The following is a 72,089-nucleotide window of genomic DNA, read 5'->3' as shown; positions in this document are numbered from 1 at the left end:
CCTCTAGGGCAGCAATGTGCAGTGGAAATAAAATGGGTGCCTTGTGCTTAGTGTAGATGTTCTACTTTGACTGTTAGGAAGTCTTATGCAGAGACCTGACTCTGGGGATCCCACAGGTTTGGTCAGGTGTTTGCCCCAAAATCAAACAGAAAAGGTCATGATGCAAAGCAGGAAAGAAACTTTGACCAGTGCAGCTACACCAGGAAGACAAGGAAAACTTGCCCTTATGCTGTCTTCGGGTGCTGACAAGGACTTTGAGGTTTTATAGAAGGATAATTATAGGCATGTAAAGAAAGGGAAAAGTGTATGTAGGATTCAGTATTATCTGTAGGATTTAGGCTTCAGGCATCTGTGGGTCTCATGTCTGTGAGCTCACACTCACTTGCCCCATTGACACATGTCCCTCTACTGCACAGACTGACCTCATTTTATCTCTCAGGAGGAAGTCCCCCTCCAGTGTATTCTTTCCATGTCAAGGTTTTCAGATGCACCAACATTTTCAAGCAAAGCCACAAGCCCTAGAAAGCAACATACCCCCAGAAGCTGACCCAGGGTCTCAGCTTGGGAAGGCAAGTATCCGAGGCCCCGGGGTGGGGCGTGTCACCCCGCTCAACCAGGGAGCAGCACCGCTGCCGGCGTCGCAGGCGCAGTTTCCCCAGGTCGACCCAGTTCCCCCTTCTGCTCGGGCTGAGCCCCCTCCTCCTGCTTGGCCCCCCACCTCCATCTGCGCCACACCCCAGCCCTGCGCTCCAGGCCATGCAGAGAAGGCACCCAGGCTGGTTTTAGGTGATTCTGGGTCTCAGGACACCACCGCTTCATCCCCAGGGAGCATAGCTAGACCCCTCCCCGGGCCTGAGTGGGGTCTGAGTTGCCGAGCGCCCCTCTGCTCTGGGGATCCCAAGGCTGTGGTTGGCATTGCTGCAGGATCTTGTCCCCGAACCAGGGTCCACAATCCACCCCAACCTCGGCTGGGATCCCCGCCCTGGTCCCGCCCGCCCTGCTGGCTAAATCCAATTAACCTGCAAACTCTGGCCTGGGCGGTGCCCTTGGGGACAGGTTCTCCTTTCTGGCTGCCCAGCGAGTTTGCGGCTTCTGGAGCTTTTTAACTGGGTGGGGCTTGAGTACAGTGGGGGGATGTCCATTTTTTATTCCCACTGTTATACCAGATTCCTGGGACCCCATACACCTCCAGGAACCGAATCTGATGCAATCACACAGGAGTCTTTACTACAAGCTCGAGCCTGGACTCACAACCATTTCCAAGACAGCCGTCCCAGGGAGTGAGTCCTGGTTTTTTGTTCAGTGAGATTTTATGGGTTTGGGGGGAGATACTCTACATGTCACAACATCACACACAGAGAATTTCACACCATGGGAAAATCAAACAACAACTCTTAACATTGATTACCACATTCCCTGGTGGGAACAAGTTGGGTAGGGGGGATTGGTGAGTTCAAGACATGGGGCCAAGAGGAGTTGCAAGAGTGTGCAGCGCCAAACTACATGGTTTCCTTACATGTTATGGATCACTGAGACTCCTGGGGGAGGGAGGTCACCTGGCATTCCAGTTATTTTCCCTGTCTTTTGCTGATTGGTGGTTGCTAGTGGGTTGCTATGGGTTTCAGGGTCAAGGTGTAGGCCACAAACATGGTTTGGACTTTCCAGGAAGCAGCGTTGCTGAGTCAGAGACACCTGGCACTGCAGATCTCTCCTGTTTTTATAGACAAACAACTCAGCACATAGCTCGCTCCCTGCCTAGGGATGCTCTGTGGATTTTCCAAGATCAAGTGTCACCCCTCCCTTGGACACTTCCTGCTCTGAGGTAGAGGCTATTTTTTTAAAAATGGAGTCACATCACTTTCTCACCACCAAGAGTCTTGGGATAGCATAACCCGCCCCAGAGAATCAGTGAGTGTTCAGCTCCACCAGGCTCCGCCTTTGGAATCTGTAGGGTGCTGGACTCCAGGCTGCATGGATGCACTCAGGGCCTGGGGTATCTGCATGCTAAGCCAAAGAAACCTGAGGCCAAGTGTCTTCTTACTGGGGACCTGTGTGATGGTGCTCTCGGCATGACCCTGGTTCTTCTGCTGTGACAGATAATCTGTTTTCACTATTCCAAATCAGTTCTCCCCTAAATCCTTGGGGAGTGAGTATCGATTGAAAATGCATGCAGGAGCCTCACCCCCCTCAAGTCAGAGTTGGAATCACCAGAGGGTGCTGGAGGTGGAGAAAAGGTCTTTGTTTTAATTTGGAAATTTGAATATTCATGTTTCCATAGGCTCTGCACTTACAGATGGGGTTACATCCAGAAATCCCAAATACGGTTCTTTCAGAATGCATTTCACAAATCTCACCTGGGAACATCCTAGATTAACAGCCCAGTGCATTGTATGGGTTGTTTCCACTTCATTTTTATTTAATTTTTTTAAATTTATTTGTGTTTTTTTGGTACTAGAGATTCAACTCAGTGTGCTAAACCACTGAGTAACATGCCCAGCCTTTTCAATATTGTACATAGAGACAAGGTTTTGCTGAGTTGCTCAGAGCCTCACTAAATTGCTGAGACTGGCCTCCAAATTGCAATCTGCCTGTCACAGCCTCCCAAGCAGTTCGGATTATAGGCCTACACCACTGCAGCAGACAAGACTATGTTTATTAAGGAGACCTTGGGTCCTCTGAGCAGAGATGTCATAGAACCTCAGAAAATAAGTATGTTGGGTGCTGCTAGGTAGACTATCAAATGTACTGAGCATGATCCTGGGTTACAAATGCTCTAGGGTCAGAGGGAGCTGCTTCCCTGTGGAGAGGTATTTAAGGGACTTTGCTTAGATAGGAGAAGGTGAGAAATTTCAAAACAGCACATAACAGAGAACATTGTTATCTAATAACAGTTAAATCATAATGCAATAAAACATAAGCTCTACATTATGACTTCCAGCCTATTTTAATGCACAATGTCAATAATCATGTTGAAGTCAGCTGTAGTGGTGCACACCGATAATTCTAATGACTCAGGAGGCTGAGGAAAGTGGATTGCAACTTGGGAGTCAGGCTCAGCAACTTAGCAAGGCCCTAAACAACTTAGAGTCTGTCTCAAACTAAAATCTAAAAATGGGTATGCAGCTCAATGCTAAAGCACCCTTGGTTCAATCCCTGGTACTACTACCTCTATTAATAATAATAATAATAATAATAATAATAATAATAATAATAATAAAAATATATAATTTTGTTGAGACATTTGCAGAATTGATAGCTTGACCCTTATGGGGTAAGAACTTGGAGCCTCTGTGGGGACTTGGGCTAAAAAGCCAACAGTGTCAAGTGTGTGGTTGGGCCTGGAGGGGATTACCCAGCCCAGAGGATGCTGAAGATCTCAGAGGTGATGAGGTGGGCTGGTGCAGGGAAAAGAGCTGGCCCAATATGCTGGCTTTCTGTTCCACAAAGCATGGGAGTTGGTAAGGAAGTAGGGCTCCTAGGGTTGACCAGCAGCCATTTCTCTTCTTATCCCAAGATTCACTGAATTGAAGTTGGATTTGGCCATCAGGCAAAGGTGGAGGTGGCTACAGGTGGTGACTGACGTGAGGTCATCGATAAGCAGTCAGGTTCTGTGGTCTACAAACCCCGGCCTGGCTGTTTAGTTACAGCAGTCTAGGAAGACTAATACAGTGACACACCAGCCCTCTGACCACTGCAATGACCTGAGTATGGGAGTCCACCCAAAATTCTTATATGGAAATCTTTACCCCAAAGGTGATGGTGTTAAGAATTAAGGGCTTTGGGGAGGGGATGGGGTCCTGAGGGTGGAGCCTTTGTTGTTTCTGAAAGCCATAAAGAGAGATTTAATGCCTTGTCACATGCCATGTCTTATTAGAATCAGATTTGTCCTGTTGGGCTTTTGCCGCAGTCTGGCTGGGCACAAAATCACGAGCCACTCAAGCAGGAACAAAGTTTATTTTTTGAAACTGCCGCCAATGTCCGGTACCACCCGGGAAGATTTTTTCCACCCACGCGGCCTCCTCCCGGACCCGCAGAGAGAGCTCCTCCCCCGGAACTCCCTCCTACTGTACTTCCCTAACCAATGGGAACTCTCCAGGAGTCCCGTAGCCGGCCTAGGTGAACAGCAGGAGTCCAATATCCATATGAATGCAAATCTTAACATAATCATATCATCTCAATGGCTAGCTGGCGTCACCTTTCGACCAAAAATGCCATGCATCATATACTTGGCTCTTAGCATCTCCCCCTTTCTGTTTAAGTAACAAGCAATCTGGCTAGGGACCGTGCCTGTTAGGTTTGTCCAATTCAACATATGGTTCTTACCCGTCATCGGAAAACTGACTTTTAGGCGTCAGCCTCCTGTCTTAGGTTGATACCACTGCAATTGGATCATACCCGTCACTGACTACCGGTCCAGCATATAGCCATACTTGTGGATAGGCCTATGTACCAGTGGGGGGGTGAGGTTCTTTGCCTCACCTCTGTTGGCCCCCAAAATTGGCCTTGGTGCTGGTGGGGGGGTGAGGTTCTTTACCTCACCTCTGTTGGCCCCCAAAATTAGACCATCACTAGTAGAAGGGAGGAGGATACAGAAATGTCATGACACCAAGTCAATTAACGGCTCCTAGGAAAAATTACATCACTGGTGACACATCAGCAAAGATACGCTAGCACTACCATAATTCGCTGCATCAACAAATAGATCACAAAGCATACAAGTGATACATAGTCCAGGCAAGTTCTGTAAGCAGTTCAAAGCAGAGGAATCTATCAATATGTCCATATCCTTCCAAAATAAATCGACTCATTGATTGAGCATTACTTGTTGAGTTATAAATCATTGATGTATCAGCTTACACGGTTTGTTGTGATAACTCTCGAAGAAGTTGTAGTTTGGTTTTATCTTTGTCTTCACCGGCACTGGGATGAAAATAGGAATTTTGACAATGATGCTAAAAAAAAATATGTAACATTTCAACAGGTACTAAGAAAACAATATTTAGAACAATTTACATTATCCTGAACAGAATTATTAAATATAATGAAAAGGAAAGGTGAAAGTAAACAAACAGATCTGTTAACCTTCTATTTGTTCATATATTAAAACAATCCTCAACAGCTGTTTACCCAAATTAAATTAAACTATTAAAATCACGTGAATAATAAAAAAAAAAGATTTTTTTTGGATCCATGTGCATGAGCGCCCCTCATATGTGAAATATGGACATACGCACATACAGACATACAACACAAAACAGAAGTGTGCACACGTAACATATAACACATAAGACAATAGTAAAGGCCTTGTAGCTTTACCTAGGTGAAATCTCCATTGCAATGTTCAAAAACTCCACAGTCAAAAAAACTGATCAGAAAAAACATTAACCTAGGTCTGTATGAGCTCAAAAATAAAATAGAACTTTATGATGTGGGAAAAAGCAATAATAAAATAGATATTGAAAAAAACATCCTGGTTAATCACTGTCACAGATGTAAGAATAGCCAAGCTGGAGATCTGGATATCAGCTGTTATGGATTTGAGTGGAATCATCTTTCTTTTGTTCTGTAGGAGCTGTTTTAGTTAGTCTCTCTGGAATCCAAATCGGCTGCTGTTCTTCCTGTGGAAAAACACAAACAGAGCCCCGACTCCAGACTATCACTGGGTCAGGACCTTTCCATTGTCCTGTTAGAATATCTTTCCAAAGTACCTTAGGCTTATGTACATTTTTTGGATACAAATGTCTTTCCGCAGCACTAAGCCCTGATGAATCCAAATTTAAAAAGTTTAGAGTAAAAAGGGTTATTTTAAGTTTATCTTTGGGGGATATATACCCCTTTCCAATTCCCTCCTTTTGTTTTAATAAGTACATTTTAATAGTTTGATGAGCTCTTTCAACTATGCCTTGTCCTTGTGGATTGTATTGAATTCCTGTTATGTGAGTAATGCCAAATGATGAGCAAAATTGTTTAAAAGAGGTGGACGTATAACCAGGACCATTATCGGTTTTTAACTGTTTTGGAACGCCCACAGTGGCAAAATTTTGTAAGCAATGAGCTATAACATCTTTAGTTTTTTCTCCAGCATGAAGGGAGCCCATCAGAAATCCGGAAGAAGTATCAACTGTAACATGTAAATATTTTAATTTTCCAAATTCTGGCAAGTGTGTGACGTCCATCTGCCAAATATGGTTAGGTATCAGTCCTCTAGGATTGACTCCAAGATTAACTTGTGGTAAAAATGTCACACAATTTTGACATTGTTTTATTATATGTCGGGCTTGTTCTTTAGTTATTTTAAAACGCTTTTGTAAAGTATTAGCATTGACATGGAACCTTTTATGAAAATTTATAGCTTCTTCTATTGTGGAGAAAATATGTATGTCATGTGTAGTTTTATCTGCTAACTCATTGCCCAAACTAAGGGCTCCAGGCAATCCTGTATGTGCCCTGATATGTCCTATAAAGAATGGATCTTTTCTGTCCCAGATTAGACTTTGTATAGTAGAAAACAAAGAGAAAACAGTAGAAGAAGGGGAAATCCTACCAGCATCTTCAAGGGATACTATAGCATTAACTACATACTGACTATCAGAAAATAAATTAAATACAGAATTTTTAAACATCATAAAAGCTCGTAATACTGCATTAAGCTCTACCTTTTGAGCTGATTGTTTGGGTACTAAAAATGTAAAAGTTTGATCAGGGGTAACTACTGCTGCTGTACCATTATTTGACCCATCAGTGAATATATTTGGAGCATTCATGATAGGGGTTTTTTTGGTCATCTTTGGAAAAACTACAGGATGTTTAGACCAAAAAGACAACAAAGGATTAGACGGTAAGTGATTATCAAATGAAACATTAGATTTACACATGATTATTGCCCAAGTATTTAACTCATTAGCTAACTCATCAATTTGATCTATAGTATATGGAGTAATAATTTTATTGGGAGAAATCCCAAACACTCCCTTGGCTGCTTTTATTCCTTTGAGTATTAATTGTCCTACAGCCTCAGGATACCTAGTAAGAATAGTATTAGGAGAATAAGATAAATGTATCCACAATAATGGACCTTCTTGCCAGAATACTCCTGTAGGTATATTTTTTGTTGGCAGTACAATAAATAATAAAGGCAAACTTATATCAATTCTATCCAAATGCATATTTTCCATATATGTTTCAATGATTTTTAATGCCTTTCTTGCTTCAGGCGTCAACATGCGGGGTGAATTTGGATCTGATGGACCTTTTAGAATATCAAATAAATGTCCCAACTCTCCTGTTGGTATGCCTAGATAAGGCCTTATCCAATTTATGTCTCCTAATAACTTTTGAAAGTCGTTAAGTGATTTGAGTTGATCTACTCGTATTTGAATTTTGGGTGGACGGACCATGGTTGAGGATAATAAAACCCCTAAATAATTAATTGGAAGATTTAATTGTACTTTATCTATTGCTACCTCTAGATTATAATTTTTCAATAAATTTGTAAGTGTGGCATAACATTCTAGCAATGTGTTTTTATCTTTATGTGCCAATAACACATCATCCATATAGTGAAATATTTGTAGTTCAGGATTTTGATTTCTAAGTGGCTGGATTGCTTTGTTAACATAAATTTGACACATAGTTGGACTATTAGCCATCCCTTGAGGGAGTACTTTCCATTCATATCTCTGATCAGGACCTTCATGATTTAGTGCAGGGATAGTAAATGCAAAATGTGGACTATCCTCGGGATGAATTGGAATTGAAAAAAAACAATCTTTAATATCTATAGCTAAAACATACCAGGTTTTTGGTAAAGCAGACAATTGGGGAATCCCTGATTGAGCAGGTCCCATAATAACCATCTCATTATTAATGGCTCTTAAATCTTGTAATAATCTCCATTTACCAGATTTCTTTTTAATGACAAAAATGGGAGTATTATGGGGAGATACGGAAGGTTGTATATGTCCCTCCGCTAATTGTTGTTTGACCAGGTCATGGGCTATTTGTATCTTTTCTTTAGTCAGGGGCCACTGAGGAACCCACACTGGTCTTTCTGATTTCCAAGTAATTTTGATTGTCTCAGTGGCCCTTTCTGAAAACCCAATCCATGTCTATTTGTTTTTTGATCTATTTGAATTGGTGCTGTCATACCTTGTTCTTGTTCTCTTAATCTTTCTTCTTTCCTAAAGCCTTGTCTAGCCCTAGTAGTGGGCGCATTAGGATTGATGTTATTTGTTAATGTCAAACCTAATTGATCTAGGACATCTCGTCCCCATAAATTTATAGGAAGATGATCCAATACATAGGGCTGTATAGTTCCTTCACATCCTTCAGGATCCTTCCAATCTAATACCATTGCACTTCTATGGGGATTAGTTGCCACTCCTAGGCCTCGAAGCGTTTGAGTGGCTTGTTGTAATGGCCAGTGTTTTGGCCATTCTTGACGAGATATTATGCTAAGGTCTGCACCTGTATCAAGTAGCCCATTAAAGTCATGTCCTTGAATATTTAGTTTTAGCATTGGGCGAGAATCTAGATTTAAAGACAGCATAGCCCAATCTACACCTGTGGAGCCTAATCCCCTGGAACCTCTTTCTACAGTACGACTGGAAAATTTATCATGTAGGCTGGGTATTATTAATAACTGTGCTATTCTATCTCCTGGTGAAATTACTGATATACCTCTTGGAGAACTAGCTATAATTTTTATTTCACCTTCATAATCGGGATCAATTACCCCAGGACTTATCATAAGTCCTTTTAGTGTTGAAGAACTGCGTCCCAATAATAAGCCTACTGTTCCTTGGGGAAGAGGTCCTTTTACTCCTGTGGGAATGATTTGAACTCCCATCTCTGGAGTTAGTACTGCTCTGGCAGAGGTGCAGATGTCCAACCCTGCGCTCCCTCTAGTTTGTCTGATGAGGGATTTAATGGATAATGCGTCCTGGGCACTACCTTGATGGTGTTGCTGGGTTCCTCCACTGCCCCGTATATTTGTGGTTTTGGGCCCCGGAGCATTGGGCCCTCCAGTCCGTTTTTTGGCAATGGAGCCTGATGTCTTTCTCCACGATATCGTGGGTAAACACTTGGTCCTTGTCTGTTTTTTGATAACGGAATACCTTCTATGGTGGTTTGAGAACGGCATTCATTAGCCCAATGTTTCCCTCTACGGCATCGTGGGCAAATACCCAGTATTCTATTCCTTTGATACCTAGCCTTGTTAAACCCTCCTCCTATGGGGCAACTCCTTTTAAAATGTCCTGTTTGATCACAATGATAGCATGTTTTTGGCCTGGCATCTAAAGCCTGTTGTACTGCTGCTAAGACTTGCCCTTGTTCATTAATGTCTCTACATAATTTAATATATGTGTTTAAATCTTCATGTTTCCATGGTCTGATGACCTCTCTGCAGCAACGATTTGCTTGGTCATAAGCCAGTTGTTTTATAAATGGCATTGCCTGTTCTGTATCTCCAAATACTCTAGATGCTGTCTGAATAAGCCTATCTACAAATTCAGCGTAAGGTTCATTAGCTCCTTGTATTACCTTAGATAATTGTCCTTGTAAATCTCCATGCCCCTGTAAAGTTTTCCATGCCCTAACTGCGTCTGCAGCAATTTGTGCGTATACGCCAGGATCATATTCAATTTGTTGCCGTTGACCCTCATAAGGTCCTTTTCCTAATAACATCTCTAGATTTCTTTGAGGGTAACCGGCTGTTGCATTTCGCCTAGCTGTCTCCATGCAAAATTCCTCATTGGCAACCTTCCATAACAAATATTGTCCTCCATTTAGCACAGATCGACACATGTTAGCCCAATCTGCTGGCGTCATGTCTAAGTTGGTAATGGATTCGACCATGCTCACAGTGAAGGGTGCTTGCAGCCCTTAGGTTGTTACAGCCTCCTTTAATTGCTTCACTGTTTTGAAATCTAAAGCACGGTGAATTCGTTGCCCTCCTGCCTGCTCAAGTACAGGGCATGCTAATCTTTGGGGTCCTGCCTCAGGATTCCGTCCATCAACTACGGGAGTTGAGGGCCGCTCAGCTGTAGATGGAGCTGTTGGTTGAATTACGCCCTCTGGTGATAGAACGGGGTTAGTAGCAGCCTCCTGTTGTAATTTCCCGCCTGATGGTTGTTTTTCCTCTAAGCTTTCTTTCTTCAAATCTTCCTCTGTCTGACTAGCTTGAGAGACCTTCTCTTTCGCTTGACCTAACATGTTTTCTACCATAGTCTGAACCTCTAACAATTTACTTAACAGTCTTTCGGTTTGTTTTTTACTAGTTTCTAATCTACTATAAAGGTAACGCAACCCAATAAGATAGCATAAAACAAAACCGAAACAGAATGAAACAAAAACCGAACAAAGAATAGTTGTATCAATTTTCTCTTTCTCAGGGCCGAACAACTTCAAACCTTGAGCCAACCAATTTTCCCAGTTTGCCTGAGAAAATTCTAGGGATAGGCAGCTTGAAACAAAAACAAGATAAATCAAAACGAGAACACATTGTTTTTTGAAATGGTCACCCATTTTGTTGCCTTCCCTCAGGGGCGAGCAATTTTACTCACCTCCAAACTTCAGGCGTTCCCCGTGCGGGCCACCAGTTGCCGCAGTCTGGCTGGGCACAAAATCACAAGCCACTCAAGCAGGAACAAAGTTTATTTTTTGAAACTGCCGCCAATGTCCGGTACCACCTGGGAAGATTTTTTCCACCCACGCGGCCTCCTCCCGGACCCGCAGAGAGAGCTCCTCCCCCGGAACTCCCTCCTACTGTACTTCTCCAACCAATGGGAACTCTCCAGGAGTCCCGTAGCTGGCCTAGGTGAACAGCAGGAGTCCAATATCCATATGAATGCAAATCTTAACATAATCATATCATCTCAATGGCTAGCTGGCGTCACCTTTCGACCAAAAATGCCATGCATCATATACTTGGCTCTTAGCAGGCTTTCCTCTTCTACACCTTCAACTCTGTGCAATTTGGAAGCACCTTCTGTTTGCAGAGTGGTCTCCTCCAAGCTTGATCAGAGTCTTCTGTCTCAGCCTCTAATTGCAGGAAGTTCTGGTCTCTTTGCTGGGTGTTCAGAGTGGCCCCTGAGGGTGCATTTTATTCAGTGTGGTTTGTGCATTGTGACTTTAAGTGCTGATGTGGGGAATCACTGGTCATCATGCAAAGAATGCCTGAGGACAGAGTAAGGAGCTGTTTGGACCAAGCTCCAGCTCTTTCCACACAGTTGGTCACTGCCCTTGGTCTTCTGTGTCCCACCAGCACAGGGTAAAAGGGCCATGGCAAGGCTGCAGCCATGTCTGCCACAGGTTCTGCAGGATGCCCAGCTACTGGGGAAGGAGCTCAGCAACCACTGATGCTCCTCCATGGCCTACTGTCCTCTGCCCATCACCTTGTGGAACCAGGGCTCTGAATTGGTTGTAAGTATGAGGGTCTCCCAGGGGACTCTTCAGACAACAAACAGCAAAGGCGGGGGTTGGGGATGTGGCTCAAGTGGTAAGGTGCTCGCCTGGCATGCGTGCGGCCAGGATCCATCCTCAGCACCACATATAAACAAAGATGTTGTGTCCGCTGATAACTGAAAAATAAATATTTAAAAAATTCTCTCTCTCTCTCTCTCTCTCTCTCTCTCTCTCTCTCTGTTTCTCTCCCTTTAAAAAAAAAAAGAGCAAATGCGGGTCAAGCTGGACCACTGGACCTCAAACCACAGCAAACCCCTCCCCCTTGGCAGGCTCAGGCGCCCTCTGGCTCAAAGATCAGGGTCAGGAAATGCATGTTCCACAGGAGAGATAAGGATCATAGAGGGATGACTTAGGACAACAGCGGGAGTCAGCCACCTGTCATCAGGAAGTGAACAGAACTAGGGGCGGTGGCCCATGTGTGGGTGTTCTTCTACAGAGCAGAGAGAATGTGGCCTCCAATTAGATCCCACAGAGACACATTTCACTACAATGAGACCTGAGAGTGTGACATCCAGAGAGCAGCTACTGCCTGATGATCTACACCTCAGAAAGGAAAAGCCACCCATCAGGATGGACCCTAGCCTGGAATGATGTCTGTCTGAGAAGCCTGCTCTGCCCTGGAGCCCCTCCACATAAAAGGCACAGCCAATCAGATCCCAGCCCTGTCTGGCTCCTGGTTGACCCCGAGTCCCTTTAGCTCACATCTTCTTCCTTCACTATTCTCTTTCTAGAGAAACACAGCTTATTTTATAAAGATTCTTAGAGATCAAAATTAGTTTAAAATTTTCTTTCACTCCAGTCAAAATGGCAACTTTTAAAAACACAAAACACATTATGTGCTGGCAAGGATCTGGGGAAAATGAGACACTCATATATTGCTGGAGGGAGAGCAGGTTGGTGCAACCAATATGGATAACTCTATGGAGATTCCTTGTCAAACTGGGAATGGAGCCACCATTTGACCCAGCTAAACCCACTCCTGGGTTTATACACAAGAGATTTTAAAGCATTATATTAGAGTGACACAGCCCTATCAATGTTTATAGCAGCAAAATTTATAAGAGCTAATTTGTGAAACCAGGTTAGATGCTCTTCAATAGATGAGTGGATTAAGAAACTGTGGTATATATACACAATGGAATATTATTCAGGATAAAAAGAGAATAAAATTAGGACATTTGCAGATAGATGGGTGCAGATGGAGAATATTAGGCTAAATGAAGTAAGCCAATTTCCCAAAAAAACAAAAGTCAGATTTTTTTTTTTATTATATAAGGATGCTGATGCACAATGGGGATTCCTGGTGGAGAGCATGGGAGGAATGGCAGAATATTAGATAGGGCAAAGAGGATACATGGAAAGGGAGGGGTATGGGGGTATGAAAGATGGTGAAATGAGATGGGCATCATTACCCTAAGGACATGTATAAAGACACAAATGGTGTGACACTACTTTATGTACAACCAGAGTCATAAAAAATTGTACTCTATGTGTACTAGGAACTGAAATACATTCTGCTGTGATATATAACAAAGCAGAATGAATAAATAATTTTTTAAAATGTGCTGGGAACTTAAACTTGGAGGCTTTGAAAATATTTATTTTAGGCTCTGTGTAAATGACATTCTAGTTAGCTTCCATATTCTATTTTGAAAATTCCCTGATCCTTCCAGTATATTGGTGAGAACCTGAAATCCACAGTACCTCTGGTCCTTTTGCCTCTCAACAATCTCATGAAAAAATTGTCTTTCCTTGCATATTATGAATAGTAAAATATCTTGACAACCTTGCCATGGTCTCAGAACTCCTTTAATGTTGTCATGCCTGATTAAACATGGTAAACACTTTGAACTGATTCCATTAATACTTTATTTCCTCTGTTTTCTACTAATATTATTGTTCAGTGTTCAATCATCCTTATCAATTTTTCTTCTATTTTCACTTTTTTTCTGATTGTAGTTTGTGTTTTTGAATATTTCCTCACTGTGATGATTTAGCCCTTCTGTTTGGATTATAGGTTTCTTTGTCTACTACAGAGATACAAATGGGCAGAGTACGTTTGGAAATGCTGGTATTCCAGGTGACAGTCACCTCCTGGATGGATAACTCAGAGTCAATGAGGTTGGAGTTTTTAGAAAAAGAGCTTAGGTAAAGCCCCTTCCCAATTAGCCACAGCAAAAATGGGTGGTCTACTGAGCAGGGCCCAATTTACCTGGGCCATGGCACTCTCGAAGGTTAGAGCTCTGCATAAAAGTAGAAAAAAGACTTGCCCAGGAGAATTAGAACCACGACCCCAGCTTTCTCCAATATTTTTGGCCTGGTGAATTAGTCCTTTTATATCCGCCCATGTGATCCTGTGACAGTTCTCTTTCTGGGGTCCTCATGCCCTTTTGCATTTTTGCTTCCTCTCTTCTTATATTGTGCAGCAGGCCATCATGTTGGTAGGCATCTAGGGTCAGACATGCCAGGCTGGGGCCCAGATTTGCTGTGGATTTTTTTCTGAGAAGACACAAGAAAACCCCATATCTAACTTCATGAGGAGTGGTGAAGGCTCCTACCACTGATTGGTAAAGGAGTCTTTATATTGTACTAAGTGTTAATGAGAAAGCCCAATCAAGGGGCCAATGTTTGAAGCTAGGTGTGCATTCATCACCTTTAGGCACTGTTAATAAATTCAGAGTAAAGAGGATAGTCTTAAGAATACCATGGGGAGACTGTGAGGAGGTGCTGTCTCCCTCCTTTTGTTTTCAAACGGCAACCTTCAGCTCTTTGTGGACTCTTTTCACTATTCCTTGCTGCTGAGGGCTGTAAGGAATACTAGTGGTATGTTTAATATTCCACTCTGCACAGAAATCCTTAAAGGTCTTACTGGTAAATGCGAGCCATTGTCTGGTTTTATTTGGGAAGGTCTTCTCTTGGGTGTAAAACAGTGCAAGAGGTGAGAACAGACTTGTGAGAAGCTGGTTTTCTCTCTTGTTCCTGAACACTTCTCTGTGAGGATCTTTGAATGCTGTTTATGAGTTTGTATTTAAATTTACATCCAAGAGTATAACTTAGAGGTGAAAAATTTGCCTCATAGGTGCACATCTGTGGTTTGGATACTCAATACTGCCAAATATCAATATGTGTGTGCGTGTTGCTTCTTTTTGAAGTTTAAAAACCTGGAAGATATAAATTTCATCTATAGTAAGAATTACATGTTATTAGAACATGAATTACTTTTGGAGAATTGTGAATTTTGCATAATAAAATTTTTATTTTTCAATGATTCATCAGAAATTTATACCAAACCTTTTCCAGTTAGAAATATTCTAGAAAACCTTGGTAAAATAATCTATTTTTTCTCAAATTAAATATTTTTAAGATCATCTTGTAATATGTGCTAAGTGTGACTGAAAATCTTAGTGTATAAGTGTTCACTTTCCCTCACTCATTTCAGTAAAAGTATGGGAAGTGGCATGTAGAATGTAAAGCATCATTTGACATACAGTGTGGATACGCAAGGAGCAGTGGCTATGCGGAATCTTACTGGATTGTGTGCTGAGCATGGGAAGGATGGTAGTAGGCCCTCCGTGTATCTAATGTGGCTCATCAGACTGAACCCTGGCCTGTCCGTATTATATCATACCTGCCCTCACCCTTGACCTCTGCTGGCAACTCTGAGTCCTCATTGATGTTCATTCACTTAGCATTCAGCCTTCACAAAAAAGCATTAGTTTGAAATGTGACATCAAAAATGAAGAGTTCAATATTTCTAATGAGTTCTCTGCTGAATTCTGTAATGATTTCTCTAAATTGAAAGAAAGATAATTGATAATGGTTAAATTATACAATGTGGGGAAGAAAACACAAAACTTACTGCTATTGATTAGATCCATTACTCAACTAAATTTCTTTTCGTGTTTTGGATGTACATAAATAATAAATTAACAATATTAGAAGACAAATTGATTATATTGAAATTGTTATGCTGAATGCCAATCCAGGTAGACAATTTCCAATCTTGTTTCAGCAAGAGCAACAAAAAAAATCTCCTCTATCATAGTACATTAGCAGAAAATACACACATTTATATGTAGTGGACAATACACAATTAAAGTCTTATTTCAAATTACACATGTTTATCAGACAATTTTGTACAGACCTGAAAAGTGTATTTATATTCTAGATTGTTTTTGTCTCTACATTCTTGGTGTGAAGTAATATTTTCAGTTACTATGCATTGTTGAATGGACTTGTAGCTAAGTCCCGGGGAAAGGGGCAGAAAGTTTATCTACATTACACACACCAAACCCTCTTGGTCCATCTGCTCAGGGCCCCAACCCCTCTTTGTTCCTAAGGTTGTCGAAGATGGAGTTGAGCATTGGGGTGAGGTGGTAGAAATGACAGCAAGAACCTTGTCCTCTGCTGAATACCAGAGGGATCTTGGCTATGGGTAAGTGTAAGCAAAGGGTGCCTAGTGAAGTGGGGTGCTGCAGGTGGAGTAGGCCTTTTGTTCGACCCTGAGGGCATACAACACAGAGCAAGAAAGACTTGACCACAAGAAATGATTCCAGTTAATGCAAACATAAGGTAAAGGTGATGCTCACAAACACTGTGATCTCCTGGACCCAGATGTTCATACAAACAAGGGCCAAAATGCTGGAGACATAGCAGAAAAAAATGATTGATGGCCCTAAATCAGCACTAAAAGATAGATATGGAGTGTATATGTGATGGGAGCACAGGAGTGGATAAAGCCCTTTTTAAAGAACTATTATCACAGGGCACCATGGCACATGCCTGTAATCCCTGTAATGCCTAAAGAGGCTGAGACAGCAGTATCACAAGTTCACAGCCAGCCTTGGCAAAAGTGAGGCACTTAGAAACTCAGTGAGACTCTGTCTCTCACTAAAATATAAAATTGGGCTGGGGATATGGCTCAGTGGACAAGTGCCCCTGAATTCAATCCCCAGTACCAAAACAAACAAATGAACAAATAACACAGATATAAGGGATAGTGTATCTCTACTTATTAAACAAAGAAAGGAGAAACTCTGAATTTCACATTCACTGAACTAGGAAAGCAAATGCCATCTTAGGGACATGTGTGGAAATGTAACTTACATCAATGATGGACAGCCAACTAAGCAGGGAATAGAGGAACGTGTGGAGGAGGACATCCAGGAGGGTGAGAAGGATCATGCATAGGTTGTCAATTAGAGCCATTAGGAAGATGAGAGCAATGCAAATGAAGAGGAAAGACTAAACCCATTTTTATATTTTTATTATTTGGTACTGGGGATTAAGTCCGGGGGTGCAAAACCACTGAGCAATATTGGCAGACCTTTTAATTTTTATTTTGACACTGGGTCCTGCTATGTTGTTTAAGGCCTCACTAAGGTGATGAGCAAAACTTTGTAATCCTCCTCCCTCAGCCTCCTGGTCCACTGGAGTTCTAAGTGTGTGACACTGTGCCCAACAAGACTAACTCTCTATGATGGAAACAATTCCAACAAGATAAAATCAATGGACACTTCATCATAATTTGCCACAGAGCTTTATTAGGGTTCACCTTGGTATGAGAAACAAGAATCAGTGTGTTGAGTAATGATTATTAATTCAATTTGGAAAATTTCTTTCTGCAATCAGGATGTATGTTATTCATTAAATATGTGCATCTTAAATTAAATACCAGGGCTTTTTTTGTATTTGTCAAAAACAAATCTCATGTTCTTCTTTAAAAATTAATATTTTCTGAGACTAATTATGACCAAAATGTTTTCTAAGAAACTTGGAAATTTAGTGAACCATAACATTTGTTACAACTTCAGTAGGATATGAATGTCTTGTATCCACTAATGCATTTACAAATTAGTATAAGGAATTATTTTTCCAGGATATAGGCATAGAAAATTCATTTAAATTCATCCAATAGAGGTCCATATTACAAAATGTTTTAAAATCATCACAACATCATTTCTTTCTTCTTTATTTATTTTTAAGGCTTACTTCAAAAATTTCTTTGTTTTATTATGTAATGTAAGAAAATGTTTTTATCTTCTTTAATATTCTTTGTACAACATTCCCAGGTGTGGCATATCTTAAGTCAGGAAACATCATTTTTTCTCTGTTCTAAAATTCACAGTGAATTCTTATTGCCAAGACCTCACATACGAAGTCACAGAAATTCATACTCTGAATTTTCACTGTTCACTTCCACCCAGTCTCTTTTTGGTTTTCATCCAATCTCCAGAGTTCAGTAAAATGTCATTTCCATATCTGACATCTATGCCTATGTTCACTGCAGCTTCCCAGCTGTGCTGAAGCTCTTCACAAATAGAATTTGTGGTATGTCTCTGTGTTTCTGGGATGCTTATGCACCAAACTCATAGCTTTATGAACTCTTCAAAAATGAATTTGAACACAACGTCTGTCATTTGGATCTTGTGAAAGTGGAAGGAGGAGCTGTCATCCTGACAATATGCAGATCACAAGAGTATAGAAGATTCCAGTCTTGATGAAGTTCATCATTGGACAATTTTGAGAAGTACCACCAATAATTCTGTGCTTTTTAGGCTTATATATTATATTAAAGCCAAAGTTCCCTAGACTTGAGGAAAGCTCACATCATGAAACATTAAGATCCACACAAGTGGGATTATGTGTGCACATATGAAGGAGAAAGACCAACTAGAAAATGAACAAAGAACTTGAAGACTAAATTTCTCCAAAGAGGATATCCAAATGGATAATAAACACATTAAAACATGTCCTGCACCTGTACTCATCAGTGAAATGAGGATCAAATTCACAATGAGAAACCATTTCACATCCACAAGAAAAAAATTATTCAAAAATAAATGACAAAATGTGTGTAGAACTTGAAACTTTGCTGGGTTTTTTTGGAAATTTGAAATAGTGATGCCAATGTGTTAAGCAGTACAGTGATTCCTCAAAACAATAATCCTTGACTTAATAAATAATCCAGTATTTTCACCAGTGGGGTGCGTACACACATACACACACACACACACACACACACAAATAGTAATAATAAATAAATAAAGGTAAAACAGCTATCTGTGTGCCACATCCATTCTGAGGTGAATGACAAAATGTGATAGATATACACAATGATAAACTGTGGAGACAAAAATGTACACAGAGACATAGGCCACAATAACAATGAACATTGAAGAGATTATACTTCATGACAGAAGCCAATCATGAACTAGCGACAGGAATTGGAGTGAAAGTTGCCTGGGACTAAGGGAAGGGGAGAGAGTGTTTCATGAGTTTTACTTTGGACAGATTAAAAACCTCTGAAGATGCATGGCAGGGATGGTCAAACATCAATGTGAATGCTCTTAATAGGACAAAATTATGCACTTAAAAATGGTTGAAGAATTTCACTATATATATCTTTACCTTAATGTAAAGCCAAAACTTTTAAATGAACTTCAGTTATTTCAAATTTGGATGGACAATTGTATTGTAAAATAATTTAGGTAAAATTCTGAGTATTTATGAAGCAATTGATATTTAATGATCGCATGAAGTTTGATAATTAGTAAAAGAAAAAAATTGAGAAAAATAATTTATTTTTTAAATGTAATTTCAAATCAACAGGAAAAAAGATCAGATTGATAACCTCATGTATCATGATGTTTCAGTAACTTAGTTATTAGCAAGTAAAAACACACCATTTACAACCAAATAATACTACAATAATATCTATCATGTTTAATTTTCTGTAGGACTGTCAATGACTCACCTACCATGAGATGGACATAATTATTCTGATTTAAAATTTTGGAAAAAGAGAGGGAAGAGAGATAATGAATGACACATAAATCAGATATGTTTTCTTGGGTGTCAAAAAAGCCACCACAGCATCTGCTTTATTACCTGTGTTCCAGTCTTCTAATATTGTAACACCTATCTGTAATGTTATATTAATAAAACAGAGTCTGCACCTCACAAGGAAGCAGCCTTAACTATCATGAATTTGTTTCAATAATGGGAGGATCTTTTTACTTATGTAAAATTACATCAAATTGAGATCAATGGTCCACTTTCATTTTTATCCATTGAAGCAGTTGAAAGTACCTTTTCAGAAGCCCATGTCACAATGTTTTCACTTGCTTTACTTTTCTTATACTCCCTCCAAATCATGCCGTCTCAATCCCAGCAGCACTTACAATATCAAGAAATATGCTCTCCCAGAAAAAAAAAAATTCTGTCCCAACCCCTTTTCCCATGTGGTCAACTCACTTTTGGCTGAATGAATTTGTGTTTACCTCAGACTACAAGTAAAAACAAATTAGAAATCACAGCCAGTCACAAATGACACAAACAGTTCTCCCTGGGGGCATGTTCCAGGGAGCATAATACATCCATGGTGCCCTGCAGAGTCTTCCCTAGGGTGGGAACAGGACAGGTCAATGGAGGTCCTTAAATCACAATATCACAGCAGATCAGAACCCAGGTATTCTGCTGGAGGCCGTCTCTCCCCCTGGCAGGATACCCAGGGTACAGGCAGAGTATACCAGGTTTCCACAGGACAGGAGGAATTGTTCACCCTGTGGCACAGACCAGGTTGACCCTGGGGCCCACTGGACCAAGACTGCACAGCAGGAGGAGATGCCAAACCTGTGGCATACACCATGCTGACCTGTGCAGAGAGGGGTCTGGAAGGAGCCCATGAGGCTAAGAGGGGGTATGTTTCCTGGTGCCCACCAAGGCCATCAGGAAAGAGGAATGTGAGTGTGGAGAACTGAGGGGACTCTGAGCTCAGGCAGTGCAGGGAAGAAGGCGACAGTGAAGAGCAGATCCAGGCACGACTGGGTGGTCATGGCCCAGGATGTTCATCAGACCCAGGAGTAAATGGGCATCCATGCAAGTGCCTCCTGCTCCACAGTCATTAATAGACCCCAGGACCAGCAGTGTCCAGGCCTCTTGGGCACAATGACCCCAGCAGAGCACAGCAAGAACACCCAGAAGTTTATATAAACATGCAAACCCCTTGCAGTACAGGGCAAGCACTGGAAAGCTGGATCCTGGAAATTTACTGGCTGTAGGGTCAAGAGGGGTATTGCCTTCATGAAGGCTGACCACCTCCAGGGTGCTACACCCACTGTGGACTTCAAATGGGTCATGACTGATGGTAAGAAAGCTCTAAAGTGTCTGGGAGCCTTGAAACTAGTGCTCCTGAATCCCATCAGAGACCCTGCTGTTAATATTAAAAGAAAAATTCCTGGCTACCATGTGAAATTTTTTGCCAGTTGAGGCTCTATTAGTGATGAGGGCCAGATGAGGCTGGATGCCTGGGGAAGATTCAGGGAGCAGACTCATTGACAGCAGGGCTCAGAAGGGTATCACCTAAAATTTTCTGTACCTTGATGTTGGAATTTCATCATCTTTACACCCAGGGAGGGGGGTGGAGGTTTATTTATTTATTTTTATTTTGTTTGTAGGAGTCTACATAAAATTTTTTGTTGGTTGTTCAAAAAAGTGAATTTTTAATCATTTTTGAGATTATTCACGTGTCTTTCAAGCTTTACTAGAAGAGAAGAAGTAACATCATTACATCTTCATTCTAACGCGTATTGAGTTCTTTGCAAAACTTTTTTCTGATATTTGTTTTAAAGAAAATGATGGTGAGGGTCTCTGGAGAAGCTTACTTAAGATTCTTAGGTGCAGAAGGGGGCACCAATACATTAGGACATTCAACTGGGGCCCTCTTTACCTAGTTTTGATCACATGCTGTGTATGAAGAAAATCATCACACGATGGTTACAGGGCTACTGAGGTTCCCTGAACACAGAGAGAAGTCCAGCCTGGGTTTTCCGGCATATTCCACCTAAGTATTAATCATGGTGATAAAAGCTAAATTGGATGTCAGTGGTTAAAATTCCCTGCTGTTAAAGATGTTTAAGAAGAAAGAGACCAGATGAAAACATGGAGGAAAACCTGCAGCACTGCATCTACTGACGTGGTCATCAGTGGGGTCCACACACACAGCAGCAGCAAACTCACCACCTGAGCTAGGGGAGTGCTCACTGATAGAGCACCTGTCTAGCAGGCACAAGGCAAGATTGGGTCCCTGGCACCAGGGAATGAGAAGAAATAGAAAGCAACTCAATTAAGTACAGGGCAAAGTATATTTTGAGAAGATGCCTCTCCAAACAATACATACAAATTACAACTTTTATAATGCCCTTTAATGTGCCTACATACAACACAACACATGAGGCTTAGAAGAAATACGAGTGACAGAGTGGTGGTCCCAGAGTCATCAACAGGACAATAAGGCACCAAGGAAAAGGAAGAGGCCAGTAGCAGGGCACAAAAGGGAATATCTCTATGGTCCCAGCTGCTAGGAGGCTGAGGCAGGGTGACCACAAGTTTGAGGCCAGCGTCACCCCATCTCAAAAAATAACAATAAAAGAGCTAGGGGGAAGCTCAGTGGTGGAGAACTCTTGGGTGAAATCTGAAGGAAAGAAGGGAGCAAAGGAGGAAAAAAGAGACATTTAGCCAATCTGCACAGAATGCTGGAGTGCACAGGCCTCAACTCACATACACAATGTGTAAGCAAACTTTAGAAAGACACAAAAGAATAAGTTGAGAAGTCATGACGTAATAATTGATTTTTGAGAAAAAAAATAGTGGGCAGCAATGTTGTGAGAAAAGTCAAAGAAATCAATGGTTGCATTACACAGAGAGGATGAAAGAACTGCACTAGGGAGAATATGTAGAGAAAAGGTTGACTTGATCCTGTACATGCGTGTGCACGTGGGTATGAGGGTGCATGTGTGGGTGGCACAATTCAGCCCTCTCAGGTGTTTGTTTTTGTAGTTTCACTTGGTGCTCTAGATAACACTCACATGAGCACCAGGGCACATTCCATAGTCTCTGTGACTCTGCAAAGTTGATTATCTGGTGTCTGGTGCACAGAGGGTACAAAAAAATGTTTGTTAAAAAAATTATGTAATACTTATATTGATTACTTACATTTCATTTTATCATAAGATCTTAATACAAACGAATAGTTTTTTCCCTGAAATATTAAAACAATTCTCCCACCCTCTTATCAACAAAAATTATCTAAAATAAAATTTTTCAAAATGGACTTCAGTTTAGTCCATCTGGAAATATAAAAATTTGGGGTATAAGCTGTGAATTAATGTCTTTCTGATGCTCAGAATCATTCTAGAATCTTAGAGCTTTAAGGGCATTAGTGTACATAAACACAGTAAAAAGGAATTCCTGCCTCTGAATCAATTAAGACTTGGAAACTCTGCAAAAACCAGGCATATACTGATTTACATCAAAGTTTCAAGAAACATCCAGGAGCCAGGCATGATAGCGCATCTGTAATCCCAGTGGCTATAGAATGAGAATCACAAGTTCAAAGCCAGCCTCACCAACATACTGAGGCCCTTGGAAAGAATTTTAAAAATACTTCAATCAAAATTTTTTTTAAAAAAGAAAGAAAGAAATAAAAAGAGGTAGAGATGGGATCAGGGCTTATGCATTTCAGATATGATGGTGGTGGTGATAATGATGATGATAATTATAATAGTAATGTTTATTTTCTTTTGCCCTCAATTCTATGACCCTGGTAATTATATTTAAAACTTCTCACATTTTTTAATTTTTTCACAACATATATAAGAGTCAGAAGATATATGAGGAGACAGAAAATATCATATTATTCATAAACCTGGAAAAAGTTATTTTTAATTATGAGACCAGAGTCATAAAATATCATTTGTTTGCTAAGTTCTTTAGTGGAAAAAAATGGGCAATATGAGAGAAATTGGACTCAAGGGAAGAAGAGAGATGAAAACTCTAAAAAAAAAAAAATTTTAAAAACTGCAAATACAGGTTAATACATTTTAACTACAAATGTTGTGTACTATTCTATAACATACTTCTATGTACAAAATCATACTACACACTAGATTTTGCGTGCGCACACACACACACACACAGTAAATATAAGATTATGTCATCATATGGGAGAGTTGACTACAGGTCAACAAATAGAGAGAAAATTAAATCTAACAAGAAGACATATTTAACTGGGAGAAACATGTTGCTTTCACATCTTCATGCTGACACAATTCCTACATCCACTTCAGGGTGCATTCTCCTTACCTCTGAATAGAAAGAAATGAAGGCACACACCCTTTTTTCACGCCTACACTGGTTTTCTCAGAAAAAGAGGATTCTTGCTGAAGGGGTTCCATGACTGTAATTCCACTGAAAAAGCAGGCTGAGGAAGGGGATCACAAGTTCAAAGTCAACCTCAGCAACATAGTGAGGACCTAAGCAATTCAGTGAGACCATGTCTAAATATTTGAAAAAAAAATAAAAAGAACTAGGATATGGCTCAGTGGTTAAGTGTCTCTGGGTTGAATCCCTGGTACCAAAAAAAAAAAAAAAAAAAAAAAAAGTAAAAGAAATTAAAATAAAATTTCTCCAGTCTATGTAAGTCTAAATGGATCTGAAACATCTGAAAGTCTCACCACATTTTTATATACAAGGCTTTTCTCCAGAGTGAGTTCTTCCATGATATTCAAAAAGAACATGGAAAAGTGAAAGTGTCATCACATTGTTTAAAGAACAGAAGGGTTTTCCCTGATGTGAATCCCTTTATGTCTTTGAAGGAAACCATGAAAGCTGCATACTGCCCCACATGGCTTTTCCACAGGATTTTCTAAAGTATGAGTCCTTTCATACAAGTGAACAAAACGGAAACACTTGAACACTTACCTGCACTGATTTATTCATTTTGGCATGAATCTTTCAAGAAGAGTCTTCCCAGACCTTATAAAAAACTGGGAAAATTAGAAGACTTCCCACATTAATCACATTCTCAGGGCTTCTCTCTGTATTGTCACATATGAGAAGGATAGCAGGGCTGGGATGGGAAGCTGACAGAATGTACCCAATCTTCCTCATTCTGAGGGTTTGTTTTCCAGTGTGAGTGAAATGACTTTGAAGGCAACAGGAAAAATGGAATGATTTTCCAAATTCTTCACATTTAATGCTTTATTCAGTTGGATCTAGTAGTGTTTGCCTTTAATTCCAGAGACTCGGTTTCGGAGGCAGAAGGATCAGAAATGTGAAGGCAAACTCAGTACCTAAGCAAGGCCTTAAGGAACTCTGCAAGTCCCTATCTCAAAATAAAAAGGAAAAACGTTGTGGCTCAGTGATAAATGACCCCCCAAACTAACTCCCCAGTACTATTTATAGGTAGGTAGGTAGGTAAGTAGGTAGGCAGGCAGGTAGGTAGGTAGGTAGATAGATAGATAGATACATTTGGACATGTGAGCACTTTCTTCTGTTTGAATTTGACAAGAAATATTGATTTACCACATATCACATTCGAAGAATTTTTCTACAGAAAACTTACTACATGTTAAAGAGTGAAACATTATTAATGGAAGACTTTGCCAATTGTTTTCCTGAGTACGATTTCTTTGCACTATGGGTTCCTTCATGTAAGTGAGGCTGAGCAGATGTAACAAAGGCTTTTCCACATTGTTTACAACCATAGAGCTTCTCTCCAATATGTGTTCTTCCATGTCTTTGAAGGACACTGGAACTAGCAAAGGCTTTGCCACATTGCTCACACTCATAGGGCTTTCCTTCAGTATGAGTTTTTTCAAGTTTGGGAAGGTAACTGGAACTAGCAAAGAAATTGCCACACTGCTTACATTCACAGGGCTTCTCCCCATGTATGTGTTCTTTTATGTCTGTGAAGGTTACTGGATGTAGCAAAGGCTTTGCCACACTGCTTACATGCATAAGGCCTCTCTCCAGTATGAATTCTTTTATGTAAGTGAAGGTCAGAGGAACAAGTGAAGGCTTTGCCACACTGCTTACATGCATAAGGCTTCACCCCAGTATGAATTGTTTTATGTGAGTGAAGGCCGGAGAAATGAGTGAAGGCTTTTCCACACTGCTTACACTCATAGGGCTTCTCTCCAGTATGCGTTCTTCCATGAATCTGAAGGAAATGGGATCTAACAAAGGCTTTGCCACACTGCTTACATTCATAGGGCTTTTCTCCAGTATGAGTTTTTTCATGTGACTGAAGCTCACTGGATCTAGTAAAGGCTTTGCCACACTGCTTACATTCATAGGGCTTCTCCCCAGTATGTGTTTTTTCATGCCTGCGAAGGCTATTGGACCTAGGAAAGGCTTTGCCACACTGCTTACATTCATAGGGCTTCTCTCCAGTATGAGTTTTTTCATGTGAGTGAAGGTGAGAGGACTGAGTGAAGGCTTTCCCACACTGCTGACATTCATATGGCTTTTCTCCAGTATGAGTTCGTTCATGTATCTGAAGGTAGGAGGCAGTAGTAAAGGCTTTTCCACATTGTTGACATTGATAGGGCTTTTCTCTGGTATGTATTATTTCATACTTATGAAGCTGATGGGATGTAGCAAAGGCTTTGCCACACTGCTTCCATTCATAAGACTTCTCTCCAGTATGAGTTTTTTCATGTGAGTGAAGGTAACTGGATCTAGAAAAGGCTTTGCCACACTGCTTACATGCATAGGGCTTCTCTCCAGTATGTATTATTCCATGTTTGTAAAGGTCACCAGACCTAGCAAAGGCTTTGCCACAGTGCTTACATTTATAGGGCTTCTCCTCAGTATGAGTTTTTTTATGTGACTGAAGGGAACTGGATCTAGCAAAGGCTTTGCCACACTGCTTACATTCATAGGGCTTCTCTCCAGTGTGTGTTCTTCCATGTCTGCGAAGGTAACTGGATGTAGCAAAGGCTTTGCCACACTGCTTACAATCATAGGGCTTCTCACCCGTATGAGTTTTTTCATGTGAGTAAAGGTTAGAGGACTGAGTGAAGGCTTTCCCACACTGCTTACATTCATAGGGCTTCTCACCAGTATGCATTCTTCCATGAATCTGAACGTAACTGGATCGGGAAAAGGCTTTCCCACACTGCTTACATTCATGGGACTTCACTCTAGTATGAGTTTTTTCATGTGAGTGAAGGTAACTGGATCTAGAAAAGGCTTTGCCACACTGTTTACATACATAGGGCTTCTCCCCAGTATGCATTCTCTGATGTATTCTAAGTAAACTGGAATAATCAAAGTCTTTCCCACATAACTTACATTTGAAATGTGCATTCCCTGTGTGTGTGATCCTGTGCCTTTGAAGACTTGTGTGTGAAATACAGGTCCGAACACCTTGTTTACATTCATGGAGTTTCTCTCCAGAATTAGTTCCTTCATGTCTTCTAAATAAAGAGGAGAAATGAATGGCTTTCCCACATATGTCCCATTGAAAATGTTTATCTCCACTGTGTGTTATCATGTGTTTTTGAACACTGGAGGGATAAGAAGAGGCTTCACCACATTGTTGACATTCACCGGGTCGCCCCGCAGTATGAGTTTCTTCATGTCTTTCAATGTCATTGGAACAACTGATGACTTTCCCACATACTGTACTTTCATAAGGTCCATCTCCAGTTTGTATTAACATTTGTGTGTGAACACTTTTGAGAGAAACCAGAGATTTCCTATATTGTTTCAATTCACATGGCTTCTCTTCATATTTCTCATGCTTGTAGTATTTGTGTCCAGAGTGAGATGTGATCTGCCTATGAAGGAACGAAGGACATATGAAGTCTTTTGCACACATAATGAACTCACATGGATTTACTATATTAAAAATTTTCTTTCTTCAGTTAAGAATTGGAATCGAATTGAAGGTTTCTCCACACTATTTTGTGCCTGTGAAGTTTACCATATGACTTCTTTGAAGAAGAAGTGACCAGCACATAATCAATGATTGATTCATTCACAATTTTCTATTTATTTATAGATCTTTACATTACTACCAACATCAGGTAAATGCTAGGTTTTCTGACTTGTTCAACTTGCCTATAAATAAAAAGATTGAAAGGAAAAAATCCTTTACATCACATATTCTCTATGGCTATTATCCAAATAGTGATATTCACATATGCAATTTCATAGTACTTTTTGCATGTCAAATCTTTGAAAAGCCTGAATCTCTGTTACAGCTAAGAATATATTTCTAGTAAAAAACACTATAAGAATAAATACTTCTCAAATTATGCATACTTTGTTGGTTGGTTTACTTTAAAAATTAAATGACAGTTCTCAGACCCCCTCATGGACTCCTCTTGTGAGTACAGTTACCTTACATTGATCCCAGAGTTTTCAATCTGAACTTCAGTGATCTTGTCTTCCCATTTGTTTCCTAAAATGGGAACAGAACAATCTTTATGAGTATTTAGGAACTAGAAATGCTTTGCCAAATCCTAGGTGACATTTATGCTGCAATAATTCACCAATTGATTCCCTTTTCACCTTCTATATAAATGACCAAAATAAACATGAGTTCTCAATTTGTTAATTTTAGAAACATCATTATTACCTATAGAAGCCAGGTTTCTGAGGACTTCCAGCATCACATCTCTGTAAATATTCTTCTGGGAAGGATCCAGCAAAGCCCACTCCTCCTGGGTGAAGTTCACAGCCACATCCTCAAAGGTCACTGAGATCTAAAATATCCCACCAAATGTATAGTGGAGGCCAGGAGAGATTGACAGCATGAGAAATCTATCCTCAACATGCATGATGTTCACATGATTCCCTGGCCTCTCGATTAAATCTACGATTTGGTCCATCAAATATTTACTGCACTCAACTTCTTACAGCCATACCAACACTAGAAATTGGCTACTCAGAAGGCAAATATCTTGGGCTGTGGATGTGGCTCAAGCGGTAGTGTGCTCGCTTGGCATGCGTGTGGCCCGGGTTCGATCCTTAGCACCACATACAAACAAAGATATTGTGTCCGCTGAGAATTAAAAAATAAATATTAAAAAAATTCTCTCTCTCTCTCTCTCAAAAAAAAATTTTTTTAAAAGAAGGAAAATATCATAGTGACTTATACCCTTTCTTTGTGAGTTCACAGGAAGTAAGACAGGCTCCCAGATTACTCCTTACTTATTTATTGGTTCCACCTCTATTACATGTCCTAGAAACATCCTGTGTGGAACAGAGTTAATATAAGCAATTCTGATAGTGCTTATCTTTAGAAAAGAAAGGTGATTAGCAGGAAATTGCAGGAATCATGAAACTAAGCATTTGAGAGAGATTCTGACAACTACAATGGCTCCCTGTAATATACGCAACAGGGTATTTACTGATGTCTTGTTTCCTCTGAATGTCTATTGTTCCATACTTAAAGAAATGTCTAGAACCAACCCCCATCCACAACCTCTGGGTATGGAGTCACTAAGGAGATTCCTTCACAGACAACATTTAGACAACCTTTCACACAGGTTGTCACAATGCATTAGCTGGAGATTGAGCTCATCCTGTGTGATTACACTGAGAACAACTAGAAGTTCGCAGGTGCTTTACTCCAGAACAAATGTAGTAAATTAGCTTACTATTAAATGACCAAAACAAACATGAGTTCTCTATCTGATTAATTTATTTATTAATAAACACAACAATTTTATAATTTCCTCTGGTTATTGTCAAATCAGAATGGGGTAAGTGAAAGATGGCACATGTCTTAGAAATAACTCAATGACCCAAAAATATCACCTTGTCCAAACAACAGCCTTACAAAATTTTATAACTCTCAAAACAATCTTCTTAATAACCAGCAGGCACGACTTTTCTAAGTCTCATGGGAACAATGAATGTCCAATGACTGTCAAACTCTTCTTAACAGCAGCCAGTTCACTACCATAATGTATAGTCATGAGACACATACCAATGTTCTGCTCAAGGACATTTTGATCAACGTTGGGCCACATATACAATGGTTGTCTGTTGTGAAAGAGATTCATCATGCCTGTAACAATGGTGATGCAAACAAACCTAAGGCAGAAGCACTTCCAGAGTGTGGTAAAGCATCAAGTTTGTAGCCCAAATTCCTCAACTATCCCACACAGTCTGGGTGTGAAACAGGCCACCATACACATCTGTAAGCATGCTATGATGTCTTCACAGTGATGGAACAGGCAAAAAGAAAATGTCCCTGCCACTGACACATAACTACACTCAAAAACTGAAAACATACCCCAGGGGCTGGGGTTGTGGCTCAGCAGTAGAGCACTCGTCTTGCACATGCAATACCCTGGGTTCAATCCTCAGCACCACATAAAAATGAATAACTAAAATAAAGGTATTGTGTCCAACTACAAATTGAAAATAAGTATTTTTTTTTAAAGTCATTCCGACTGCTGGTGTGGTGGTGTGCACCTGTAATTTAGCCACTAGGGAGGTCAAGAGAGATCGAGGCAGGCAAATGGCAAGTTGGAGGCCAGTCTCAGCAACTTAGCAAGATACTCAGAAATTTAGAGAGACTGGTCTTCATCAAAATTAAAAAGGGGGTCTGGGATTGTACTTGAGTGGCAGAGCACTTGTTAGCATGTTTGAGGTACGGATATGATTTCAGCAACACAGAAAAATAAACAAATGAAATAAATGTATTCTGTCCATCTACAACTATACAAATATAAAAAAAGGAAAAGAAAAAGAAATAATAAATACATAAGAAGAAGGGCTGAGAATGTGCTCATTGGTCAAGTGCCTGTAGGTTTATTCCCCAGTAAAAAACCTGCCCACCTTTAGAATGCTGCTCACAAATTGAAATTCATTTCTGGAGGATAACTAAGCATGAACAAGTCCACAGCGTCAATCCCCACCACTCAAAAGTAAGCAAATAAATAAACCACAGTCTACAATACTAATTATCTTGGACTGGAGAGTACCTCGGTAGTAGAAAACTTGCCAAGCATGTATTTGGCCTTCGCTCGGATCAATCTCCAGCAGTCCTCCACATACACACACACACACACACACACACACCAAAAAAAAATACATGTCATGAGAGATAAAAAATATTATAATATAAAAGGTACACAATTAGAGGCATAAAATACAACAAAATTAATGGAAAGACAACACACTTTCTCACAAAGGAGATTGAAAGTTCCCATGATCGACACTCTCTGAGAAAGCACTGAGAATTTCAGGAAATTGTGTGAAATTTAGGGCATGGTTTACTGTATTTTGGGGTAAACTTAAAAAAAAACTACATCTAAAAAAGGAAATACTAGGGTTGGGATTCCGGCTCAGCAGTAGAGTGCTTGCCTAGCACATGAGAGGCTCTAGGTTTGATATTCAGCACCACATAAAAATAAATAAATAGGTATTTTGTCCAACTACAGCAACAACAAAAATTACTTTTCAAAAAATTGGAAATAGTACACTATATCGAAGATCAGACAAAATATTGTACAGGACAGAGTAGAGAGAGCATTTATGTTCCACCCAAATTTCATAAGCTAAAAGGCCAGCTCCCAAAGGGGTAGCCCTAGGAGGAGGCACTTAGGAGGGAACAGGAATCAGGTGTCATAGTGGGAGTGCTCTTGAAGGGATCAGCACCCTTATTTAGAGAGACATATGGCTCCTTTCCAAAAAACAAGTGTCATTTACTATTTCACTGATATTCAGGGATTAAATGATCATAATTGGGTATTTCAGGTATTGCTAAAATTGTCCTTAAAATTTACAATGAAGACAGGAGTGATGGTGCACACCTGTAACCCAGTGGTTCAGGAGTCTGAGTGCCGAGGCAATGTAGCAACACTCTGTCTCGAAACAAAGAATCTAAAAGGGGCTGGTGGTTAAGCACCTCTGGGCTCTATTCCTGATACCAAAAAACCACAAGTTAACATGAACCTGCCAAGTCCAGACAACAACAGTGAAAAACTGTCATCCTTTGTCAAATTCATCACCTTCTGAAGGACACATACTAGTTTTCATGAAATCACATTCATAAATTTATCCACCGCTATTTTTATAGACTTGGTCTCAAATTCTGCAGCAATAATGCCAGACAGAGTTTCTCTGTATCTCACATGGCATTTTGGAATCTAGGGTGGGATTTCAATTTGAAATCATGGAAAAGACAAGATTGAATCATACAGATTTTCTATACATACTCAGGGGTAGCAAAGGTAAATTAGCTAATTAGGACTTTTCTTTTTATTTTTATTCATTCTTTTTTTTGGGGGGTGGTACCCCAAGATTAAACCCAGACACATTTTACTATTGAGCCACATCCCCAGTCATCCAGTCATTTGTATATTTTATTTTGAGATGCAGTCTAACTAGGTTGCATAAGGCCTGGATAAGTTGCTAAGGCTGTCCTCAAATTTGCAACACTCCTGTCTCAACCTCTGGAGCAAGAGGGATCACAGGTGAGCACCACTGTACCTGGCTGTAAGTTGGGATTTGTAACAATGGAAATGTAACTAGACTTTTTAAAATCCACTTCTCTCTTGCGTATTTAATAACAGTCCATCCCATTTGGCTCTGAATAAATAAACCTGGGCCTCAGATAAGTGAGTTCATCATTTCAAAGTGATGCACAGAAAGCTTTGGTGCTGAGGGAGCACATGTGTCAGGCTCAAGGGGCAGGGAAGGTCCCTGACAGCAGGAACATACTCCCTCCTGGTCTTGCTCCCTGAAAGCATCCAGGATCACTGTCCCAGGAACCAAAGTAGCTGTCTAGATGAGGCCTGTTCTAGGAGATTCCTCAGCTCAGAGCCCCCAGCAGCTTCCCTGAGAGGCTGCACCCTACATCTCAGGCTGTCCCCTAGGAGGAGCTGGCCCAGGGCCTGAAGTTCTGTTCACCCTGCAGGGCACAGGGCAGCTGTGGGCACTTTGTGGCAGCTCCAGGAGAGGATAGTGGCTGAGGACATGGGACCCTGTGAAGTGTCCAAAGGGAAACTCTGCCCAAGAAATCTGACATGGTGTCTACACCTAAGGAAGGTAAAAGGAAAAGCACAAGATTTTTACAGCTGTGAACTCAAGTTCTCTATACAGCCACATCTACATCAAAGAACCTTCAGAGTACTTGATTTTAGCTAACTAGACCACCATGAGGGTAGAAAGGCAGGGTTCTGTATGGAGAACAAAAATTATCTTGTGCTATCTTAAGCCCTTCAATAGCCAATCATCTGAATTTCTGTATCAGACCACAATCTCAAATATTCTCAGAATATATCACTAACCTTACCAGACATCTCCAAAATCTACCAAAGCATAGAATGCAATAACAGACATACAGAAGAAATTTTCTTTATTTTTTTCTGTACCCTAATAATCTGATGTTCCTACCAATGCAATTGGTTAATGCAGTGATACACAGTTTTTTTTTATAAAAGTTCATATAGGCCAGACACAGTCGCACACAACTGTAATCCCAGCAGCTTGAGAGGCTAAGGTAGGAGGATTGCTAAATTCAAAGGCTGCCTCAGCAACTTAGTGAGACCATAAGGAACTTAGTGAGATCATATGTGAAAATACAATATAAAAAGGGCTGGGGATGTAGCTCAGTGTTTAAGTGTCCCTGCATTCTATCCCTGGTATGTTAGAAAAAAAAAGAAAGAAAGAAAGAAAGAAGAAAATAAAGAAGAAAGAAAGAAAGAAATGATGTAATTATGTAATCTCTTCCAGGGAGGGACACACACATCATTCAGGGTAACTTGAATCCATGTACCTTAGTATAGTCATTAATATTTGGGTTAAAATGAACTATTTTCTGTAGCTGGGGTGGTCAGTGCCTTTAATCTCAACAGCTTTGGAAGCTGAGGCAGGAGGATCACAACTTTCAGGCCAGGCTGGGAAAAATACCCAGATCCTATGTGAAAGAGCTGGGGATGAAGGACAGTAAATGAATCAGACATTATTGTAGTGGCATCCCCTTTTTTCATAGAAAATTTTAACTGGGTTTCTACAGAAATCTTCACCATGGCTAATTTTAGGACTGTCAACAAAACAGTGTCCACAAAAAAGTTCAGTGTAGACAAACTTCCTATTTTTGTGTTGCCCTATTTTGTGGGCCACTAGTCTGAAAGAAATTAGCACTCCAAGTGCTGGACTCGAACTCCCCTTACTAGTTTTTTACACACTTGCATCCAGTATAGTAGTTTGTAGAAATGTGCAAACAAGGCCTCTGGCCTTGAGCTGGGCTTCACAGAGAACTTACCAACTAGGCTTCATGGAAACAGCTGGGCGGGGAGGAAAGAAAGGGGAGAAGAAGCTCTCCCCTTCTCAGGTGCTGTCCTTGAAGGCTTAACTTGGTCAGAACAGAGACAGAAAAAGCTATTTTTATGGGTGTGATGTGACAACTTGACTATGGCGACTCCATTTTGTGAACTTAGCCAGGACACACAAAAGGGTCATGACTGGGGCAGTTTGTATTCATGAAAATCCCCCCAAAACACAGAATGATCTATGGTGCCAACTGGAGACTGACTGACTGCAACTTTCAGCCTTGTTTGCATTGCCTGAACCCCAAATGTCCCTTTTGTGGTTTTTGTGCTTAAATATGGAGCCAACTGAAGGCAGGGGCAGCACTCTGACCATCTCACTCTTTTGAGAGTAGAGTGTGTGCCAAGAGCCAGCAATAAAGGGTTAACTGGAATGAGACTGTGTGGTCTGAGAGTTATTTGAGAGTCTCAGTATTACAATGTGAACTTCTGAGCCCCTCCTCTTACATGATGAGTATAAAATCCTAAAACCACCTGAACTCAGGGTTCAGGGGATGGATTGATTGATTACAGCAAAAGCTGTGCCCTCTGAGACTGGCTGAAGCCAGATAAAACTGTTTCTGGCTATCTTCAGTGCCTTGCCTCCTTTGTCCGTACATCAGTATTACCCTGTGTGCTTACATGACTACACGACTTGTGTGACTCTACATCATGGACTATCAGAAAAGGGAGCAGTTATACTCTATTGATGAAGCCCAGGATTCCATATCCCTGGGATCTATAAACAACCTCCTTATTCCCTTTAAAGCAGTTATTTTGACCAAACACAAGGAAGTGTTAAGTGATTATTCTTTCCCCTCAAGTATAATATTCACAAATAGAAAACAAATGCTGTGGCTGGGGATGTGGCTCAAGCGGTAGTGCGCTGGCCTTTCTCACGTGCGTCCGGGGTTTGATCCTCAGCACCACATACAAACAAAGATGCTGTGTCGGCCAAAAACAAAAAAATAAATAAAAATTCTGTCTCTCTCTCTCTCATCTCACTCTTTAAGAAAAAAAAAAAAAGAAAAAGAAAACAAATGCTTTCAAAAGTGTCCTTCTTGCCAGGGACAGTGGCACAGGCCTGTCATTCCAGATACGTGGGAGGCTGAAGCAGGAGAATCACAAGTTAAGGCTGGGGAGGGAGGGAGGAATGGCGGGAGGAAGGAAGGAAGATTCTTTCCAATATTTTACTAAGTGATAATGAAAATTAGCAGAAGGTGTCCATTTGAACCGAATGGGAAGAACAAACGTCTGGCCGAGCTGTGAGCTGGAGGGAAGGTGGGTTTTAGAAGGCAGGAGGCGCCTGCAATTTGGAGGACCTACAGCAGCCTCCGGAGGAGCTCCACTGGGAGAAGGAGGGTGCATTTGTGGCCCTGCTTCCTCCACGTTGGGAAGAATGGGTGCAGGCCACCAGCAGGGAGGGGAGGGGAAGCTGGGGACCTGAGCTGCCCATTCAAAAATGGAAACCAAGGGACAGGGCCCAGGGCCACCTGCCAGCGGGACTGGGCCTCAGGCTCCACAGCTGACCTCAGGGACTGGATACCCAGCCCAATCCTAGGGGCCAGAGAGCAGAAGCCCAGGGCCATCCGCCATGGAGGACTAGGCTGCACCCACTGCACCAACCTTGGGAACCCAACACCCAGCTCACCCCGCGGGACCAGTGGCAGATGCTTAGGGTCAGCCGCCAGCGAGGTGACTACAAGATTCTACCATCCAGCCCAACCCCCAGGACCAGGGGACAGAGACCCAGGGCAACCTCCAGAGGTGACTCCGCCAGGCTCTGCAGCTCACCCGTTTGCGGGGGCTCCAAGGCAGGTGCTGACTCTGTCAGCCCTCGTCACATACTCACCATTTTTGTCTTTCTAGAGACCAGGTGTTCTCTCGAGGACCTCAAGGCACCAGTGATAGAGGGAGGCACAGGCTGCTCAGAATCACCTAGGCCTTTTGGCAGAGCACGTGGGGCCCGGAAAGGGAGGAGAAAAGTTGGTGAGGAAGAAAAGCCCGCGACATTGCGGAAAGCCGCCCTTCCCCTCTTGTCCAGATCTGATTGGACAGTTGCACCCCAGCATCCCTAATGGGCCGCCTCTAGTCAGGCCTCTGCATTGTGACTGACAGCTAAGGTTATCCAATCACTAACCAAAATTGCCTAGAGTGACAGGTCCTAGGCCCTAGCCCTTTTCAGGTGGAGCTTGTTTCCTGGGCTGGAAATTATCCAGGTGGGAAGCCTTTGCTGGAACTTGGTACAAATGGTAACATCTGGGATTGAGCTCTGGCTGAGGCAGACTGCTTCCCAGCACGGGTCATGCCCTGGGTTTTAACCTCACCACAGAAACAAACAACAATTAAAAATAAAACAAAAAAAAAGTTACTTAAAGACTCTGAGGCCTGAGGAGCCCAAGGTCAGGTGAGCATGGACAAATGTTAATACTGTTTACTGTGAGGAATCCTTGTTCCCCCGAATCCTGCAGTATAACACCAGAGAAGCAGGTGGAGAGTGGAAAGTGGAAGGCTTTAATAAGAGAAAGCACAAAAGACTCCCCCACCCCAGGAAGAAGGGGACCCAAAAGGCAGAATCCCTGTAAGGAGGAGGACTTCTCCCTTTTATACCTAAGGTCATCTTTTGTCCGACCACATTCCTGTCCTTTATTTTCCTTTATTGTGCAGGTAATTGGGCCTGAGGGTGGAAAGCCAAAGGGAGAGAAATGGGTGGAATGATGGGGTGGGCAGCAGAAACCTGGGCAGAAACATGCTAGGGTGGTTTGATTAGCATCTCCCTATTTTACTGGGAGCTATTTTTTTAACCCTTATTAAGGACATGCCCAGGGCCATGGGGACACAAACAGTTCACTTCTCAGGTGTTTTTTTGGTTTCCCAGGTAGGATCAGATTGTAATTTTTATTGGACCTGATATTAGACCCCATTTACCTAGCTACAGAAACTACTAAATTTCAATCTGGCTTTACAAACAGGGAGAGCCTAGCTTAAAATAAATTAAAAGGGTTGAGGATCTAGCTCAGAGGTCGAACCCCACAGGGATTATTCCACAGAACCTCAAATAAAAAGATACCTATATCCATATATAGTATCAGCTGGTGTGACCTCAGGCAACTTAGTAAGATATAGTCTCAACATTTTTGAAACAATATTTAAAAATATCATTTGTGTCATACATATTTGATATGTGAAAATAAATAGAGTTTGACAATTATTTCAGTAATTCTCATCACCTCGGGAATACTTATGTTTTGAGGAATTAGATAGAGCTAAGAAAGGAAACAATTGGTGTTGGTGATTTGGCTCAGTGTTCTCTCCCCAGCAGAATGGAGGGAAAGGAGGTGTGGGAGGCAATTCCCTAAGGCAGCAATGTGGGGTTGAAATAAAATGTCCATGTTCTACATTCCACTATTAGGGAGTTGTTGGAAGCGACCTGACTCGGGTGATCCCACACATCAGGTCACCTGTTTACCCCAAATCCAAACAGAAAAGTCATGATGAAAAGCAGGAAAGGAACTTTGATCAGTGAAGCTACACCAGGAAGACAAGGGCACCATGTCCTTAGGCCTCTCTTCAGGGGCTGTCTAGGACTCTCAGGTTTTATAGAAAGGGTAATCAGTCATAGGAATGTGTGTAGAGGGAAAACTGTATGTAGGCTTGGTGTCATCTGTGGCTTCAGGCATCTGTTTGTGTCATAAAATGTCTGTGGACTCATAGTCAAGTGCCCCCTTGACACACTTCACCCCATTGCACAGGCTGACCTGAATTGACCTCTCAGGAAGGGCCCCCCTTCCCTGTGTTCCTTCTATGTCAGTGGTTCAGAGGCACCAACATTTTCAAGAGAAGCCACCAGCCCACCTGCTCCTGCCTGGTAAACACCATATCCCTAGATGCTGACCCAGGGCTCTCAGCTTCCTGGGTTTCAACTGATAGTTAAACCATAAAGAAACAATAACCCTGCTCATCTCGGCCCATAAAGCCTGCATATGAAACCCCACTTGGGGCACATATGGCCTGTAGTGTTGATATCACTGGTTACAGGTGAAGAGTACTGCCCCCTCACATGTTGAAGTTTGAACATTAGAGAAGCAAGCCCAGGCAAGCACACAAAGCAGGGTTTGTTTTTAAAGGAGTAACATAGACTTCCCCCCAGGAGGGAGAAGGGGGCCATAGGTGGTATCCTGGTATTCCCAGAAGCAAGGTGTTCAGCCTTTCTATAAGTCCTAGGCTTCTTTTTTCTCCATCCCTTTCCCCCTTATCTTTCTCCTTCCTGCCTTGGTGACTAGGCCCAGGAATGCTTGGTGAGATGGCACAAAGGTGACAAACAAGGGGGATGAAGAGGGAAGGGCAGGATGCAGCAGCTAAGGACACATTAACACCCTAAAAGCTGCCTGTAGGGAGGGGCAATTCCTGGGACAGGCTACCTCAGCAACAGGAAGGAGCCAGATCAGGTCCTTGATGAGGGTGGAGCAAGGGCTCTGAAGGAATTAACATTTCTATCCCTCAGGGGGACAGTCTGCAACTTGCCAGACTCTCAAAATTTTCCTCCTTGTCAGACATGACTCCATTTACCTGTCTGTACTGACTGCATGTCTATTTCTGGCTTCAGTATCTGCCCCTTCCCAGAAAGTGAATACAACTTTATTTTTACTCGTAACTTGAATTGGTGAAGTCTTTCACATCTTGTGCACTGGCCCAAATTCGGTCTACCTACCAACATTCCCAAAGACCATGGGGAGGGGGGCTTATATATAAACAGTCATATTCCTTCAAGTGTGGAATAGTGGCCACATACCCTTCTAGGGATGAGAACTCAACTCTAGATGCTCCCCTCCCCCATGCTGGGCATTGAATCCATGGCAGGGGTACAGAATCCCTGAGCTCCATCCCCCGATTTTTCTATTGTGGTACAAAGAAGTGGGTGGGAGCGTAAATATAGTGGGTTTGAGAATATAACTCTGAAACCCAGCCTAATTCCGTCTTAAGTTTGGGAGCCATCTCATCCAAAACTCGTGAAAACTAATTTTTGTTTTAGTATAAATTACTGCAATCTTTAAACTTGCTTGGAATGCCTGCCCATGCCTTGAAGTCACCCATACTTGGCTCCCCCTAACCAGATAACAACTGTCTCTGAAACCTCAGTGGTTACTCATAAATTCTGATGTTGGGATCTGAATTTATTCTCTACCTTGAAATGTTAAGCCATGTAGTTCATGAACTTACTACCTGCCTTTGTATTATGCATGTCCAAATCCTGGTATCTGTAAGTTCTCAAGACACCCCTCTTTGCAAACTTTTGTGCTATAAAAATGTGTTCCAAGGGATGGGTGAAAGGATAAAAGAAGCTGAAAGGGACCAGGCATTGTAAAGCTGCTTCTAAGCTGCAAAGCCTGAGTTAAAATGTAAAGGACCAGGTATTGTAAAGTTTCTAAGCTACACTCAAAGCCTGAAATTCCTGTGGCAGTTAAGACAATTCCCGGAACTCCCATTAGATGTGTGTCAGATTCCCCCCTTGACTACCTAGTTGCTTAACAACCCAGACCCAGAGCAGCTCAGCACGTAGGCACTCCGGGGCCTAAACCAATCAGTTTGAATGTGTACCCCGCTTTAGGACTGACCTATCACCTCCCCCAGACCTGTTCTTGCCAATGAATGTACTAATCATGTTTGAGAGTTGTTGTTTGATTTTCCCGAGCCTCATGATGATTTGCTCTGAGGTATGCAAAGCCCCCGCCCTCCCCAGAAAGTGTACTTAAGCACTGCTTAACCCCTGCTTGGGGCGCTGGGCTGCTCTCCCTTCTTGAGTGAGCATGGAGCCCCAGCGCGCTGGATCTTCAATAAACCCCCTTTTGCGGTTGCATGAGTCGGTCTCTTGGTGGTCTCTTCCTCCATCTTTTGCCGGTCCCTTACACTGGGGATGTGGCTCATACAGTAGCTCACTCGCCTGGCGTGCCTGAGGCATGGGTAAGATGATCAGCACCACATACAAACAAAAATGTTGTGTCTGCCGAAAATAAAAAATAAATATTAAAAAATTCTCTCTCTCTCTCTCTCTCTCTCTCTCTCTCTCTCTCTCTCTCTCTCTCTCTCTCACTCTCTCTCCCTCTCTCTAAAAAAAGAGTTGTTGTTTGATTTAAAACAAATGTGTTCTGAGAGAGCTAGAGTATCTTTAGCCTGGGGATTGAGGAGAGACAGACATGGCCAGCTCCTGGGTACATAAATAAAATTTTGATTTAGTTTGATTCAAAATTGGAGTCTGTGTTCTTTTCCTTGTGTTGTGGTTTAACAGTGCCAGGTCTCTAACAAGGCCATCTTTGGTTTTGGCCAAGGGAGCACATTTTTTACACATGATGACACATCTTTAAGCCAATACATTAAAAAACTGAAAAAAAAAATCATTGAATAAATTCATTCTTAGAAAACAACAATAACAATGACAAAACTTGATCAGTATCCTGGGATAGAGGTGCAAACCATGCAATGAGGGTCAAAAATTCTAGCCCAACCTCTGAAATGTAGCCTCACTCTCTCTCAAAATACAACTTAAAAGGGGCAGGGCATGTAGCTCAGTGTTGCAGCAACCCTGGGTTTAATGGCCAGTTTAAAAACAATAACATCCTGAAGAGGAATAAAGGGGGAAAAGACATAAGAAAATAGAAGAGTGTAAAAGGGCAGACATCAATCGAACTACATCAACAGTGACATTATATGGCAATTGACTGAACAATCCTATCCTAAGGTAGAGATCAGCAGACAGAATAAAAACAAGGTCCAACTCTGTGCTATGTGTGGGGGTCACTGCTGGGATACAAATGGGATAAAGAGTTTGAAAATAAGAGGATGTGAGTCCTACACCATGAAAACAGACACCATGAGTCAGCTCTCCTGTAGTACCTTTTCAAAATCCGGCAAAATGTTTCAAAGCCACAATTAATTGAGACAGAACAGCTGTGAGACATGGACACATGACCTTAAGGTGTTCCTGAATGCTCCATCCTCTTTCCCAATGCCAATCCAATAATAAGGACACAGCTGTGAGATTACAGGAAAACAAAATGGTTGGCTAGCAAAGGAGCAGCACAATGACTACTGTCCAGAGACCGGGATTCTGCCAATCAGAAGAAACAGTTGGCTTTTTTGGGGGGGAGGGAGATGGGGGTGCCAGGGATTGAACCAGGTGCACTCAATCAGTGAGCCACATCCCCAGCCTCATTTTGTATTTTATTTAGAGCCAGGGTCTCTCTGAGTTGCTTAGCAGCTCGACTTTGCTGGGGCTGGCTGTACACTCTTGATCCTCCTGACTCAGCCTCCCTAGAGGCTGGGATTGAGGCATCACCACCACACCTGGCACAAAGCAAAATATTTCATTAATGAGATGGAAAGTCCTTAGTTTGATGTCAATTAGAGTTTACAATTTGGTTATTCTGTGTTTGTTTGGATTTGCTATAGCAGAAACCCAAAGCACATTCCAGGAGACATAAAAGCCTGTAGAGTCCATACAATGTTAGGTGATCCAACCTTGTGGCTTCCCTGGGACATAAAGGCAACCTGCCAGCTCCTTTCATGTTCTTAACAATATGAACTATTTCAGGGTCAGCTGAAAATCCAAGACGAATTTGGCACCTGAAAGAGGACCTCATGTGTAACAGAAGAGTCATGTGCCACGAGGACAATGAGTGGGGAAGCAATGACAGAATGACAGACATGACATTTTCCTCTCATGTGAAGGCTGAGTTCTGGAGGCTGCTCCTGTGAAGGGCAGATCTTAAAGTGGGGATCAGGTCCCAGGCCACGTGGGTTGCAGATGTGACCTGGGGTTCTGCACAGACCTCTCAAAGTCCCATTTCCAGGACAGTGACAATCCCAGTCTTGTGTAAGTCACTCATCGCCATGTTTCATCAGCTTTTGGGACCCAGAACAAGAAATATGGTGAGAATTGGACCCAACTCTGCCCCAGATCTCAGTTCTGGCTACGTGGGATACAGCCTTGAGCTCTGGGCAATTCAAAGAATCCAGTAGGAACATGAGACCCAGAGATGTGTCAAACAGCCCTGAGGGATGACCAGCTTTCCCATGGTCAGGAAAGCCACAGAGGGCTTGGGGGTTGAGGTGTGGCTGTCCTCTGGCAGCAGGGCAGCACAGCAGCGGAGACACAAGGGTTTCCCTGGAGGGGGATTTGGAGTGGGGGTGAGGACTGAGACTCTGCTGCCCACCCCAGTGCCAGCCCATCCATACTAGATGCCTGGCCAGAAAAGCACCCCGATGAATCCTCTCAGCCCCCTTTTTTCTAGTTTTAAAGTGAAAATTAAAGATACTGGGTGTAGGAGTTCTGCCTTGTTTTGGGGAAGCTCAGGCTACACGTGGGTTCCAGGAGTCATACAGCAGGACAGGGGTCCAGGCTCTATCCCTGGTCCCTGTGATAGGTGTGTCTCACCAGAGGCTTGGTTTCCTTCTAGTGAAGGGGTTCTGAGGAGGAGGTGGCCACACATGTGTTGATATGCTGCTCTGGCTGAGGACACCAAAACTATGCTCTGCCCAGGGTTGTCTCCTACCTTGGGCTTGGTCAGAGAGGCTTGGATGGCTTCAGTCTCAGGCCTCCTGGTTTCCCAAGTTAAATGATTTATGGCCACTTTCACTTGCATGTTGGTGATGCTTGGGACCTTTTTCCACATGACAGGGACACGTGGTCACTGTTGAATGATGACAGCTGGAGCACAATGAGGCATGGGGGTGAGGAGACTCGCGGATGATGCTGAGGATGGCCCTTTGAACACCCAGCCTCCCTTGCAGTCCCGTGGCCTGCAGGTCAAACCTGGTCAGTGGAAAAAGCTCCTCACACAAGGTCAGGTTCACCCTCTTCCTCAGCAGTAGGTGAATCTGGGGCCTAAGGAGCTCCAATGAGTTTCTCCAGCTCTGATGAGATAGGAAAACTGGGACGCTCTCCCTGGGATCAATGGAAGGTTATGAAAAGAGCACATGTCCCCATCCCTCATCCATGACAGTCCTTTCCCAGATCCTCTTTCTCATGAGCCATGGAAATATTTAATTTTCATAACTAGTTGATGCTGTAGTTGGACATGATAGAAAATGTGTATCTACAGCTTTGGAGTCGTTCTGTAAACTCACTTTAATCCTTTAGCCTGAGCAGAAACAGCCCTCTCCACAGCATGTACTGCAGAATGTCACCTGATGGGAGGCTGTAGCTGCATCAATGATGTAGGGCACATGAGGCTAGACACCCAAGGATGTTCCAGGATTAGATTTATTAGCTGCAGGGTTCTGAGGTGTATCACCTAAAATTTTTTGGATCACTGTTTGGAATTTCATTGATCTTCATTTACACCCAGTGGGACAGGGATAGAAGTTTATATCTTCTGTAGGTGTATACGTGAAGAATTTTTCTTTTTTTAGTTCACAGAAAGTACTTTGTGTACCAATTGTAAGATTGGTCAGAGGACTTCCAAGCTTTACCACAAAAGCAGAAGTCTGTGTTATAACCCACACTGAGATATTTGCAAAATCTTTTCCTGACATTCTGTTGAGAGAAAATTATGGTGAAGGTCTCTCGAGAAGCTAATTTAAGATTCTTGGGTGGAGAAAGGAGTGCCACTATATTAGCACATCAGACTGGGACACTCCTTACCAAGCCTTTGGTCATGTAGGGTGTATTAAGTAGGGTTTCTTAACATTAAACCTTAAACCATCACACAATTTTCCCAGGGCTACTGAGCTACTCTAAACACAGAGAGAAATCAAGCCTGGGTTTTCTAGAATATTCCACCTAAGTATTATTCATGGGGAGAAAAGCTAATTTGGATGTAGTTTTTAAAAAATTCACTGGTATAAAAGACCTTTAAGAAGGAAGAGACCATCTGCAATTGTGGAGGAAACACCTGCAGAGCTGCATCTGCTGATGTGGTCATCAGTGGGGTCCACACACACAGCACCAGCAAACTCATCACCTGAGCTAAGGGACTGCTCGGTGCAAGAATGCCTGCCTAGCACCCACAAAGCAGGATTGGGTCCTCAGAAATGGGGAAATAAAAGAGAAAACAATTCAAGCATAGGGCAAAACATATTTTGAGAAAGTGCCTCTACAAGTAATATACACAAGTGACATTATGTTATAATGCTCTTTAATGTGCTTACATACAGCATGATACATGAGACTTAGAACAAGCACAAGTGACAAGAGTGGGGTCCCAGAGTCATCAACAGCTCAATAAGCAATCAAGGAAAAGAAAGAGGCCAGCTTCAGGTTACACAGACACATCCCTATGGTCCCAGCTGCCAGCCTCTCTCCATCTCAAAAAACAACAATTAAAAGGACTGTGGAGAAACTCAGTGGTGGAGCACTCCTGGGTGAAATGTGAACAAAGACAGAGAGAAAAGACGTTCAGAAGAGACATTTCACCAATCTGTACCAAAGGCTGGAGTGGAGAGGCCTAAACTAACATACAGAATATGTAATGAAACATTAGACACAAAAGACTTAAAATACAGGAAAATGGAATCTAACAATAAAAGAGATTTAAAGGAGAAAAACATGTTGTTTTAAAATCTTCATGCGGATGAAATGCTCCTCTCCAACCCAGGGGGCATTTTTGTTACCTCTGAATAGATAAAAAAAGAAATGAAGGCACAAACCTTTTCACACACCTACAGTTTTTTTCTCAAAATAAATAAATAAAATGAAATAAAATAAAAATATCCTCAAGTCTGAACAAGTTCAAATGGATCTGAAACAAGCAAAGGTCCTACCACATTTCTACATACAGGGCTTTTCTCCAGTGTGATTTCTTAAATGCTGTTCGAAGGGACCTGGAAAGTTGAAAGTCTTACTACAATTTTGAAAGAGAGAAAAAGGATCTTCCCAGATGTGAATTCTTTATGTCTTTGAAGAAAACTCTGAAAGCTGAATACTATCTCACATGGCTTATCCTCAGCATTTTCTACAGTATGAGTCCTTTCATAAAACTGAACAAAACTGGAACAGCTGAACTACTTATATTTCCTTTTGCATAGGATTTATTCTTTTTATTCCAAAAGAGGCTTCTGAGCCCTTAGTAAAAGACTGAGAAAACTAGATTTCCCACATTTCTCACACTCACAGGGCTTCTCTCTGTGTTTTCATATATGAGAAGAAAAAGGGCTGGATGGGAAGCTGACAGGATGTAGCTTTTCTCTGGTTTGTATTCTGGTATGTATTCCAGGGCTTTTCTCTGGTATGTAGTCTTCCATGTTTATGAAGCTGATGGGATGTAGCAAAGGTGTTGCCACACTGCTTACATTCAGAGGGTTTGTTTTTCAATGGGAATGAAATGCCTTTGAAGGCAATAGGGAAAAATGGAATGATTTGTGATAATTTTATACATTTAAAGAGTTACTCAGTTGGAAGTGATGGTGTATGCCTTTAATTCCTGAGACTTGAGAGGCTAATTCTGAAGGATCAATGTTGGAGGCTAGCCTCAGCACCTTTGGAAGACCCTAAGAAATGCAACAAGTCCCTGTCTCAAAATAAAAAGTAAGTGGAATGTAGCTAAGTGGTAGAGCACAACCAGAATAAATCCCCAGTGTCTGTCTGTCTGTCTGTCTCTCTCTCTCTCTCTCTCACACACACACACACACACACACACACACACACATTTTCAGCAGTGTGAGTCCTTCCTTGTCTTTGAGGATGACATGAAATATTGATTTACCAGGTTTTACATTCAAAGGATTTTTCTCCAATAACTTCCTACATGTATATGAGTGAAACAGTAATAACAGAAAAGTTTACCAATTGTTTACATGCATACGATTTCTCTGCAGTATCTGTTCTTTCACATGTGTGAAGCAGACAGGATGTGGCAAAAGCTTTTCCACATTGTTGTTATTCATAGCGCTTTTCTCTGGTATGTATTCTTCCATGTCTGTGAAGCGTAGGGGATGTAGCAAAGGCTTTGCCACACTGCTTACATTCATAGGGCTTCTCTCCAGTGTGCATTCTTCCATGAATCTGAAGGTAACTGGATCTAGAAAAGGCTTTGCCACACTGCTTACAATCATAAGGCTTCTGTCCAGTATGAGTTTTCTCATGTGAGTGAAGGTGACTGGATCTCGCAAAGGCTTTGCCACACTGCTTACACGCATAGGGCTTCTCTCCAGTGTGCATTCTTCCATGAATCCGAAGGGAACTGGATGTAGTAAAGGCTTTGCCACATTGCTTACATTCATAGGGCTTCGCTCCAGTATGAGTTTTTTCATGTGAGTGAAGGTTAGAGGACTGAGTGAAGGCTTTCCCACACTGCTTACACTCATATGGCTTCTTTCCAGTATGAGTTCGTTCATGTATCTGAAGGCCAGAGGCAGTAGTGAAGAATTTTCCACATTGTTGACATTCAGAGCATTTCTCTCTAGTATGTCTTCTTCCATGAATCTGAAGGTTACTAGATGTAGAAAAGGCTTTTCCACACTGCTCACATTTATAGGGCTTCTCCCCAGTATGAGTTTTTTCATGTGACTGAAGGTAACTGAATGTTGCAAAGGCTTTGCCACACTGCTTACATTCATAGGGCTTTTCTCCAGTATGCATTCTTCCATGAATCTGAAGAGAACTGGATGTAGAAAAGGCTTTGCTACACTGCTTACATTCATAGGGCTTCTCTCCAATATGTGTTCTTCCATGTCTGTGAAGCTTAGTGGATGTAGCAAATGCTTTGCCACACTGCTTACATGCATAGGGCTTCTCTCCAGTATGAGTTTTTTCATGTGAGTGAAGGTTAGAGGACTGAGTGAAGGCTTTCCCACACTGCTTACATTCATATGGCTTCTCTCCAGTATGAGTTCGTTCATGTATCTGAAGGCCAGAGGCAGTAGTAAAGGCTTTTCCACACTGTTGACATTCATAGGGCTTTTCTCTGGTATGTATTCTTCCATGTATATGAAGCTGATGAGATGTAGCAAAGGCTTTGCCACACTGCTTACATTCATAGGGCTTCTCTCCAGTATGAATTTTTTCATGTGAGTGAAGGTTAGAAGACTGAGTGAAGGCTTTTCCACACTGCTTACATTCATAGGGCTTCTCTCCAGTATGCATTCTCTGATGTATTCTAAGTACACTGGGATAAGCAAAGTCTTTCCCACATACCTTACATTTGAAACGTTCATTCCCCATGTGTGTGATCCTGTGCCTTTGAAGACTTGTGTATGAAATACAGGTCTGACCACCTCGTTTACATTCATACACTTTCTCTCCAGCATGAGTTCTTTCATGTCTTCTTAATAAAGAGGAGAAACAAAAGGCTTTCCCACATACCTCACATTGAAAACGTTTATGTTCACTGTGTGTTCTCATGTGTCTTGGAACACCTGTGGGAGAAGACGAGGCTTCACCACATTGCTGATATTCATAGGGCTGCCACCCAGTATGAGTATCTTCATGCCTTTGAATGTCACTGGAATGACTGATGACTTTCCCACGTACTGTACATCCATAAGGTCCATCTCCAGTTTGTATTAACATTTGTGTGTAAACACTTCTGAGAGAAACCAGAGATCTCTTATATTGTTTAAGTTCACATGGCTTCTCTTCACATTCCTCATGCTTGTAGTATTTGTGTCCAGAGTGAGATGTGATCTGCCTATGAAGGAATGAAGGATATATGAAGTCTTTTGCACACATAATGAAGTCACATGGATTTACTCTATTAAAATTTTTCTTTGTTCAATTAAGAATTGGAATTGATTTGAAGGTTTCCCCAAACCCTTCTGTGCCTTGGAAGTTTACCATGACTTCTTTGAAGAGGTGACCAGCACATAATCAATGCTTGATTCATTCACAATTTTCTATTTATTGATAGATCTTTACATTACTACCAATATCAGGTAAAGGCTAACTTTTCTGACTTGTTCAACTTGCCTAAAAATAAGGAGATTGAAAGCAAACAATCCTTTTCAACACAGCTTCTCTATGGCTATTATCCAAATAGTGATATTCACATATGCAATTTCATAGTACTTTTTGCATGTCAAATACTTTGAAAAGACTGAATATCTGTTACAGCTAAGTATATATTTCTGGTAAAAAGCACTATAAGAATAAATACTTCTCAAATTATGCATACTTCTTTCGTTGGTTTGCTTTAAACATTACATGACAGTTCTCAGACCCTGTCATAGTCTCCTCTTGTGAGTACAGTTACCTTACATTGCTCCCAGAATTTTCAATCTGAACTTCAGTGGTCTTGTCTTCCCACTTGTTTCCTAAAATGAGATAACAGAACAATCTTTATGAATATTTAGGAGCTAACAATGCTTTGCCAAATGATACATGCTATTAATGCTGCAATAATTCACCAACTGATTCCCTTTTCACCTTCTACATAAATGACCAAAATAGACATGAGTTCTCTATTTGATTAATTTTAAAAACATCATTATTACCTATAGAAGACAGGTTTCTGAAGACTTCCTGCATCACATCTCTGTAAATATTCTTCTGGGAAGGATCCAGCAAAGCCCACTCCTCCTGGGTGAAGTTCACAGCCACATCCTCAAAGGTCACTGAGATCTAAAATATCCCACCAAATGTATAGTGGAGGCCAGGAGAGATTGACAGCATGAGAAATCTATACTCAATATGCATGATGTTCACATGATTCCCTGGCCTCTCGATTAATTCCACGATTTGGTCCATCAAATCTTTACTGCACTCAACTTCTTCCAGCCATTCCAACACTAGAAATTGCCTACTCAGAAGGAAAACATCATAGTGATTTATACCCTTTCTTTGGTGATTTCACAGGAAGTAAGACAGGCTCCCAGATTGCTCCTAAGTTCTTTATTGGTTGCACCTCTATTACATGTCTTAGAAACGTCCTGAGTGGTACAGAGCTAATATAAGCAATTCTGATAGTGCTTATCTTTAGAAAAGAAAGGTGATGAGTAGGAAATTGGAGGAATCATGAAACTAAGCATTTGAGAGAGATTCTGACAACTACAGTGGCTCCCTGTACCTACAAGGTTAATATAGACAACATGGTATTTACTAATGTCTTGTTTCCTCTGAAAGTCTATTGTTCCAAACTTGAAGAAATGCCTAGAATCAGCCCCCACTCACACCTCTGGGCATGGGGTCACTAAGGAGATTCCCTCACAGACAACATTTAGACAACCTTTCACGCAGGTTGTCACAATGCATTACCTGGAGATTGAGCTCATCCTGTGTGATTACACTGAGAACACCTAGAAGTTCGCAGGTGCTTCAATCCAGAACAAATTTAGTCAACTAGCTTACTATTAAATGACCAAAACAAACATGAGTCCTCTATTTGATTAATTTATTTTATTTATTAATAAACGCAACAATTTTATAATTTCCTGTGGTTACTGTCAAAGCAGAATGGGGTAAGTGAAAGATAGCACATGCCTTAGAAATAACTCAATGACCCAAAAATATTACCTTGTCCAAACAATAGCCATACAAAGTTTGGCTATACAAAACAATCTTCTTAATAACCAGCAGGCACGACTTTTCTAAGTCTCATGAGAACAATGAATGTCCAATGACTGTCAAACTCTTCTTAACAGCAGCCAGTTCACTACCATAATGTATAGTCATCAGACACATACCAATGTTCTGCTCAAGGACATTTTGATCAACGTTGGGCCACATATACAATGGTTGTCTGGTGTGAAAGAGATTCATCGTGCCTGTAGCAATGGTGTTGCAAACAAACCTAAGGCAGAAGCTCTTCCAGAGTGTGGTAAAGCAACAAGTTTGTAGCCCAGATTCCTGAACTATCCCACACAGTCTGGGTGTGAAACAGGCCACCATTCACATCTGTAAGCATGCTATGATGTCTTCACAGTGATGGAACAGGCAAAAAGAAAATGTCCCTGCCACTGACACAGAACTACACTCAAAAACTGAAAACATACCCCAGGGGCTGGGGTTGTGGCTCAGTGGTAGAGCACTCGAATCGCACATGCAATACCCTGGGTTCAATCCTCAGCAACACATACAAATGAATAACTAAAATAAAGGTATTGTGTCCAACTACAAATTAAAAATAAGTATTTTTTTTTTAAAAGTCATTCCGACTGCTGGGGTGGTGGTGTGCACCTGTAATTTAGCCACTAGGGAGGTCAAGAGAGGTCAAGGCAGGCAAATGGCAAGTTGGAGGCCAGTCTCAGCAACTTTGCAAGATACTCAGAAATTTAGAGAGACTGGTCTTCATCAAAAATTAAAAGGGGGTCTGGGATTGTAGTTCAGGGGTAGAGCACTTGCTAGCAGGTTTCAGGTACTGGATATGATTTCAGCAACACAGAAAAATAAACAAATGAAATAAATGTATTCTGTCCATCTACAACTATACAAAATATTTAAAAAATAAAAATAAATAATAAATACATAAGAAGAAGGGCTGAGAATGTGCTCAGTGGTCAAGTGCCTGTAGGTTTACTCCCCAGTAAAACACCTGCCCACCTCCAGAACGCTGCTCACAAACTGAAATTCATTTCTGGAGGATAACTAAGCATGAACAAGTCCATGGCATCAATCCCCACCACTCAAATGTAAGCAAATAAATAAACAACAGTCTACAATACTAATTCTCTTGGACTGGAGAGAAGCTCGGTAATAGAAAACTTGCCAAGTATGTATTTTGCCTTCCCTCAGATCAATCTCCAGCAGTCCTCCACACACACACACACACACACACACACACACACACACACACACCAACACACACACAAAAAAAATACATATAATGAGAGATAAAAATTATTATAATATAAAAGGTACACAATTAGAGGCATAAAATACAACAAAATCAATGGAAAGACAACACACTTTCTCACAAAGGAGATTGAATGTTCTCATGATCGAAACTCTCTGAGAAAGCACTGAGAATTTCAGGAAATTCTGTGAAATTTAGGGCATGGTTTACTGTATTTTGGGGGTAAACTTAAGAAAAACTACATCTAAAAAAGGAAATAGTAGGGTTGGGCTTCCAGCTCAGCAGTAGAGTACTTGCCTAGCACATGAGAGGGCCTGGGTTTGATCCTCAGCACCACATAAAAATAAATAAATAGGTATTTTGTCCAACTACAGCAACAACAAAAAAATACTTTTCAAAAAATTGGAAATAGTACACTATATCGAAGATGAGCCAAAATATTGTACAGGACAGAGTATAGAGAGCATTTATGTTGCACCCAAATTTCATAAGCTAAAAGGTCAGCTCCCAAAGGGGTGGCCCTAGGAGGAGGCACTTAGGAGGGAACAGGAATCAGGTGACATAGTGGGAGTGCTCTTGAAGGAATCAGCACCCGTATTTAGACAGACATATGGCTCTTTTCCAGAAAACAAGTGTCATTTACTATTTCACTGATATTCAGTGATTAAATGATCATAATTGGGTATTTCAGGTATTGCCAAAATTGTTCTTAAAATTTACAATGAAGACAGGAGTGATGGTGCACACCTGTAACCCAGCGGTTCAGGTGTCTGAGTGCTGAGGCAATGTAGTAGGACTCTGTCTCAAAACAAAGAATCTAAAAGGGGCTGGTGGTTCAGCACCTCTGGGCTCTATTCCTGATACCAAAAAACCACACAGTTAACATGAACCTGCCAAGTCCAGAAAACAACAGTGAAAAACTGTCATCCTTTGTCAAATTCATCACCTTGTGAAAGACACATACTAGTTTTCATGAAATCACATTCATAAATTCATCCACCACTAATTTTATAGAATTGGACTCAAATTCTGCAGCAATATGCCAGACAGAGTTTCTCTGTATCTTACATGTCATTTTGGAATCTAGGGTTGGATTTCAATTTGAAATCACTGAAAAGACAAGATTGAATCTTACAGAATTTCTATACATACTCAGGGGTAGCAAAAGGTAAATTAGTTAATTAGGACTTTTCTTTTTCTTTTTTTTTCATTCTTTTTTTTGGGGGGGTGGTACCCCAAGATTAAACCCAGAGACATTTTACTATTGAGCCACATCAACAGTCATCCAGTCATTTGTATATTTTATTTTGAGATGCAGTCTAACTAGGTTGCATAAGGCCTGGATAAGTTGCTAAGGCTGTCCTCAAATTTGCAACACTCCTGTCTCAACCTCTGGAGCAAGAGGGATCACAGGTGAGCACCACTGTACCTGGCTGTAAGTTGGGATTTGTAACAATGGAAATGTAACTAGACTTTTTAAAATGCACTTCTCTCTTGCCTATTTAATAATAGTCCATCCCATTTGGCTCTGAATAAATAAACTTGGGCTTCAGATAAGTGAGCACATCATTTCAAAGTGATGCACAGAAAGCTTTGTGGCTGAGGGAGCACACATGTGTCAGGCTCCAGGGGCAGGGAAGGTCCCTGACAGCAGGAACATACTCCTTCCTGGTCTTGCTCCCTGAAAGCATCCAGGATCACTGTCCCAGGGACCGAAGTAGCACTCTAGATGAGGCCTGTTCCAGGAGATTCCTCAGATCAGAGCCCCCAGCAGCTTCCCCGAGAGGCTGCACCCTACATCTCAGGCTGTCCCCTAGGAGGAGCTGGCCCAGGGCCTGAAGTTCTGTTCAACCTGCAGGGACCAGGGCAGCTGTGGGCACTTTGTGGCAGCTCCTGTGGATAGTGAATGAGGACATGGGACCCTGTGAAGTGTCCAAAGGGAAACTCTGCCCAAGAAATCTGACATGGTGTCTACACCTAAGGAAGGTAAAAGGAGAGGCACAAGATTTTTACAGCTGTGAACTCAAGTTCTCTATACAGTCACATCTACATCAAAGAACCTTCAGAGTACTTGATTTTAGCTAACTAGACCACCATGAGGGTAGAAAGGCAGGGTTCGGTATGGAGAACAAAAATTATCATGGGCTATCTTAAGCCCTTCAATAGCCAATCATCTTAATTTCTGTATCAGACCACAATCTCAAAATTTCTCAGAGTATATCACTAACCTTACCAGACATCTCCAAAATCTACCAAGGCTCAGAAAGCAATAACAGACATACAGAAGAAATTTTCTTTATTTTTTCTGTACCCCAATAATCTGATGTTCCTATCAATGCAATCGGTTAATGGAGTAATACACAGTTTCTTTTATAAAAGTTCATGTAGGCCGGACACAGTGGCACACAACTGTAATCCCAGCAGCTTGAGAGGCTAAAGTAGGATGATTGCTAAATTCAAATGCAGCCTCAGCAACTTAGTGAGACCATAAGGAACTTAGTGAGATCATATGTGAAAATACAATATAAAAAGGGCTGGGGATGTAGCTCAGTGTTTAAGTGTCCCTGCGTTCAATCCCTGGTGTATTAGAAAAGAAAACAAAAGAAAAGAAAAGAAAGAAAGAAGGAATTGATGTAATTATGTAATCTCTTCCAGGGAGGGACACACACATCATTCAGGGTAATTTGAATCCATGTACCTTAGTATAGTCATTAATATTTGGGTTAAAATGAACTATTTTCTGTAGCTGGGGTTGTCAGTGCCTTTAATCTCATCTGCTTTGGAAGCCGAGGCAGGAGGATCACAACTTTCAGGCCAGGTTGGGAAAAATACCCAGATCCTTTCAGAAAATCATATTGAAAAGAGCTGGGGATGAAGGACAGTAAATGAATCAGACATTATTGTAGTGGCATCCCCTTTTTTCACAGAAAATTTTAACTGGGTTTCTCCAGAAATCTTCACCATGGCTAATTTTAGGACTGTCAACAAAACAGTGTCCACAAAAAAGTTCAGTGTAGACAAACGTCCTATTTTTGTGTTGACCTATTTTACTGGGCCACTACTCTGAAAGAAATTAGCACTTCAAGTACTGGACTCGAACTCCCCTTACTACTTTTTTACACACTTGTATCCAGTATAGTAGTTTGTAGTAATGTGCAAACAAGGTGTCTGGCTTTGAGCTGGGCTTCACAGAGAACTTACCAACTAGGCTTCATGGAAACAGCTGGTGGGGGAGGAAAGAAAGGGGAGAAGAAGCTCTCCCCTTCTCAGGTGTTGTCCTTGAAGGGTTATCTTGATCAGAACAGAGAAAGAAAAAGCTGCTTTTATGTGTATGATGTGACAACTTGTCTATGGCGACTCCATTTTGTGAACTTAGCCAGGACACACAAATAAGTCACGACTGGGGCAGTTTGTATTCTTTTATTCATGAAAATTCCCCAAGAACACAGAATGATCTATGGTGCCAACTGGAGAATAACTGACTGCAACTTTCAGCCTTGTTTGCATTGCCTGAACCCCAAATGTCCCTTTTGTGGTTTTTGTGCTTAAATATGGAGCCAACTGAAGGCAGGGGCACCACTCTGATCATCTCATTCTTTTGAGAGCAGAGTGTCTGCCAAGAGCCAGCAATAAAGGCTTAATTTGAATGAGACTGTGTGGTCTGAGAGTTATTTGAGAGTCTCCGTATTACAATGTGAACTTCTGAGCCCCTCCTCTTACATGATGAGTATAAAATCCTAAAACCACCTAAACTCAGGGTTCAGGGGATTGATTGATTGATTACAGCAAAAGCTGTGCCCTCTGAGACTGGCTGCAGCCAGATAAAACTGTTTCTGGCTATCTTCAGTGCCTTGCCTCCTTTGTCCCTACATCAGTATTACCCTGTGTGTTTACATGACTACAGGACTGGGGTGACTCTACATCATGGACTATCAGAAAAGGGAGCAGTTATACTCTATTGATGAAGCCCAGGATTCCATATCCCTGGGATCAATAAACAACCTCCTTATTCCCTTTAAAGCAGTTATTTTGACCAAACACAAGGAAGTGTTAAGTGATTATTCTTTCCCCTCAAGTATAATATTCACAAATAAAAACAAATGCCTTCAAAAGTGTCCTTTTTTCCAGGACAGTGGCACAGGCCTGTCATTCCAGATATGTGGGAGGCTGAAGCAAGACGATCACAAGTTAAGGCTGGGGAGGGAGGGAGGAAAGGACGGAGGGAGGGAGGAAGGAAGGAAGGAAGATTCTTTCCAATATTTCACTAAGTGATAATGAAAATTAGCGGACGGTGTCCATTTGAACCGAGTGGGAAGAACGAACGTCAGGCCGAGCAGTGAGGTGGAGGGAAGGAGGGTTTTAGAAGGCAGGAGGCGCCTGCAATTTGGGGTACCTACAGCAGCCTCCGGAGGAGCTCCCCTGGGAGAAGGAAGGTGCATTTGTGGCCCTGCTTCCTCCACGTTGGGAAGAGTGGGTGTGGGCCACCAGGGCCCTGAGCCACCCTTCCAAACCCAGGGAACCAGGGGACAGGGTCTAGGGCCCTCCGCAGCTCACCCGAGCGCCGGGCCCCAAGGCAGGTGCTCACCCCGCACCTTCAGCCCTGGTCGCAAACTCACCATTTTTGGCTTCCGTGGTGAACCGGGGTCCTCTGAGGAACCTAGAGTGAACCGAGATCGCGGGGTTCACAGGGAGCGAGAGTCACGTGTTTCCCTGAGGAGAGAACTCAGGCCCAGAGAAGGAGCAGCCCAGTCGCTGAGGAAGAAAAGCCCGCGATTGCGGAAGCCCGCCCTTCCCCTTCCTCTGCGCGCTGATTGGACAGTTCCTCCCATCGTCCTTGATGGGTGGCCTCCAGGCCCGCCTCTGCATCGTGACTGACAGCTAACATCATCCAATCGCTGGCTGAAATTGGGTTAGTGACAGATTCTTGGCCCCAGCCCTTCTCAGGTGGAGCTTCCCCCACTGTGCTGGGAACTAATCCAGGTGGGAAGCCTTGGCTTAGCCTCTGGTATGGAGGTGCCATGTGGCTCTGGTATATGTGTGCAACAGCCATAGAGTGCTTTCTGAGCATGGCGAGGCCCTGGGTTTAACCTCAACACAAAAACAAAGCACAGCTTCTCGGGGAGGCTGAGGCTGGAGGAGCCCAAGGTCAGTGAGACCTTCTCTTAAAATAAAATGAAAACCGTGGGATGTAGCTCAGAGGTCCAGGTCAAGCCCCACTGGGTTTATTCCCCAGTACCTCAAAGAAAAAGAAAGAACTATATAACATATTTTTTTTTCAGGTGATGCGACCTCAAGCAACTTAGAAAGACACAGTCTCCAAATTTTTGAAACACTATTTAAAGATATTATATGTATGACCCATACACAATATCTAAAAATGAGAACAATTTGAAAACTATTTTAGTAATTCTCATCACCTCCTGGCCTCTGTTGCTTTGAGGAGGCAGCCTGAGCTATGAAAGGAAGCAATTGGGGTGGGCTCTGATGCTCAGCATTCCATCCCCAGCAGAGAGGGTCCTCAGGGAGGAAGGAAGGCAATCCTCTAGGGCAGCAATGTGCAGTGGAAATAAAATGGGTGCCTTGTGCTTAGTGTAGATGTTCTACTTTGACTGTTAGGAAGTCTTATGCAGAGACCTGACTCTGGGGATCCCACAGGTTTGGTCAGGTGTTTGCCCCAAAATCAAACAGAAAAGGTCATGATGCAAAGCAGGAAAGAAACTTTGACCAGTGCAGCTACACCAGGAAGACAAGGAAAACTTGCCCTTATGCTGTCTTCGGGTGCTGACAAGGACTTTGAGGTTTTATAGAAGGATAATTATAGGCATGTAAAGAAAGGGAAAAGTGTATGTAGGATTCAGTATTATCTGTAGGATTTAGGCTTCAGGCATCTGTGGGTCTCATGTCTGTGAGCTCACACTCACTTGCCCCATTGACACATGTCCCTCTACTGCACAGACTGACCTCATTTTATCTCTCAGGAGGAAGTCCCCCTCCAGTGTATTCTTTCCATGTCAAGGTTTTCAGATGCACCAACATTTTCAAGCAAAGCCACAAGCCCTAGAAAGCAACATACCCCCAGAAGCTGACCCAGGGTCTCAGCTTGGGAAGGCAAGTATCCGAGGCCCCGGGGTGGGGCGTGTCACCCCGCTCAACCAGGGAGCAGCACCGCTGCCGGCGTCGCAGGCGCAGTTTCCCCAGGTCGACCCAGTTCCCCCTTCTGCTCGGGCTGAGCCCCCTCCTCCTGCTTGGCCCCCCACCTCCATCTGCGCCACACCCCAGCCCTGCGCTCCAGGCCATGCAGAGAAGGCGCCCAGGCTGGTTTTAGGTGATTCTGGGTCTCAGGACACCACCGCTTCATCCCCAGGGAGCATAGCTAGACCCCTTCCCGGGCCTGAGTGGGGTCTGAGTTGCCGAGCGCCCCTCTGCTCTGGGGATCCCAAGGCTGTGTTTGGCGCTGCTGCAGGATCTTGTCCCCGAACCAGGGTCCACAATCCACCCCAACCTCGGCTGGGATCCCCGCCCTGGTCCCGCCCGCCCTGCCGGCTAAATCCAATTAACCTGCAAACTCTGGCCTGGGCGGTGCCCTTGGGGACAGGTTCTCCTTTCTGGCTGCCCAGCGAGTTTGCGGCTTCTGGAGCTTTTTAACTGGGTGGGGCTTGAGTACAGTGGGGGGATGTCCATTTTTTATTCCCACTGTTATACCAGATTCCTGGGACCCCATACACCTCCAGGAACCGAATCTGATGCAATCACACAGGAGTCTTTACTACAAGCTCCAGCCTGGACTCACAACCATTTCCAAGACAGCCGTCCCAGGGAGTGAGTCCTGGTTTTTTGTTCAGTGAGATTTTATGGGTTTGGGGGGAGATACTCTACATGTCACAACATCACACACAGAGAATTTCACACCATGGGAAAATCAAACAACAACTCTTAACATTGATTACCACATTCCCTGGTGGGAACAAGTTGGGTAGGGGGGATTGGTGAGTTCAAGACATGGGGCCAAGAGGAGTTGCAAGAGTGTGCAGCACCAAACTACATGGTTTCCTTACATGTTATGGATCACTGAGACTCCTGGGGGAGGGAGGTCACCTGGCATTCCAGTTATTTTCCCTGTCTTTTGCTGATTGGTGGTTGCTAGTGGGTTGCTATGGGTTTCAGGGTCAAGGTGTAGGCCACAAACATGGTTTGGACTTTCCAGGAAGCAGCGTTGCTGAGTCAGAGACACCTGGCACTGCAGATCTCTCCTGTTTTTATAGACAAACAACTCAGCACATAGCTCGCTCCCTGCCTAGGGATGCTCTGTGGATTTTCCAAGATCAAGTGTCACCCCTCCCTTGGACACTTCCTGCTATGAGGTAGAGGCTATTTTTTTAAAAATGGAGTCACATCACTTTCTCACCACCAAGAGTCTTGGGATAGCATAACCCGCCCCAGAGAATCAGTGAGTGTTCAGCTCCACCAGGCTCCGCCTTTGGAATCTGTAGGGTGCTGGACTCCAGGCTGCATGGATGCACTCAGGGCCTGGGGTATCTGCATGCTAAGCCAAAGAAACCTGAGGCCAAGTGTCTTCTTACTGGGGACCTGTGTGATGGTGCTCTCGGCATGACCCTGGTTCTTCTGCTGCGACAGATAATCTGTTTTCACTATTCCAAATCAGTTCTCCCCTAAATCCTTGGGGAGTGAGTATTGATTGAAAATGCATGCAGGAGCCTCACCCCCCTCAAGTCAGAGTTGGAATCACCAGAGGGTGCTGGAGGTGGAGAAAAGGTCTTTGTTTTAATTTGGAAATTTGAATATTCATGTTTCCATAGGCTCTGCACTTACAGATGGGGTTACATCCAGAAATCCCAAATACTGTTCTTTCAGAATGCATTTCACAAATCTCACCTGGGAATATCCTAGATTAACAGCCCAGTGCATTGTATGGGTTGTTTCCACTTCATTTTTATTTAATTTTTTAAAATTTATTTGTGTTTTTTTGGTACTAGAGATTCAACTCAGTGTGCTAAACCACTGAGTAACATGCCCAGCCTTTTCAATATTGTACATAGAGACAAGGTTTTGCTGAGTTGCTCAGAGCCTCACTAAATTGCTGAGACTGGCCTCCAAATTGCAATCTGCCTGTCACAGCCTCCCAAGCAGTTCGGATTATAGACCTACACCACTGCAGCAGATAAGACTATGTTTACTAAGGAGATCTTGGGTCCTCTGAGCAGAGATGTCATAGAACCTCAGAAAATAAGTATGTTGGGTGCTGCTAGGTAGACTATCAAATGTTCTGAGCATGATCCTGGGTTACAAATGCTCTAGAGTCAGAGGGAGCTGCTTCCCTGTGGAGAGGTATTTAAGGGACTTTGCTTAGATAGGAGAAGGTGAGAAATTTCAAAACAGCACATAACAGAGAACATTGTTATCTAATAACAGTTAAATCATAATGCAATAAAACATAAGCTCTACATTATGATTTCCAGCCTATTTTAATGCACAATGTCAATAATCATGTTGAAGTCAGCTGTAGTGGTGCACACCGATAATTCTAATGACTCAGGAGGCTGAGGAAAGTGGATTGCAACTTGGGAGTCAGGCTCAGCAACTTAGCAAGGCCCTAAACAACTTAGAGTCTGTCTCAAACTAAAATCTAAAAATGGGTATGCAGCTCAATGCTAAAGCACCCTTGGTTCAATCCCTGGTACTACTACCTCTGTTAATAATAATAATAATAATAATAATAATAATAATAATAATAATAAAATATATAATTTTGTTGAGACATTTGCAGAATTGATAGCTTGACCCTTATGGGGTAAGAACTTGGAGCCTCTGTGGGGACTTGGGCTAAAAAGCCAACAGTGTCAAGTGTGTGGTTGGGCCTGGAGGGGATTACCCAGCCCAGAGGATGCTGAAGATCTCAGAGGTGATGAGGTAGGCTGGTGCAGGGAAAAGAGCTGGCCCAATATGCTGGCTTTCTGTTCCACAAAGCATGGGAGTTGGTAAGGAAGTAGGGCTCCTAGGGTTGACCAGCAGCCATTTCTCTTCTTATCCCAAGATTCACTGAATTGAAGTTGGATTTGGCCATCAGGCAAAGGTGGAGGTGGCTACAGGTGGTGACTGACGTGAGGTCATCGATAAGCAGTCAGGTTCTGTGGTCTACAAACCCCGGCCTGGCTGTTTAGTTACAGCAGTCTAGGAAGACTAATACAGTGACACACCAGCCCTCTGACCACTGCAATGACCTGAGTATGGGAGTCCCCCCAAAATTCTTATATGGAAATCTTTACCCCAAAGGTGATGGTGTTAAGAATTAAGGGCTTTGGGGAGGGGATGGGGTCCTGAGGGTGGAGCCTTTGTTGTTTCTGAAAGCCATAAAGAGAGATTCAATGCCTTGTCACATGCCATGTCTTATTAGAATCAGATTTGTGCTGTTGGGCTTTCCTCTTCTACACCTTCAAGTCTGTGCAATTTGGAAGCACCATCTGTTTGCAGAGTGGTCTCCTCCAAGCTTGATCAGAGTCTTCTGTCTCAGCCTCTAATTGCAGGAAGTTCTGGTCTCTTTGCTGGGTGTTCAGAGTGGCCCCTGAGGGTGCATTTTATTCAGTGTGGTTTGTGCATTGTGACTTTAAGTGCTGATGTGGGGAATCACTGGTCATCATGCAAAGAATGCCTGAGGACAGAGTAAGGAGCTGTTTGGACCAAGCTCCAGCTCTTTCCACACAGTTGGTCACTGCCCTTGGTCTTCTGTGTCCCACCAGCACAGGGTAAAAGGGCCATGGCAAGGCTGCAGCCATGTCTGCCACAGGTTCTGCAGGATGCCCAGCTACTGGGGAAGGGGCTCAGCAACCACTGATGCTCCTCCATGGCCTACTGACCTCTGCCCATCACCTTGTGGAACCAGGGCTCTGAATTGGTTGTAAGTATGAGGGTCTCCCAGGGGACTCTTCAGACAACAAACAGCAAAGGCGGGGGTTGGGGATGTGGCTCAAGCCGTAACGTGCTCGCCTGGCATGCGTGCGGCCAGGATCCATCCTCAGCACCACATACAAACAAAGATGTTGTGTCCGCTGATAACTGAAAAATAAATATTTAAAAGATTCTCTCTCTCTCTCTCTCTCTCTCTCTCTCTCTCTCTCTCTCTCTCTGTTTCTCTCCCTTTAAAAAAAAAAAGAGCAAATGCGGGTCAAGCTGGACCACTGGACCTCAAACCACAGCAGACCCCTCCCCCTTGGCAGGCTCAGGCGCCCTCTGGCTCAAAGATCAGGGTCAGGAAATGCATGTTCCACAGGAGAGATAAGGATCATAGAGGGATGACTTAGGACAACAGCGGGAGTCAGCCACCTGTCATCAGGAAGTGAACAGAACTAGGGGCGGTGGCCCATGTGTGGGTGTTCTTCTACAGAGCAGAGAGAATGTGGCCTCCAATTAGATCCCACAGAGACACATTTCACTACAATGAGACCTGAGAGTGTGACATCCAGAGAGCAGCTACTGCCTGATGATCTACACCTCAGAAAGGAAAAGCCACCCATCAGGATGGACCCTAGCCTGGAATGATGTCTGTCTGAGAAGCCTGCTCTGCCCTGGAGCCCCTCCACATAAAAGGCACAGCCAATCAGATCCCAGCCCTGTCTGGCTCCTGGTCGACCCCGAGTCCCTTTAGCTCACATCTTCTTCCTTCACTATTCTCTTTCTAGAGAAACACAGCTTATTTTATAAAGATTCTTGAGATCAAAATTAGTTTAAAATTTTCTTTCACTCCAGTCAAAATGGCAACTTTTAAAAACACAAAACACATTATGTGCTGGCAAGGATCTGGGGAAAATCAGACACTCATATATTGCTGGAGGGAGAGCAGGTTGGTGCAACCAATATGGATAACTCTATGGAGATTCCTTGTCAAACTGGGAATGGAGCCACCATTTGACCCAGCTAAACCCACTCCTGGGTTTATACACAAGAGATTTTAAAGCATTATATTAGAGTGACACAGCCCTATCAATGTTTATAGCAGCAAAATTTATAAGAGCTAATTTGTGAAACCAGGTTAGATGCTCTTCAATAGATGAGTGGATTAAGAAACTGTGGTATATATACACAATGGAATATTATTCAGGATAAAAAGAGAATAAAATTAGGACATTTGCAGATAGATGGGTGCAGATGGAGAATATTAGGCTAAATGAAGTAAGCCAATTTCCCAAAAAAACAAAAGTCAGATTTTTTTTTTATTATATAAGGATGCTGATGCACAATGGGGATTCCTGGTGGAGAGCATGGGAGGAATGGCAGAACATTAGATAGGGCAAAGGGGATACATGGAAAGGAATGGGGTATGGGGGTATGAAAGATGGTGAAATGAGATGGGCATCATTACCCTAAGGACATGTATAAAGATACAAATGGTGTGACACTAATTTATGTACAACCAGAGTCATAAAAAATTGTACTCTATGTGTACTAGGAACTGAAATACATTCTGCTGTGATATATAACAAAGCAGAATGAATAAATAATTTTTTAAAATGTGCTGGGAACTTAAACATGGAGGCTTTAAAAATATTTATTTTAGGCTCTGTGTAAATGACATTCTAGTTAGCTTCCATATTCTATTTTGAAAATTCCCTGATCCTTCCAGTATATTGGTGAGAACCTGAAATCCACAGTACCTCTGGTCCTTTTGCCTCTCAACAATCTCATGAAAAAATTGTCTTTCCTTGCATATTATGAATAGTAAAATATCTTGACAACCTTGCCATGGTCTCAGAACTCCTTTAATGTTGTCATGCCTGATTAAACATGGTAAACACTTTGAACTGATTCCATTAATACTTTATTTCCTCTGTTTTCTACTAATATTATTGTTCAGTGTTCAATCATCTTTATCAATTTTTCTTCTATTTTCACTTTTTTTCTGATTGTAGTTTGTGTTTTTGAATATTTCCTCACTGTGATGATTTAGCCCTTCTGTTTGGATTATAGGTTTCTTTGTCTACTACAGAGATACAAATGGGCAGAGTACGTTTGGAAATGCTGGTATTCCAGGTGACAGTCACCTCCTGGATGGATAACTCAGAGTCAATGAGGTTGGAGTTTTTAGAAAAAGAGCTTAGGTAAAGCCCCTTCCCAATTAGCCACAGCAAAAAGGGGTGGTCTACTGAGCAGGGCCCAATTTACCTGGGCCATGGCACTCTCGAAGGTTAGAGCTCTGCATAAAAGTAGAAAAAAGACTTGCCCAGGAGAATTAGAACCACGACCCCAGCTTTCTCCAATATTTTTGGCCTGGTGAATTAGTCCTTTTATATCCGCCCATGTGATCCTGTGACAGTTCTCTTTCTGGGGTCCTCATGCCCTTTTGCATTTTTGCTTCCTCTCTTCTTATATTGTGCAGCAGGCCATCATGTTGGTAGGCATCTAGGGTCAGACATGCCAGGCTGGGGCCCAGATTTGCTGTGGATTTTTTTCTGAGAAGACACAAGAAAACCCCATATCTAACTTCATGAGGAGTGGTGAAGGCTCCTACCACTGATTGGTAAAGGAGTCTTTATATTGTACTAAGTGTTAATGAGAAAGCCCAATCAAGGGGCCAATGTTTGAAGCTAGGTGTGCATTCATCACCTTTAGGCACTGTTAATAAATTCAGAGTAAAGAGGATAGTCTTAAGAATACCATGGGGAGACGGTGAGGAGGTGCTGTCTCCCTCCTTTTGTTTTCAAATGGCAACCTTCAGCTCTTTGTGGACTCTTTTCACTATTCCTTGCTGCTGAGGGCTGTAAGGAATACTAGTGGTATGTTTAATATTCCACTCTGCACAGAAATCCTTAAAGGTCTTACTGGTAAATGTGAGCCATTGTCTGGTTTTATTTGGGAAGGTCTTCTCTTGGGTGTAAAACAGTGCAAGAGGTGAGAACAGACTTGTGAGAAGCTGGTTTTCTCTCTTGTTCCTGAACACTTCTCTGTGAGGATCTTTGAATGCTGTTTATGAGTTTGTATTTAAATTTACATCCAAGAGTATAACTTAGAGGTGAAAAATTTGCCTCTTAGGTGCACATCTGTGGTTTGGATACTCAATACTGCCAAATATCAATATGTGTGTGCGTGTTGCTTCTTTTTGAAGTTTAAAAACCTGGAAGATATAAATTTCATTTATAGTAAGAATTACATGTTATTAGAACATGAATTACTTTTGGAGAATTGTGAATTTTGCATAATAAAATTTTTATTTTTCAATGATTCATCAGAAATTTATACCAAACCTTTTCCAGTTAGAAATATTCTAGAAAACCTTGGTAAAATAATCTATTTTTTCTCAAATTAAATATTTTTAAGATCATCTTGTAATGTGTGCTAAGTGTGACTGAAAATCTTAGTGTATAAGTGTTCACTTTCCCTCACTCATTTCAGTAAAAATATGGGAAGTGGCATGTAGAATGTAAAGCATCATTTGACATACAGTGTGGATACACAAGGAGCAGTGGCTATGCGGAATCTTACTGGATTGTGTGCTGAGCATGGGAAGGATGGTAGTAGGCCCTCCGTGTATCTAATGTGGCTCATCAGACTGAACCCTGGCCTGTCCGTATTATATCATACCTGCCCTCACCCTTGACCTCTGCTGGCAACTCTGAGTCCTCCTTGATGTTCATTCACTTAGCATTCAGCCTTCACAAAAAAGCATTAGTTTGAAATGTGACATCAAAAATGAAGAGTTCAATATTTCTAATGAGTTCTCTGCTGAATTCTGTAATGATTTCTCTAAATTGAAAGAAAGATAATTGATAATGGTTAAATTATACAATGTGGGGAAGAAAACACAAAACTTACTGCTATTGATTAGATCCATTACTCAACTAAGTTTCTTTTCGTGTTTTGGATGTACATAAATAATAAATTAACAATATTAGAAGACAAATTGATTATATTGAAATTGTTATGCTGAATGCCAATCCAGGTAGACAATTTCCAATCTTGTTTCAGCAAGAGCAACAAAAAAAATCTCCTCTATCATAGTACATTAGCAGAAAATACACACATTTATATGTAGTGGACAATACACAATTAAAGTCTTATTTCAAATTACACATGTTTATCAGACAATTTTGTACAGACCTGAAAAGTGTATTTATATTCTAGATTGTTTTTGTCTCTACATTCTTGGTGTGAAGTAATATTTTCAGTTACTCTGCATTGTTGAATGGACTTGTAGCTAAGTCCCGGGGAAAGGGGCAGAAAGTTTATCTACATTACACACACCAAACCCTCTTGGTCCATCTGCTCAGGGCCCCAACCTCTCTTTGTTCCTAAGGTTGTAGAAGATGGAGTTGAGCATTGGGTTGAGGTGGTAGAAAAGACAGCAAGAACCTTGTCCTCTGCTGAAGACCAGAGGGATCTTGGCTGTGGGTAAGTGTAAGCAAAGGGTGCCTAGTGAATTGGGGTGCTGCAGGTGGAGTAGGCCTTTTGCTCGACCCTGAGGGCATACAACACAGAGCAACAAAGACTTGACCACAAGAAATGATTCCAGTTAATGCAAACATAAGGTAAAGGTGATGCTCACAAACACTGTGATCTCCTGGACCCAGATGTTCATACAAACAAGGGCCAAAATGCTGGAGACATAGCAGAAAAAAATGATTGATGGCCCTAAATCAGCACTAAAAGATAGATATGGAGTGTATATGTGATGGGAGCACAGGAGTGGATAAAGCCCTTTTTAAAGAACTATTATCACAGGGCACCATGGTACATGCCGGTAATCCCTAAAGAGGCTGAGACAGCAGTATCACAAGTTCACAGCCAGCCTTGGCAAAAGTGAGGCACTTAGAAACTCAGTGAGACTCTGTCTCTCACTAAAATATAAAATTGGGCTGGGGATATGGCTCAGTGGACAAGTGCCCCTGAATTCAATCCCCAGTACCAAAACAAACAAATGAACAAATAACACAGATATAAGGGATAGTGTATCTCTACTTATTAAACAAAGAAAGGAGAAACTCTGAATTTCACATTCACTGAACTAGGAAAGCAAACGCCATCTTAGGGACATGTGTGGAAATGTAACTTACATCAATGATGGACAGCCAACTAAGCAGGGAATAGAGGAACGTGTGGAGGAGGACATCCAGGAGGGTGAGAAGGATCATGCATAGGTTGTCAATTAGAGCCATTAGGAAGATGAGAGCAATGCAAATGAAGAGGAAAGACTAAATCCATTTTTATATTTTTATTATTTGGTACTGGGGATTAAGTCCGGGGGTGCAAAACCACTGAGCAATATTGGCAGACCTTTTAATTTTTATTTTGACACTGGGTCCTGCTATGTTGTTTAAGGCCTCACTAAGGTGATGAGCAAAACTTTGTCATCCTCCTCCCTCAGCCTCCTGGTCCACTGGAGTTCTAAGTGTGTGACACTGTGCCCAACAAGACTAACTCTCTATGATGGAAACAATTCCAACAAGATAAAATCAATGGACACTTCATCATAATTTGCCACAGAGCTTTGTTAGGGTTCACCTTGGTATGAGAAACAAGAATCAGTGTGTTGAGTAATGATTATTAAGTCAATTTGGAAAATTTCTTTCTGCAATCAGGATGTATGTTATTCATTAAATATGTGCATCTTAAATTAAATACCAGGGCTTTTTTTGTATTTGTCAAAAAGAAATCTCATGTTCTTCTTTAAAAATTAATATTTTCTGAGACTAATTATGACCAAAATGTTTTCTAAGAAACTTGGAAATTTAGTGAACCATAACATTTGTTACAACTTCAGTAGGATATGAATGTCTTGTATCCACTAATGCATTTACAAATTAGTATAAGGAATTATTTTTCCAGGATATAGGCATACAAACTTCATTTAAATTCATCCAATAGAGGTCCATATTACAAAATGTTTTAAAATCATCACAACATCATTTCTTTCTTCTTTATTTATTTTTAAGGCTTACTTCAAAAATTTCTTTGTTTTATTATGTAATGTAAGAAAATGTTTTTATCTTCTTTAATATTCTTTGTACAACATTCCCAGGTGTGGCATATCTTAAGTCAGGAAACATCATTTTTTCTCTGTTCTAAAATTCACAGTGAATTCTTATTGCCAAGACCTCACATACGAAGTCACAGAAATTCATACTCTGAATTTTCACTGTTCACTTCCACCCAGTCTCTTTTTGGTTTTCATCCAATCTTCAGAGTTCAGTAAAATGTCATTTCCATATCTGACATCTATGCCTATGTTCACTGCAGCTTCCCAGCTGTGCTGAAGCTCTTCACAAATAGCATTTGTGGTATGTCTCTGTGCTTCTGGGATGCTTATGCACCAAACTCATAGCTTTATGAACTCTTCAAAAATGAATTTGAACACAACGTCTGTCATTTGGATCTTGTGAAAGTGGAAGGAGGAGCTGTCATCCTGACAATATGCAGATCACAAGAGTATAGAAGATTCCAGTCTTGATGAAGCTCATCATTGGACAATTTTGAGAAGTACCACCAATAATTCTGTGCTTTTTAGGCTTATATATTATATTAAAGCCAAAGTTCCCTAGACTTGAGGAAAGCTCACATCATGAAACATTAAGATCCACACAAGTGGGATTATGTGTGCACATATGAAGGAGAAAGACCAACTAGAAAATGAACAAAGAACTTGAAGACTAAATTTCTCCAAAGAGGATATCCAAATGGATAATAAACACATTAAAACATGTCCTGCACCTGTACTCATCAGTGAAATGAGGATCAAATTCACAATGAGAAACCATTTCACATCCACAAGAAAAAAATTTATTCAAAAATAAATGACAAAATGTGTGTAGAACTTGAAACTTTGCTGGGTTTTTTGGAAATTTGAAATAGTGATGCCAATGTGTTAAGCAGTACAGTGATTCCTCAAAACAATAATCCTTGACTTAATAAATAATCCAGTATTTTCACCAGTGGGGTGCGTACACACATACACACACACACAAATAGTAATAATAAATAAATAAAGGTAAAACAGCTATCTGTGTGCCACATCCATTCTGAGGTGAATGACAAAATGTGATAGATATACACAATGATAAACTGTGGAGACAAAAATGTACACAGAGACATAGGCCACAATAACAATGAACATTGAAGAGATTATACTTCATGACAGAAGCCAATCATGAACTAGCGACAGGAATTGGAGTGAAAGTTGCCTGGGACTAAGGGAAGGGGAGAGAGTGTTTCATGAGTTTTACTTTGGACAGATTAAAAACCTCTGAAGATGCATGGCAGGGATGGTCATACATCAATGTGAATGCTCTTAATAGGACAAAATTATGCACTTAAAAATGGTTGAAAAATTTCACTATATATATCTTTACCTTAATGTAAAGCCAAAACTTTTAAATGAACTTCAGTTATTTCAAATTTGGATGGACAATTGTATTGTAAAATAATTTAGGTAAAATTCTGAGTATTTATGAAGCAATTGATATTTAATGATCGCATGAAGTTTGATAATTAGTAAAAGAAAAAAATTGAGAAAAGTAAATTATTTTTTAAATGTAATTTCAAATCAACAGGAAAAAAGATCAGATTGATAACCTCATGTATCATGATGTTTCAGTAACTTAGTTATTAGCAAGTAAAAACACACTATTTACAACCAAATAATACTACAATAATATCTATCATGTTTAATTTTCTGTAGGACTGTCAATGACTCACCTACCATGAGATGGACATAATTATTCTGATTTAAAATTTTGGAAAAAGAGAGGGAAGAGAGATAATGAATGACACATAAATCAGATATGTTTTCTTGGGTGTCAAAAAAGCCACCACAGCATCTGCTTTATTACCTGTGTTCCAGTCTTCTAATATTGTAACACCTATCTATAATGTTATATTAATAAAACAGAGTCTGCACCTCACAAGGAAGCAGCCTTAACTATCATGAATTTGTTTCAATAATGGGAGGATCTTTTTACTTATGTAAAATTACATCAAATTGAGGTCAATGGTCCACTTTCATTTTTATCCATTGAAGCAGTTGAAAGTACCTTTTCAGAAGCCCATGTCACAATGTTTTCACTTGCTTTGCTTTTCTTATACTCCCTCCAAATCATGCCGTCTCAATCCCAGCAGCACTTACAATATCAAGAAATATGCTCTCCCAGAAAAAAAAAAATTCTGTCCCAACCCCTTTTCCCATGTGGTCAACTCACTTTTGGCTGAATGAATTTGTGTTTACCTCAGACTACAAGTAAAAACAAATTAGAAATCACAGCCAGTCACAAATGACACAAACAGTTCTCCCTGGGGGCATGTTCCAGGGAGCATAATACATCCATGGTGCCCTGCAGAGTCTTCCCTAGGGTGGGAACAGGACAGGTCAATGGAGGTCCTTAAATCACAATATCACAGCAGATCAGAACCCAGGTATTCTGCTGGAGGCCGTCTCTCCCCCTGGCAGGATACCCAGGGTACAGGCAGAGTATACCAGGTTTCCACAGGACAGGAGGAATTGTTCACCCTGTGGCACAGACCAGGTTGACCCTGGGGCCCACTGGACCAAGACTGCACAGCAGGAGGAGATGCCAAACCTGTGGCATACACCATGCTGACCTGTGCAGAGAGGGGTCTGGAAGGAGCCCATGAGGCTAAGAGGGAATATGTTTCCTGGTGCCCACCAAGGCCATCAGGAAAGAGGAATGTGAGTGTGGAGAACTGAGGGGACTCTGAGCTCAGGCAGTGCAGGGAAGAAGGCGACAGTGAAGAGCAGATCCAGGCATGACTGGGTGGTCATGGCCCAGGATGTTCATCAGACCCAGGAGTAAATGGGCATCCATGCAAGTGCCTCCTGCTCCACAGTCATTAATAGACCCCAGGACCAGCAGTGTCCAGGCCTCTTGGGCACAATGACCCCAGCAGAGCACAGCAAGAACACCCAGAAGTTTATATAAACATGCAAACCCCTTGCAGTACAGGGCAAGCACTGGAAAGCTGGATCCTGGAAATTTACTGGCTGTAGGGTCAAGAGGGGTATTGCCTTCATGAAGGCTGACCACCTCCAGGGTGCTACACTCACTGTGGACTTCAAATGGGTCATGACTGATGGTAAGAAAGCTCTAAAGTGTCTGGGAGCCTTGAAACTAGTGCTCCTGAATCCCATCAGAGACCCTGCTGTTAATATTAAAAGAAAAATTCCTGGTTACCATGTGAAATTTTTTGCCAGTTGAGGCTCTATTAGTGATGAGGGCCAGATGAGGCTGGATGCCTGGGGAAGATTCAGGGAGCAGACTCATTGACAGCAGGGCTCAGAAGGGTATCACCTAAAATTTTCTGTACCTTGATGTTGGAATTTCATCATCTTTACACCCAGGGAGGGGGGTGGAGATTTATTTATTTATTTTTATTTTGTTTGTAGGAGTCTACATAAAATTTTTTGTTGGTTGTTCAAAAAAGTGAATTTTTAATCATTTTTGAGATTATTCACGTGTTTTTCAAGCTTTACTAGAAGAGAAGAAGTAACATCATTACATCTTCATTCTAACGCATATTGAGTTCTTTGCAAAACTTTTTTCTGATATTTGTTTTAAAGAAAATGATGGTGAGGGTCTCTGGAGAAGCTTACTTAAGATTCTTAGGTGCAGAAGGGGGCACCAATACATTAGGACATTCAACTGGGGCCCTCTTTACCTAGTTTTGATCACATGCTGTGTATGAAGAAAAGCATCGCACGATGGTTACAGGGCTACTGAGGTTCCCTGAACACAGAGAGAAGTCCAGCCTGGGTTTTCCGGCATATTCCACCTAAGTATTAATCATGGTGATAAAAGCTAAATTGGATGTCAGTGGTTAAAATTCCCTGCTGTTAAAGATGTTTAAGAAGAAAGAGACCAGATGAAAACATGGAGGAAAACCTGCAGCACTGCATCTACTGACGTGGTCATCAGTGGGGTCCACACACACAGCAGCAGCAAACTCACCACCTGAGCTAGGGGAGTGCTCACTGATAGAGCACCTGTCTAGCAGGCACAAGGCAAGATTGGGTCCCTGGCACCAGGGAATGAGAAGAAATAGAAAGCAACTCAATTAAGTACAGGGCAAAGTATATTTTGAGAAGATGCCTCTCCAAACAATACATACAAATTACAACTTTTATAATGCCCTTTAATGTGCCTACATACAACACAACACATGAGGCTTAGAAGAAATACGAGTGACAGAGTGGTGGTCCCAGAGTCATCAACAGGACAATAAGGCACCAAGGAAAAGGAAGAGGCCAGTAGCAGGGCACAAAAGGGAATATCTCTATGGTCCCAGCTGCTAGGAGGCTGAGGCAGGGTGACCACAAGTTTGAGGCCAGCGTCACCCCATCTCAAAAAATAACAATAAAAGAGCTAGGGGGAAGCTCAGTGGTGGAGAACTCCTGGGTGAAATCTGAAGGAAAGAAGGGAGCAAAGGAGGAAAAAAGAGACATTTAGCCAATCTGCACAGAATGCTGGAGTGCACAGGCCTCAACTCACATACACAATGTGTAAGCAAACTTTAGAAAGACACAAAAGAATAAGTTGAGAAGTCATGACGTAATAATTGATTTTTGAGAAAAAAAATAGTGGGCAGCAATGTTGTGAGAAAAGTCAAAGAAATCAATGGTTGCATTACACAGAGAGGATGAAAGAACTGCACTAGGGAGAATATGTAGAGAAAAGGTTGACTTGATCCTGTACATGCGTGTGCACGTGGGTATGAGGGTGCATGTGTGGGTGGCACAACTCAGCCCTCTCAGGTGTTTGTTTTTGTAGTTTCACTTGGTGCTCTAGATAACACTCACATGAGCACCAGGGCACATTCCATAGTCTCTGTGACTCTGCAAAGTTGATTATCTGGTGTCTGGTGCACAGAGGATACAAAAAAATGTTTGTTAAGAAAATTATGTAAAAAAAAAAAAAAAAGAAAAGAAAATTATGTAATACTCATATTGATTACTTACATTTCATTTTATCATAAGATCTTAATACAAACAAATAGTTTTTTCCCTGAAATATTAAAACAATTCTCCCACCCTCTTTTCAACAAAAATTATCTAAAATAAAATTTTTCAAAATGGACTTCAGTTTAGTCCATCTGGAAATATAAAAATTTGGGGTGTAAGCTGTGAATTAATGTCTTTCTGATACTCAGAATCATTCTAGAATCTTAGAGCTTTAAGGGCATTAGTATACATAAACACAGTAAAAAGGAATTCCTGCCTCTGAACCAATTAAGACTTGGAAACTCTGCAAAAACCAGGCATATATTGATTTACATCAAAGTTTCAAGAAACATCCAGGAGACAGGCATGATAGCACATCTGTAATCCCAGTGGCTATAGAATGAGAATCACAAGTTCAAAGCCAGCCTCACCAACATACTGAGGCCCTTGGAAAGAATTTTAAAAATACTTCAATCAAAATTTTTTTTAAAAAGAAAGAAATAAATAAAAAGGGGTAGAGATGGGATCAGGGCTTATGCATTTCAGATATGATGGTGGTGGTGGTGGTGATAATGATGATGATAATTATAATAGTAATGTTTATTTTCTTTTTCCCTCAATTCTATGACCCTGGTAATTATATTTAAAACTTCTCACATTTTTTAATTTTTTCACAACATATATAAGAGTCAGAAGATATATGAGGAGACAGAAAATATCATATTATTCATAAACCTGGAAAAAGTTATTTTTAATTATGAGACCAGAGTCATAAAATATCATTTGTTTGCTAAGGTCTTTAGTGGAAAAAAATGGGCAATATGAGAGAAATTG

At 41.7% G+C, this 72,089-nt stretch overlaps 2 protein-coding genes across 2 annotated transcripts; both read right to left on the bottom strand.

The window, feature by feature from the left end:
• Positions 1 to 25,096: 25,096 nt before the first annotated feature.
• LOC139703331 (zinc finger protein 709-like) lies at positions 25,097 to 28,182 on the bottom strand. Its single transcript, XM_071606652.1, has 4 exons — positions 28,177 to 28,182; positions 27,896 to 28,022; positions 27,658 to 27,718; positions 25,097 to 27,092 (listed from the first exon to the last, which is right to left on the bottom strand). The coding sequence occupies exons 1-4, from the start codon at positions 28,180 to 28,182 to the stop codon at positions 25,178 to 25,180; spliced, it is 2,109 nt and encodes a 702-aa protein (XP_071462753.1). The 3' UTR covers positions 25,097 to 25,177.
• Positions 28,183 to 45,456: 17,274 nt separating this feature from the next.
• LOC139703330 (zinc finger protein 433-like) lies at positions 45,457 to 54,930 on the bottom strand. The gene is made up of 6 exons (XM_071606651.1): positions 54,922 to 54,930; positions 48,009 to 48,135; positions 47,768 to 47,828; positions 47,050 to 47,206; positions 46,047 to 46,713; positions 45,457 to 45,809 (listed from the first exon to the last, which is right to left on the bottom strand). Exons 1-6 carry the CDS (start codon positions 54,922 to 54,924, stop codon positions 45,457 to 45,459), a joined length of 1,368 nt encoding a protein of 455 aa, XP_071462752.1. The 5' UTR covers positions 54,925 to 54,930.
• Between the last annotated feature and the right edge of the window lie 17,159 nt (positions 54,931 to 72,089).

The sequence above is a fragment of the Marmota flaviventris genome, chromosome X (genome assembly GCF_047511675.1).
Source record: "Marmota flaviventris isolate mMarFla1 chromosome X, mMarFla1.hap1, whole genome shotgun sequence".
NCBI classification, from domain to species: Eukaryota; Metazoa; Chordata; class Mammalia; order Rodentia; family Sciuridae; genus Marmota; species Marmota flaviventris.
Note: the sequence above shows the minus strand (reverse complement) of the source record. Positions and strands in the feature narration are given on the sequence as shown.

What these genes read in the sequence shown, in the direction of transcription:
- LOC139703331 (XM_071606652.1), bottom strand. An exon ending in CAGAAACCTGGCTTCTATAG is followed by an intron (nt 27,719 to 27,895) that starts GTAATAATGATG and finishes TTCCCATTTTAG; the next exon opens with GAAACAAATGGGAAGACAAG. An exon ending in AACTCTGGGATCAATGTAAG is followed by an intron (nt 27,093 to 27,657) that starts GTAACTGTACTC and finishes GTTCCTTCATAG; the next exon opens with GCAGATCACATCTCACTCTG.
- LOC139703330 (XM_071606651.1), bottom strand. An exon ending in CAGAAACCTGTCTTCTATAG is followed by an intron (nt 47,829 to 48,008) that starts GTAATAATGATG and finishes ATCTCATTTTAG; the next exon opens with GAAACAAGTGGGAAGACAAG. An exon ending in AATTCTGGGAGCAATGTAAG is followed by an intron (nt 47,207 to 47,767) that starts GTAACTGTACTC and finishes ATTCCTTCATAG; the next exon opens with GCAGATCACATCTCACTCTG.